The sequence below is a fragment of the Lithobates pipiens genome, unplaced genomic scaffold (assembly GCF_037356315.1).
Source record: "Lithobates pipiens isolate NorthernLeopardFrog02 unplaced genomic scaffold, aLitPip1_a1.2 Scaffold_22, whole genome shotgun sequence".
NCBI classification, from domain to species: Eukaryota; Metazoa; Chordata; class Amphibia; order Anura; family Ranidae; genus Lithobates; species Lithobates pipiens.
Genome location: NW_027507784.1, coordinates 340384415 through 340456503, shown reverse-complemented (window position 1 = coordinate 340456503; position 72089 = coordinate 340384415).

The following is a 72089-nucleotide window of genomic DNA, read 5'->3' as shown; positions in this document are numbered from 1 at the left end:
GGGCACTACATATAAACATCAAGCAAAAGTGTAGTCAAGGAATAAAACAAAGGTTGGTAATCAGGGGTAGCGGAGATACGGACAGCAGCAGGAGTGACAAGAGTGAGATATTGGCTTGGAGGATTGGAGGTGCAAAGGCATGGCTTAAATAGGAAGTGTGTGGGAGGAGCAAAAGGGTTCAAGGTTCAAGACAAACAAGACAAAAGGCAAGGTTGTCTATGGAATCATGCAGGGAGCTGTCCAGCATCTTAGGTAGCTCAGTAAGAAGCGTTACTGCCAGACACAACAGAGGTCCTGGTTTCAGAACCATCTGGAGGCCTCCAAAGCTGGATTCTTCATTAGGGAGGGGTAAGCACCATGACTAATACCCAAAATGGAAAAAAAAAAATATGTAATGAATATTTAAACAGCCCTCACTCGTTCACTACAGACGTTTGCAGTGCCATGATAGTACAGGGACACCTAAATACCTAAGAACAGCATATTACTAAGCCCTTGTACACACGGTCAGAGATTCTGACGGAATGTGTCGGATCGGACCGCTTTGTCGGATATTCCGACTGTGTGTGGTCTCCATCGGACTGTTTCCGTCGGAGTATCCAACGGACCAAGTTTTCCAACTTGTTGGTAAAATTTTCCGACAAAATGCTCCGATCGGACATACTCCGATCATGCGTAGAGAATTCCGATCGGACAAAGTGCCACACATGCTCAGATCAAATTCCTAGACCAAAGCTATTGGCTACTAGCCTGAATGTAGTCCCGTTGTAACGAAATGACATCATCACGTTCTGAACGATCGGATTTTTCGACAACTTTGTCCGACCGTGTGTATGCAACAGTTTCGGACAAAATCCGTCAAACAAAATCCGACAGATTTGGTTGTCGGAATGTCCGACCGTGTGTACAAGGGCTAATAGGCTTTACAATACATGGATGGGAAAATACTAAAGACTAAAGTGCCCCTTTTCTCTTCTACGTTTCATTTAATGGGTGTGAAATTACACACTCTCACAATTTGAAGAATGTAGACTGTTGATAGGACATCTGCCGGTATGAGAGATTTTCGCTCCTAGGGCTAATCATTAAAACGCAAACAAGTTATCTCACTTGTAGCCGCCTGTGACTTCCACTGACGAAAATAATGACCCCAATGGCCGTTTTGCTCTGCAATCAATTATTTCCCACAGCAGCCAGCATGATTTCCAAGGAGCTTACAAGATGTTATCATCTCCCCTTCTTCCTGGTGGGGGGGGACTTAGGTTTTTCTCATGAGAGCTTGACATGTCATATCTATCAGCTGTTGTATCCATACAGACATGCACAGTTCGGAGTTTTACATATCACTTGAACAGCAGGGGGCCGATCTGTGAAGCATTTAAAATCGAGGTTACCTCCAAGATTCTGAAAAAAAAGGAAAAAATTAAAAGATAGAAGTCTTTAGGTCTTTATCTTCCTGCAGACAAAGACGTGATTGCAAAGAACCAAATCTGGGCCTCCAATAGCAAGAAATGATGGGGAAAACAAACTAGAAAATTCTACAAGGGTTCAGCAACTGTAGGGCTTGCAGCTCACTTTCAAATGAATCCAGCATCAAGCTTCTGAGTTCAATCTGAATTCCTTAAAAAAAGAATTATAGGTATACAGTATATATATTTTATACATAGTGTAGAGCTATCCCCATACGAGCTGCTGATTTTAACGGGTTCTTCCTCAAACAATGCAGAGGCCATCAATCACACAGCAACAGTCCATTCACTCTGACTCCATTAAACAATCTCGGGGATGTTTTTTTAGATTTATTAATTGTAGACCTTGTAACAGGAGAGGAATTGGGGGGTGGTATGGGATACTCCAAAAAATGCTGACACCCTCCAGTAGTTGCAACTTCTTTGAGCAGACTTACACACGGGCGGATTGTCTGGCCAACTAAGTTCGTCAGACAATCCGACAGACAGTCCGTTCAACTTTTGAATGAACGTACTTGACCACACACGATGAGCAGACAGTCCGCTGAAAGCTTGCGCGATGACGTGTACAGCACGTACGACGGGACTAGAAATACGGCGTCCAATACACTGCAATGCAACCTTCGGCCGTGTAAATCCTTTCTGAGCATGCGCCATACTTAGTCCGTCCAACTTGCCTACACACGAGCGGACTGTCCGCTGAAACCAAGTTTGGACGGACTGTATTACGGAAATTCCGAAAGACTTAGTCCGCCAGACTGTCCGCTGAAAAAGTCCGCTGAAGCCCACACACGAGCGGATTGTCCGCTGAAACACGTTTCAGCGGACTAGGTTGGCCAGACAATCCGCCCGTGTGTACGTGGCCTTAAAGCCAGTATCCAAAGGGAAGGCAAGATCTGAGACCCTGTAAGAGCAATCTCATGATCCGTCGGATATTACGATCGTGTGTGGGCTCCAGTGGACTTTTTTTCCCCAAAAGTCAGATGGACCTAGAAATAAAACACGTTTCAAATCTTTCCGACGGACTCGAGTCCGGTCGAAAAATCCGTTCGTGTATATGCTAGTCCAATGAACGAAAACCAGCGCTAGGGCAGCTATTGGCTACTGGCTATGGACTTCCTTATTCTAGCCCGGTCGTACGTCATCACGTTCGAATCCATCGGACTTTGGTGTGATTGTGTGTGGCCAAGTCTGTTCGTTCGGAAAGTTCATCAGAACTCTGCCGAAAGTCCGCCGGGAAGACTGTCGGACCTAGTCCAGTCGTCTGCACGCGGCATCATAGAAAGAGAACATGCTGGCCCCTAAAGTAGAACAGGGCACAGTCACTGGACTCTTGAGGGCAGCGCGGGAGGGGGGGGGGGGGTCTACCTGTAAAAACAATCAAGAGGTTGAACTAGCCTCTATGATCATTCTTATGGTGAAGGGAATCGCCGGCTGTAAAAGAAGATATCTGGATGATGCCTGTAGCTGCACCAATCGTTCAGATATCGCCGATCAAAGTCCGCCACGTCATATGACGTTACGTGGGTCGGCAAGCGGTTAAGGTCATCCCAGAGCACAAGGGGGCACTCTTTACATCTAGAGGAAAAGAGGTTTCATCTCCAAATACGGAAAGGTTTCTTCACGGTAATGCCCTGTACACACGATTGGTCATTCCGACATCAAAATCCATTGTTTTTTTTTTCCGACGGATGTTGGCTCAAACTTGGCTTGCATACACACGCTCGCACAAAGTTGTCGGAAAGTCCGATCGTTCAGAACGCGGTGATGTAAAACAAGTGCGTCGGGACTATAAACGGGCCAGTAGCCAATAGCTTTCCTTTTGTATTATTACTTTATTCATTTTATTCATTTATTCTGAGCATGCGTGGCACTTTTGTGCGTCGGATTTGTCTAGACGCGATCGGAATTTAAACGGTCGGATTTTGTTGTCGGTAAAAAAATTTAAATCCGGCTCTCGAACTTTGTGTGTCGGAATTTCCGACAGAAAAGTCAGATGGAGCCCACACACGATCGGAATTTCCGACAACACAATCCGATCGCACATTTTCCGTCGGAATGTCCGACCGTGCGTACGGGGCATTAGAGCTGTGAAAATGTGGAATAGAGATTTCTTTATCCTCTTCACGCCGGTGCCTCTCGGCCGTTTAAGAGGTTTATGAGGCGGGGCGGGGCTTAAGAGCACATGATTGGATGCCACGGCGGTCACGTGATCCGAAAACTCCTGACCGTGTGGGTTGCTGTGGCGTGATTTTAACCACTTAGTTAACTTAATGCGCTCCTACATGTAAACATCTACTTTTTTTTTTTTGCTAGAAAATGACTTGGAACCCCCAAACATTCTATATATATATATATTTTTTAGCAGAGGCCCCATAGAATAAAATGATGGGTGTTCTTTATGTCACACGATATTTGCGCATCGGTTTTTCAAATGCAATTTTTTGGGGAATAAATACACGCTAATGAATTAAAAAGAAAACAAAACACAATATTTACCCCAATTTATTTTTGTAGAATATGAAAGATGATGTTACGCCGAGTAAATAGATATCTAACAGGCCATGCTTTAAAATTGCGTCTGCCCGTAGAATGGCGGCAAACCACAGTGCTTGAAATTCTCTATAGGCGGTGCTATTAGAGCCCCCAGATTATTCTACTTAGCCACAAACAGAATTGGTGGCTGTAATATTCAATATTGGGATGAGGCCTGTAGGTGTGCCCACCATCCCGGTATAACTCGAGGATGCTCATGGACAGCCTATGGGCGGGAAATAGTTAAAAATTGCATCTGCGCTATTTTTGCACATCTCAAGCACATAGGACAGCCCACTGAGATGAATGGGCTGTGCTAAGCATGGCACGTGGGTATGCGCAAATAACTGCGCATGCTTGGATGCATCTAATGGTGTGAATGAGCCTTTAAAGAGGAAGTAAACCCTGATGAGTTTACTTCCTCTTTCATTCCCTGCAAAGGTAAAGCATAATGGACTACTATGCATCGCATCGCATCACATAGTAGTCCATTATGTGTCACTTACCTGACACAGGAGCCAGCGAAGTCACCGCTGTCACCTGTAGTTCGGAGCGTCCATCTTCTCGGTGGGGTCTCGCAGCTCCGCCGCTGTCATTCGGCGAAGCTACAATGACATCACTCCTGCGCATGCACACGGGAGCCAACACGTGCGGCATTGCGTGGCATCTTCGTCATTGATGATGCCGCGCTCAGTGCGCCTGCGCGCCGCTGTCTACGGCACATGCGCAGTAGACAGCGGTGCCTGTCTTCGGGCAAATATCTCCTAAACCGTGTAGGTTTAGGAGATATTTCTTGGACCTACAGGTAAGCCTTAATCTAGGCTTACCTGTAGGTCAAAGTGGTTTGTAAGGGTTTACAGCCACTTTAATGTGGCTGTAAACCCTTTACAACCACTTTAAACTACAGGCAAGCCTATAATTAGGCTTGCCTGTAGGTGCACTGGATATCTCCTATACCTGCACGGTTTAGGAGATATCCCCTGTATTTGCATGTGACGACATCATGCGGCACATGCGCACTTAGGCCAACTGAATCAATGGCAGTACCTACCGTTGAGTCAGTTGTACTGTGCCATTAGCGGCGGCTCCCGCGCGCATGCGCGGGATGACATCATCGCGGCTCCGGCCAATCACAGAGGAGCCGTGATTCCCAGAAAGCAAGCCCCGGCGACATGCCTGAGGGGGAGACGAGGATTGCTGCGGGGGATTCGTTCTCGGGTAAGTCATTCATAATGAGCTATTATGCTATGCATACTAGCGCATTATGCCTTTATCTTGCAGGGTGTGTTTTTAGTTTTTTGTTTTTTTTTGCAGGAAGGTTTACTTCCTCTTTAACCTCTTCCCATCTGCACTATAGCCCCTGCAGGAGAGTTTCTGCAGAGGCTTCTGTGCCCACCTGTGCCACCTACCTGCACAACAGTGCTGCCTAGTGCCAACCAGTGTCACTTACCAGTGCCCACAGTACCACTCATCAGTGCCCACAGTGTCACTTATCAGTGCCCACAGTGCCACCTATAAATGTCATCAATCAGTGCCTCATCACCAGTGCTGCCTATCAGTGCCACCCAGGGCCAGATTAACATAGGGGCTATGGGAGCTGCAGCTCCAGACCCCTTTCTCAAGAAAGGCCCATTTGCCCAAAAAAATAAATAAAATAAAAAAATAAAAGATCGACTTTGCTCGGCGATCAGGAGTCACAGAGACCCCACATTTGGGGAGTATGTAGCTAAAGACCCACTCCAGCACTGGTTAAAATATGGGGCTGCTATCATCTATGGTTCCGGAGATACGGGGCTCCTTGCACAGCCTGTCAGAAGCTACATACAGAGCGGCAGTATAAATACAAGCTGGAACACTCTGCAGCAGACGGAGAGGATGACCTCACAGAGCTTATAATAATTATTTGTATATTACTTATGATAATTAACCCCTTGCCACCCAGGCCCATTCTGAGACTTCTCTCCTACATGTAAAAATCATCATTTGTTTATGCTAGAAAATTACTCAGAACCCCCAAGCATTATATATTGTTTTAGCAGAGACCCTATGGAATAAAATGGTGGTCTTTGCAACTTTTTATGTTACACGATATTTGCGCAGCAATTTTTCAAACTTTTTTTTGTAAAGAAACTGTTTCATTCATAAAAAAACCACTAAAGTTACCACGATTTTTTGTTGTGTACTAAGCGATGCTTTACATTTTTTTTACAGGTTACATGTTTAGAGTTACAGAGGAGGTCTAGTGCTAGAATTATTGCTCTCGCTCTAACGATTGTGGCGTATGTAACCTGTGTGTATCTGGCTCTGATACTAACCAGTGCCTACCCAGGGACTGACTAGTATCTCTCCCCAGCCTATCCCCACTCACCCTCTCACCTGCTGACCTGTGAATGGGGCGATCACTCCCACAGTGTTATTGTGTTCTGCCAGTCAATACAATGATTAGTGTTGCTAACTATAGCTGGCAGCACTGATTGTTTTGGGGAAAACCTGACAGGCTGGTTGTACTCAAGTCGGTTAATAGGTTGACTTGTGTAAAACCAGCTAGTCCATACATAGATTGACTATGGCTGGTCTCTGCTTAATTGGTGTAATTTCAATCCATGTCTGGCCCGCTTAACCACTACGCAGTCCCTAAACATCCTTCCACAAACCTTTACATTTTTCCTTCCCAGATTACTTCATCCTCCTCTCCTATACATAGTGCCCACTGTCATACTCTCCACACTTCTCTCCTATACATAGTGCCCACTGTCATACCCTCCATACTCCTCTCCTATACATAGTGTCCCCTGTCATACTCTCCACACTTCTCTCCTATACATAGTGCCCACTGTCATACCCTCCATACTCCTCTCCTATACATAGTGACCACCGTCATACCCTCCCTCCACACTCCTCTCCTGTAATTACTGCTTACTGTCCTACTCTCCACACTTCTCTCCTGTACATAGTGCCCACTGTCATACCCTCCACACTCCTGTACATATTGCTCACTGTCATACCCTCCACACTCTTCTCTAAGGCCGCGTACACACGGGCGGACTGTTCGCCCAACCTTGTCCGCTGAACAGTGTTTGGGCGGACAGTCCGCTCGTGTGTGGGGCTTCAGCGGACAGTTTCAGCGGACAGTTGGACGAACAAGGTCTTACGGAAATTCCGAAAAACTGTCCGCTGAAACAAGGTTTCAGCGGACTGTTCGCTCGTGTGTAGGCTTGTTCGGCCAACTAAGTCTCGCGCATGCTCAGAAAGGATTTCCACGTCGGAAGGTTGCATTGCAGTGTATTGGACGTCGAAATTTTCGATCCGTCGTGCGTGCCAAAACGTCATCGCGCACGGTTTCAGCAAACTGTTCGTCCGTCGTGTGTGGCCATGTCCGTCCATGCTAAGTTTGAGCGGACTGTTTGCCGAAACTGTTGGACGGACAAAGTTGGGCGAACAGTCCGCGCGTGTGTACGCGGCCTTATACATAGTGCCCAATGTCTTCCCGTCTACACTCCTCTGCTGTGCATACTGCCCACTGTCATACCCTCCACACTCCTCTCCTGTACATACTACTCACTGTCATACCCTCCATACTCCTCTCCTATACATAGTGCCCACTGTCATACCCTCCCTCCACACTCCCCTCCTGTAATTACTGCTTACTGTCCTACTCTCCACACTTCTCTCCTGTACATAGTGCCCACTGTCATACCCTCCACACTTCTGTACATATTGCTCACTGTCACTGTCATACCCTCCACACTCTTCTCTTATACATAGTGCCCAATGTCATACCCTCTGCTGTGCATACTTCCCACTGCCATACCCTTCACACTCCTCTCCTGTACATAGTGCCCACTGTTAGACCCTCCACATTCCTCTCCCTCACCTGCACATACTTTTATACCATCCATACTCCTCCCCTATGCCTCTTACCCACAAAAACTCTTCTTTAAAATTATACTGAATATCCTCAATGTTACCAGCTCTAGAATGGGCACTTTTGTCAGTTCAACTAAAGGAAATCTCACAGTCCTCATTTGTTCTGCCCCATTATTAGTACTTATTTAATTTTGTAATTACTATTGTGATGTATAGAGGAACACGGGGAATGTCAGCTATTCCAAATATAGCACTTGTAAAAAAAGCGTCCCTGAAAATATTTTTTAAATGTTGACAACTATGTACATAGGCACTGCCCAAGGGCCACAGGGTCAGTAGGGGCCCCCATGAGAGGCTCCTGTGATATTAAAGCGGTAGTAAACTTTTCTAACATTACTACTTTTTAGAGGCCCTGGGTAGGTTATGCCATAATGTACAAGTATGCCCAGCATATTAGCACATTAGGGTACACTTACCTGTCAGACTGAGCCCTCCAGTGCTGTGTTGTGATCAATCCGGCGGGGCCCGGGCACTTCCATCTTCACCCGGACTTCCTTCTGGGTTCTGTGCCTTCGGTCACTTGCCTTGGCCAGGCTGCGTTGATGTGATTCCCACACATGTGCATCCTCTTTCTCCCATCCCCCCTTTCTCTCTCATCCTCCCTCCCTTACTCCTCACACCTCTTTCATCCCCTCTCTCTCTCATCCTCCCTCTCTCTCTTTAATTGAATTTGTTATAACAAAAAATAGTTTGCATTTTTATTTATTTATTGTTTATAAAAAGCCCCCCCCCCCCCAAAATCCTCAGCACCAGGTCCATGATGTGCTTAATCTGGCCCTGGTGCCACCTACCAGTGCCCATCAGTGCCACCTACCAATGCCCATCAGTGCCACCTACCAGTGCCCATCAGTGCCACCTACCAGTGCCCATCAGTGCCACCCATCAGTGCCACCCATCAGGACCCATCAGTGCCATCTTATCAGTGCCCATCAGTGCTGTCTTATCAGTGCCCATCAGTGCTGTCTTATCAGTGCCCATCAGTGCTGTCTTATCAGTGCAGCCTCATCAGCGAATATTAATGAAGGAGAAAATTTATCCGTTTGCAAAATTTTATAACAAACTATGAAACATGTTTTGTTTTTTTTCAAAAATGTCTGTCTTTTTGTGTTTGTTTAGCAAAAAATAAAAACCCCAAGTGGTGATTAAATACCACCAAAAGAAATCTCCATTTGTGTGAAAAAAAAAAGATAAAAATTAAATTTGGGTACAGTGTAGCATGACTGCGTAATTGTCATTCAAAATGCGACAGCGCTGAAAGCTAAAAATTGGTCTGGGCAGGAAGGGGGGGGGGGGGTGTGGTTTTAAGTGCCCCCCGGTATTGAAGTGGTTAAAAGTGGGCGTGATCTGCTGAAACACAAGGATAAAGCGCCCTGTGTCAAGCATTCTGGGGGCGTGTCCAGGAATTGGATGACGGACGTCCTCTTTTTATCCTCATGTGAGTATCGAATTATTGTTTTCATGCATTTATCTCTGTAAATCAAAAGAATCTCCATTTACTTTGTAAAAAAAAATTTAAAATTGAACATTTCAGTAAAAACACGTGTAATAAATAAATAAAGATTCACAGCTTTCTGTTTTTTTTGTTTTTTTTTTAGCTCTGTGATTATTCACGCAGTTCTGTGTTTTTAAATTGTTGCAATAATTGGTCCATTTGTAAAGCAAAAAAAAACCCGAGTATGTCTGACTGTCCCTCGGGTCCATTACAGGTCTTAATAATCCGCTATCTCCTTACAACGCAGAACCATTTCTTAATCAGCTCTGAAATGTTTATACTGGTAAATAAAGAAGCTGCAATCAATATCCCCACGCCGAAACACAATCAGCGTTTGCGGTTGTTGTTTTTTTTACGATTATGCCGTGCAAAGTGAAGGCAATTAAAATATACTTGCTTAATATTAACGTTACTTACACAAATGGCTTTATAGCTGGAGAAACCCGCACCTGGCGTCATTTAGAGTCGTAAACAATAGTTCAGCTATTTACAGTATGAACAATGCACATAGTACATATACCTACAGCATAAATAGAACATAAGAAGTATATATATATATATATATATATATATATATATACACAGTGCCTTGAAAAAGTATTCATACCCCTTGAAATTGTACACATTTTGTCATGTTACAACCAAAAACGTAAATGTAATTGTATGTGATAGACCAGTGCGGCCAAATGAGGCCCTTTGCTTGCCTTTATCCAGACCCTGGGGCACTATTTCTCCCACTGCTACAAGATATTAATTTGCCACCTGACACCAACAATGGGGCACCATTTCATCTATGGACACCAACTACGGAGCACCATTTCTCCCATTGACAACATCTATGGAGCACAATTTCTCCCATGGACACCAACTATGGAGCACCATTTCTACCCATGGGCACCAACAATGGGGCACCATTTCTCTCATGGACACCAACTATGGAGCACCATTTCTCCCATGAACACCAATAGGGATGAGCTTCGTGTTCGAGTCGAACGTATGTTCGACTCGAACATTGGCTGTTCGTTCGTTCGGCGAATTCCGAACGTTTTGGCCGTTCACGTCAAAATTCGAGTGACGCGCGCGCGGACCACAATGCACTGCGTTGGCGCAGTGCATTGCTGCCCGATGATTGGCCAAGCATGCACTGTGACCCCGCATGCTTGGCCAATCGCAGCGCCGGCAGCGAGGAGAGCCATGATTGGCCACAGGCCAAGTAGTGTGTTACTTTGCATCTGAAGCAGTGGGTGTTCTGTGTACCTTCAACACAGTACACACCAATCGTTTTTGGCTGATTTCCTATCTTGCTGCTGTGTAGTGGTTGTTGTCTGTGCCCTGACTGCAGTATACACCACTATATTCACCTCACCTATATAGCTAGTGATCTAGCTTTAACCACTTAACAACCGCCCATTGCTGATTAACGGCTTCAGGGCGGTTGTTTAACTCAGAGAGGCCGTTAATTAACGGCCTCCCAGAATTCTGCTCTCGCGTGCCCCGAGGTGTGCGCACTCGAGAGCATCCGTGACCGCCGGGTCCATAGGACCCGGCGCATCACGGTAAACGGCCGCTCATAGCGATCATAGTGATCACTTGGAAACAAACCGGCGTCATGTTATGACGCCTGTTCCTCCCTCCCCTTTCTGTACCGATCGGTACAGCGGAGGGGAAAGAGATCGGTGTCAGCAGCGATGTGGGCTGCATCTGCAGTGCCCACATCGCTGCTCACCGAATTTAACCCCTCAATTCCCTGCCAATTTTCTGCAATACCAGTGCATACTCTGCAGTACCCTGCCATTACTCTGCAGTACCCCGCCATTACTCTGCAGTACCCCACCATTACTCTGCAGTGCAGTACCCCGCCATTACTCTGCAGTGCAGTACCCTGCCATTACTCTGCAGTGCAGTACCCTGCCATTACTCTGCAGTACCCCGCCATTACTCTGCAGTGCAGTACCCCGCCATTACTCTGCAGTGCAGTACCCTGCCATTACTCTGCAGTGCAGTACCCTGCCATTACTCTGCAGTACCCCGCCATTACTCTGCAGTACCCCGCCATTACTCTGCAGTGCAGTACCCCGCCATTACTCTGCAGTGCAGTACCCTGCCATTACTCTGCAGTGCAGTACCCTGCCATTACTCTGCAGTACCCCGCCATTACTCTGCAGTACCCCGCCATTACTCTGCAGTGCAGTACCCCGCCATTACTCTGCAGTGCAGTACCCTGCCATTACTCTGCAGTACTCCGCCATTACTCTGCAGTACCCCGCCATTACTCTGCAGTGCAGTACCCCGCCATTACTCTGCAGTGCAGTACCCTGCCATTACTCTGCAGTACCCCCCATTACTCTGCAGTAACCCCCATTACTCTGCAGTACCCCCCAATACTCTGCAGTACCCGCCATTACTCTGCAGTACCCCCAATACTCTGCAGTACCCTGCTATTACTCTGTAGTACCCCGCCAATACCCCGCCAATACTCTGTAATACCCTGCCATAAATTGCCATACCCAGCCATACTCAGAGATACCCAGCCATACTCGGTGATACCCTGAAATACCCAGCCATAGACGCCCCCCACCCCTCACCGCCCTCCGGTGCTTCTACCAACTCGCCAGTACGATCAAAGCCAGAATCTTTTTTTTATTTTTTATTTCAGGCTTCCCAGCCTAGAGGTGAGATGTGGGGTCATATTGACCCCCCAGATTTCACTGTAAAGAGGACCTGTCACCCCATATTCCTATTACAAGGGATGTTTACATTTCTTGTAATAGGAATAAAAGTGATCAAAAATATATTTTTGGGAAAAAAAATGTCAAACTAAAATAAATAAAGTAAAATGAACAATAAAAAAATAAAATAAAAATTAAAGCGCCCATGTCCCCATGTGCTCGCATGTGCCACACATGTGAGGTATCGCCGAGAATGTTAGAGCGAGAGCAATAATTCTAGTCCTAGACCTCCTCTGCAACTCAAAACATGTAACCAGTAAAAAAATATTTAAAGCGTCGCCTATGGGGATTTTTTAAGTAGCGACGCTTGGCGCCATTCCACGGGCATGTGCAATTTTGAAGAGTGACATGTTTGATATCTATTTACTCAGCATAACTTCATCTTTCACTTTATGCAAACATTGGGCTAACAAGTGGTTAATAATAGAGCTTGCAGTCAGTAGTGTTAGGAGTGCGTGCTGTCTGCGTGCTCTGTACCCAGTACATACCGCTATAATATAGGGCAGGCCCCTACTTTCAAACATCCAACTTACAAACATCTCCTACTTGCAAACGCAAGGAGACAGCAGCAAGTGAGATGAAAAAAGATGGACGAGAAAACAAATTATACAGGGGTGATAACCCTTCCCTATGTTTTCCAAAAAGCTTAAAGATAGTTTTTTTGACTGGAGCTACACTTTAAAAATGTACCGGTTGAAAATGACAAACAGATTCAACTTAACACAACAAACCTACACAGTCCCTGTCTTGTTTGCACCGCCTGTATACTGCTGTTCTGAGTATATAGGGCCTGGGGGCCACACGCATTTCCTTTTTTTAATATGGGTACGGGGTTCCCCTTAATATGCGTACAAGACCCAAATAGGCTGGTAATGGGCAGGGAGGGCTACCCATGCCATGTTTCTCAATGATTTTCAACCATATTGCAGGAACCAGATATAACATTAAAACCGCAAGCAGTTTTAAATGGTGTTATTTCCGTTTAATGTCATTTTGTGCAGGGACTGTTCTAAACACGGGAAACACGTGGCACTTCACAGGCATACTACAGACACCCCGCAGGCACCATATTTAAAGGAATATTTCACTTTTTTTTTTTCACTTTAATCGTCATTAAAATCAGTGCTCCCGCCAAAACGGTAGTTTTTAAAACTTTTTTTTGCAGTGACCCATGTCCCCTGAGGCAGGAGGCAGGTCGCCAAACCCTTTTTAGGACACTATCTTGCATATTATCCGTTAAAATTAGCACTTTCCAATTCGAACGTTCGAGTCCCATAGACTTCAATGGGGTTCTAACGTTCGTACCGAACGCGGGGGTCGTTCGCAAGTTCTGGTGCGAACCGAACCGGGGGGTGTTCGGCTCATCCCTAAACACCAACTATGGAGCACCATTTCTCCCATGGACACCAACAATGGAGCGCCATTTCTCCCATGGACACCAACAATGGGACACCATTTCTCCTATGGACATCAACAATGGGGCACCATTTCTCCCATTGCCACAACTATGGAGCACCATTTCTCCCATTGACAAAAACTATGGAGCACCATTTCTCCCATGGACACCAACTATGGAGCACCATTTCTCCCATGGACACCAACTATGGAGCACCATTTCTCCCATGGACACCAACAATGGAGCGCCATTTCTCCCATGGACACCAACAATGGGACACCATTTCTCCTATGGACATCAACAATGGGGCACCATTTCTCCCATTGCCACAACTATGGAGCACCATTTCTCCCATTGACAAAAACTATGGAGCACCATTTCTCCCATGGACACCAACTATGGAGCACCATTTCTCCCATGAACACCAACAATGGGGCACCATTTCTCCCATGGACACCAACAATGGGGAACTATTTCTCCCATTGACACCAACGATGGAGCACCATTTCTCCCATTGACACCAACTATGGAGCACCATTTCTCCCATTGACACCAACTATGGAGCACCATTTCTCCCATGGACATCAACTATGGAGCACCATTTCTCCCATGGACACCAACTATGGGGCACCATTTCTCCCAGGGACACCAACAATGGGGACACAATTTCTCCCATTGACACCAACGATGGAGCACAATTTCTCCCATGGACACCAACAATGGGGCACCATTTCTCCCGTTGACACCAACAGTGGGGTACTATTCCTCCCACTGGTACCAACAATAGGCACTGTTCCTCCACCTAGTGCCAAATATGATGTCTACTTTCACTGATGCCCCCCTAATGTCTCATGGACAATAAACCGGCCCTTTGTTTACAAGTGGTGTAGTGGGTAGAACTCTCACCTAGCAGCAATAGGGTTGCTGTTTCAAATCACAACAGCATCTCCCTGGAGTTTGCATGTTCTCCCTGTACCTGTGTGGGTTTCCTCCAGGTGCTCCGGTTTCCTCCCACACTCCAAAGACATGCTGGGAGGTTAATCAGATCCTGTCTATAAATTGGCCCTAGTATCTGTGTATGAGTTTGTAAGCGCATCGGGACCCTATGGGGTAAGACCGCACTATATCAAGATGCAACTCAACTCAAAGTTTATAGACCCCTGTGATAGACCAACACAAAGTGGCACATAAATGTGAAGTGGAAGAAAATTGATACAGGGTTTTCAATTTTTTTTTTTTTACAAATAAATATCTGAATGTGCATTTGTATTCAGCCCCCTTTACTCCCCTAACTAAAATCTGGTGGAACCAATTGCCTTCAGAAGTCACCTAATTAGTAAAGAAGTCCACCTGCGTGTAATTTAATTTCAATATAAATACAGCTGTCCTGTGGAGCCCTCAGAGGTTTGTTAGAGAACCTTAGTGAACAAACAGCATCATGAAGGCCAAGGAACACAGCAGACAGGTCAGGGATAAAGTTGTGGAGAAGTATAAAGCAGGGTTAGGTTATAAAAAAATCTTTCAAGCTTTGAACATCTCACGGAGCTCTGTTCAATCCATCATCCGAACATGGAAAGAGTATGGCACAACTGCAAACCCACCTACCAAACCTAATCTCATTAGAGATTATTCAGACACAACACCACGGTGTTAGGTGTGACCTCAACAAGTCACCTATTTGTCAGGTTATGTTACCGTTTCCCAATTGTTAGTTAGAGTTCTTATCTAAGCAAAGAGACACGGAGGTACTCAGTATTTCTGCTCAGAAGTCCGTGCTTAACTCTGACTCTGAGGCTTCTTTATTATCTCTTTTATAGACAGAAAAAGGCAAGCATCAGCAATGTAAAAAAAACAACATTTTGCAAAGAAAAGGCAATTCTCCGGGTGTTATCAGCTGATAAGACAATCTTCTGGGCGTAGACTGCTTTTTAGGGCTGATGCGGCCTCTTCTTATGCGTACGTGACTAAAGATGATGAGTCCTTATATTACTGAGAAGGATAAAGATAGACAAGTATTTTAGTAAAGCATACTGTCAACCATTTTGTTTCCACATACCTTGATCCTTACATTTCCCCCTTTGACATCACCCCTCCCTCTTGCCCTGGGTCCACCTGAACAAGTTCTAGTCGGCCTATATCCAGAGTACTCTCCCTGACCGCGAGTTGTCAGAGGGGTATACACCCATCCCCCTGGACAGTACCAACATCTAAAATTCAGGAAGAGTGGCTTTTCTGCAAGATGGGGGATGTCAAGAAACTAAATCCACCTATCTTATCCAACTTATCAACTTACAAAAGTTCCATCTTTTCTACAGCATTTACCTTGGCTTTCTTGCAAAAGCACATAAACAACTTAAAGCATGCATAAAAGAAAAATACGAATAAGAGCACCACTATAATCGTCATTGCTGCCTTCTTAACCCAAGAGAATAACCCTGAGAAACTAAAAGTTCCACCAAACGGATCCCAGTCGCGACCAATATTTCGGGCCTTCTCTTGTAAATTCTTTACTTCCGTACGGTGTTGTGCAATGATGTCATAATAATCAGGTACCTCAATGCTGGTGTTATGTATCCAAGTACAGCACTCATAGTCCTCAGTAGTTTCACAGAGTCCTGTCAGTGCTGCACTCATACTTTCAATTGCTAATTCATGTAATTCTAATTGTTGTCTGATGGCTCTGGTCTCCAGATTTAACTTAGTAATATCATCAGAGTTTTTCTCCAAAACATCATTAATAATTCCTGTATAGTTATTTAGTCGTTTCATTAAGTCTATACCCCATCCTGTCCAGGACGGGAACCAAGCCCATGCCATGTCCTTCTTCAGGAATATTTCTCTTTTACTACGATACCTGAGGGGATACCTAGGGTGCATGCTAGCTTCTAATAGGTGATCACCTCGTTCATCACCTACTACTCCCATTACTGGTACTAAACTTGCGAGATAGCACCATCCCTGAGCTCTTCTAGGTATCCAAGTATAACATTTATCCTCACAACAGATATATATATTATTTCCCAGTGCTACTGATCTACTACCGATATTATTTCTATAAAGGGAGGTGTATCCATAAAGAGATAGGTTACTCACTAACCACCTGGTGTTGTTGTCTGAAATATTACCGAGGAACTCAGCTAACGATTGGTGTGTGTGGGTTATACTAGGGTAGAAGACCGTGTTTTTCCCAGGAGTAGCTTTTGGTATGAAAATGGACAAGTTAAATTTGCTGTCTTGGCATTCTCCATTTCCTCCCGTTGTGTTCCCTAGGTTGAAACACCAATCAGGGGAAAAGGCGAGGCCATTTGACTTAAACATTACTGTCTCGCTGGTATTTGTTCTAATTATGTTAATGCTACTGTTAGCAAGATCAGTATAGTTTATAGGAACTGCCATCAGTGGTATACTTGCTGTGCTGGGGTGTAATTTGCTACAAATCCAACATTTCTCATATCCTGACTTCTGGGCATAAGCATATTTAAACTTCAGTAATAACATTTTTTTTAGAAAATCCTTCATCCTTGTGTATTTTATTCTGTGAGGTAACCAAACTATTAGCCAGGATTACTGAAACAGAAAGAATAAAAAGATACATGTTGTCATTTGCCAACTGGCTCCTTTTTACAATGAGAAGCGTGGATCCAGGTAGGTTTCCCTTCCAATTTCACTGAGGTTGCTGTAATCAATAGCACCTGGAAAGGACTTTCAAACCTTGGTTCCAGTGTCTTCCTGGTATGTTTCTTTACATACACATAGTCTCCTGGTTGTAGATCGTGTGTACCTGTGACAGAATTAGGGTCTGGAAGAGAAGAATACACACTCTTGTGGATTTTAGTCAGACGCTGTTGCAACTGTATTACATACGTAGTTAAACTATCACATTGCAATTGCATACTTTGAGGAAAATATAAACCTAATCTAGGTGCACTTCCAAACAGTATTTCATATGGGGATAACCCGGTTTTTCCTGTTGGGGTGTACCTAATAGAGAACAAAGCTAAGGGTAGGCACTCAGGCCATGGTTTGTTCAACTCCTGCATGGCCTTTTGTATTTTCAGCTTGATTGTACCATTTACTCTTTCTACTGATCCTGAACTCTGTGGGTGGTAAGGAGTATGAAAACTTTGTTGAACCCCTAACATTGCCATCACATTTTGCATTATTTCTCCCGTGAAATGTGTCCCCCTATCTGATTCTATTGTTTCTGGGAGACCAAACCTAGGTATCAGCTCAGTAATCAGTTTCTTGGCGGTGGCTTTTGCCGTAGCTGATTTTACAGGATAACTTTCGGCCAGCCTGAAAATAGGCAGATGCACACGAGAACAAATTCAAAGGGGCCGCTCTTAGGCATTTGTATGTAGTCAATCTGCAGTCTCTGAAAGGGATATTGGGCCCGGACCTGATGTTTACGTGGGGTTTTTACTCTCTGTCCTGGGTTATTAATCAGACAGATTTGGCATGCAGCACAGTAGTTCCTTGCAGTACTACTGAATCCAGGGGCTAGCCATCCTTGGCTTACAATCCTATACATAGAATTGGAGCTGACATGAGTGGGTAAGTGGACAGCCGCTGCCATTGCGGGGTATAGAGAAGCGGGTAGACATATTTTTTTCTCCCTCTCTCCATACATTGTCAAGGCCTGGTGCAGCTCCCTCCTTAACCCAACGGTCCTTCTCAATAGCCCCTGCTTGTTCCTGTAGTTCGATTAGCTGCTGCCATGTGGTTTCGGGCATACTCACCTGTACCGTGGCTAAGGTCTCAGGGCTTACTTCCCCTAGAGCTGCCTTCTTTGCAGTTAAATCTGCAAATGCGTTTCCTTTTGCCTCAGTTGTTTTTGCGCTCGTGTGTGCCGCTATCTTCATGATGGCTACTCTTTTAACCTTTTGAAGATTGTTCAGGACTCTTTTGATTCCTTCACCATGTTTAACAGGTGTGCCTGCTGCTGTAAGGTAACCTCTAGCTTTCCATATGTGGCCATAATCATGTGCAACACCGTAGGCGTATGCGGAATCAGTGTAAACGTTCCCTTCTTGTCCCTCCAAGTGTTCTAGGGCTTTCTCTAGAGCGGTTAGTTCCGCTTCTTGTGCCGACATGTGTGCTGGTAGTGACTTTGCCTCAATTACCTGTGTGTCCGTTACCACAGCATAACCTGTGTGATATTTACCTTTGTCATCGGCAAATCTACTACCATCTATGTACAGTGTGTGTTCTGCATTTGCAATGGGTATGTCTGTGACATGTGGGAACCCCGTGGTTTCTTGTTCCATAAGTTGAAAACAATCGTGTTCATCAGATGTTATGTCCTGAAACGAAAGTGTGTCAGAATCCTGAGTATCTTGTGCTGTATCTACACCATTATCATCCTTACTCCCCCCTGTCAAATCTGTCTGTAATGGTAAAAGCTGTGCTAAGTTAAAAGAAGTGCATCGCTGAAAGGTAACATTGGGGGGTAGGAGCAAGGTGCATTGTAGACGCAGCTGCCTTGCCATTGATATGTGTTTTGGCTGGACCTGTGACAAGATGGCGTGTATGTCATGTGTGGTATGTACCACTACAGGATTGTCTAAGACAATTTCTGAGGATTTGTCAATGATAATTGACACTGCTGCAACTGCTCGTACACAGGACGGTGATCCTCTAGAGACAGGATCGAGAGCCGCCGAGAAGTATGCTACCGGCCTTTGTTTGATGTGTTGTTGTGTCAACACCCCTGTTGCGTGTCCCGTGATTTCAGCAATGTACAAATGAAATGTTTTGGTATAATCAGGGATCCCGATCGCAGGTGCCGAAATTAGTAACCTTTTTAAGGTGCTAAAAGATTCATGACCTGCTTCTGTGAGTACATAGGGTACTATTTTCAAGCAATCATATAATGGCTGCATCAGAGAACTGGCATGTGGTATCCATTGTCTACAATATGACACCATTCCCAGAAACATACGAAGTTGCTTAAAGTTGCGTGGGACATTCATCTGTCTTATGGCCTGGACTCGTTCTTCAGTGAGGTGTCGAGTACCCTGGGATATACAGTGGCCCAAAAAGACAACCTTTTTCTGACATACCTGTAACTTAGTTCTATTCACCTTGCACCCTTTTTCAGCCAGGAATTGTAACAATGAGAGAGTGGCTTTTAAACAAGTATCGTTATCCGGACAACATAACAATAGGTCATCTACATATTGCAACAATACACAAGTGTCAGGCGGTAGCCATTCTCCTAACACTGTCTGCAGGGCTTGTGAGTATAGAGTTGGCGAATGCGCCATTCCTTGAGGTAGGCGTGTCCAGGTTAGCTGACGGTTTCGAAGGCGGAACGCGAACCATGGTTGACATTCCTCCGCCAGGGGTACAGAAAAGAAAGCATTTGCCAAGTCTACAACTGTAAATGAGGAGCTATCTGATGGTATTTCTGACAGTAAGGTATGCGGGTTCGGTACTAATGGCGTTATTGGGGCCAATATTTTGTTTATTGCCCTTAAGTCCTGTACCATCCTATACCTTATTGGGCCATCCCCCAATGTCTTTTTCTTAACTGGATACAATGGGGTATTGGCTGGTGATTGTATTTCTTTTAATGCTCCACTTTTAAGTAGAGCCTCCACTTGTAGTTCTATAGCTGCTTCCTGGGGCGCACTGAGTGGGTACTGTTTCTGCTGAGGGAGAACTGCTCCTGGAATCAGCTGTAGAGCAACCGGGGGTATGGGCAGAAGCCCAACGTCTGCTGGATGTGTTTCCCATAACCCTTCCGGAAGGCTAGACAGAATTTGGTCTATTTCCGGTGAGGGCGTATTGGACGGTTCTGGTTCTTCTTCCAAGCATTGTATTTTACTACAGATTTCTATACCCTCTGGGTCATCTCCTATTGCTAGGGTGACCATGCCATCTGGGTGATAAGTAATGTTCGCTCCTATTTTCTGAAGAATGTCTGTTCCTAATAAATTAGTGGGAGCTCCCCTGGAAATCAAAAAGCGTGACAAAAACATGTGATTTCCTATCTTTACTTTTAAAGGTTTAGTCAGCGGGGCATCAGTCAGGAGTCCGTCGTAACCACTTATGGGTATGGTGTCACGGGACGTCATGTGTGGAGGGACTACTGAATCAGACAACAGACTGCGTGACGCTCCTGTGTCAACCAAACAAGGAATATGTTTACCTTCCACCTTCATCAACATGTGGAGCATTTTGTTCTCTGATTCAGCTAGGACCGGGGCAAGTCATGCCGTATCATCCCTATCATTGCTACTCCTCTGTCTGTTGTCCCTCTCGTCTCTGTCCGTGCTTCCTTCCTGTTCGTCTTTTATCCTTTTTCTACAATTTCTTTTTATATGTCCTACCTTGTCGCAGTAATAGCAGGTAAGAGGTCTACGGGAGGAGTTCCCTCCTTCCCTAACCCGGGCAACAGTGTTAACTCCCGGTGTCCTCCTAGGTTTAGTTTCTGTTAGATCAGCTTCGATACCTTGTGCTTTCTGCAACAGCGCTCCTCTGTCCTGTAAGGCTCTCCATTCAGGAGTACACGTCTTTAGTTTGTCACCTATTTGTGGTACTAATCCTTCCATAAACTGTCGATTGAAAGCCCTAATGGTGATGGGTAGGGCTAAATCTAGCCCTTCGTCAGCCATCATGCTTTCCATATTAAGGTAAAACTCGGTAACAGTCTGACCTGGGGCTTGTTTTATGGGCGCCGTTGAGCCCCTTTCCCGCTGTTTCTCTTGGCAAAATTCTCGTAACTGAGCAATAAACAGGGGTCTAGAATCTATATGACGAGGATGTACTCCTGGCGGGTCCGTGGCAGGATCCCCATTCGGTCTAAGTGGGGTAAGTCTAGTCATGAATTGATTAAACATTGTCAGTGTCATTTTATGTCTACATATATCTTCCCCATCTTGCCAAGCTGCTTCATGTGTGTCCAGTAACTGTGTCACAAATCTGCAGAAGGCGGCGGGTTTTGCTACGGGATCAGGAGCATTCTGTACCAGTGCCATAAGAGTGTTAGCTGTCCAAGGTGCCCATGCCCTCAAGACAACTTGTCGAGTCACCGTAGGCGGTTCTCCTTCCTGCCCGAAATTTGGATTATTCACTTGTATTACCCTAGTCCGACTATGGACTGGAGCTACGGGCTCTGGTCTTTGAGCGCCGCAATGCACACATTCCTGTGCCCAGTCTGGGTTCTGGGTACCGCATACTCGGCATACCCACCCTCTTCCTCTTAAGGAAGGATAAAGTTTTGGTCTTTCATTACCTGGTGTGGTGGTGTTATAAGGAGGTGGAGTATCTCCCGTATTTACCCTATCGCCGGGAGCAGAAGGAAGACTTTTGTGTCGGACCTTCATATCCCATCCACCCTTTTCCTGACAATACTCCCATCCCTCCTCTTTAGCCCTGTTGGATACCTTAATTAGACATTGTATTTGTGATACCCATCCGTTTTTCAATATCTCTCCCTGTCTGTCTTTCTTTATTTCTTCCCAACCTTCTACACTTAATCCATTTTCTCCATCCATCCCCAATTTCTTGAGAATCCTATTTGTGCCCTGTGCCTTATCCTTCCCATACAACATTGTAATTATGTCTTTAACACTATAACATTTCTGAGATTCCTCCTGGGGTTTACCCTGTGTCTGGCCCATTTTGACAGTCTTGCCTAGGTGGCGTTTGGATCACTTATTAAGTGTCTCGTTGCCTTCTCCTCCTAGGGTGCCAAAATATTAAAACTTTGTCCGGGGTATTTACTTTGAAACCGAACTACTTTATACCCCAACCAGACAATGAATGCGACTACTAATACAGCAGACACGACAATCACAATCATCACTTATAGGTGGCCAAACACATATGACTAGATCTCCGGGACTTTGTGGAGACCTTATTCCCTTCCCATTACCATGGAATCTCTCAACATTCGTTTCTTATTCCTGCTTTATCGAGGCAGTCAGGACTTATACTTTCAACCCGTTTTTAGGCTCATGAATCAAAAAGCGTATATCAAACTTAAGTGTCGGACCCCCAAAGTACTCTTACGAGTTAAGGGCGCATTCCGTTACCCATTGGGATGATATATGTTTCAATTCACACCATACAAACAGGGCTTATTTCATTCACAACAGACAGATGACAAGTAGACAGACAAGAAACAACGGTAACATAAGTCAAAATATTAAGTTCAAGACCCGCTTACTACAGAGGTTGGTGTTTACCTGAAGAACAATTCAGACAGATCAGGTGGGCACAGATCTAAGAAGCACAGAGTTTATAAGAAAATAAAGCTTTTCTTACCTGCGCAGGATTTGTCTGTGGTTCTTGATGTGCCCGACCTCTTTGTTCCGTCCTTATGTTCGTTCGCCTCTTGTAGTTTCTTTCTGCAGGTCCCTGTTCGGCAGCGCCAGAATGTTAGGTGTGACCTCAACAAGTCACCTATTTGTCAGGTTATGTTACCGTTTCCCAATTGTTAGTTAGAGTTCTTATCTAAGCAAAGAGACACGGAGGTACTCAGTATTTCTGCTCAGAAGTCCGTGCTTAACTCTGACTCTGAGGCTTCTTTATTATCTCTTTTATAGACAGAAAAAGGCAAGCATCAGCAATGTAAAAAAAAAACATTTTGCAAAGAAAAGGCAATTCTCCGGGTGTTATCAGCTGATAAGACAATCTTCTGGGCGTAGACTGCTTTTTAGGGCTGATGCGGCCTCTTCTTATGCGTACGTGACTAAAGATGATGAGTCCTTATATTACTGAGAAGGATAAAGATAGACAAGTATTTTAGTAAAGCATACTGTCAACCATTTTGTTTCCACATACCTTGATCCTTACAACGGCAATCTCCCAAAAGGTTTCTTGTGGATGATGCCAGCTGTGTGCGACCCTCCTCTTGGGACTTGTATGATCTGCTACAGGAGTGTGGGTGGGCTGCTCCTTACCAGTTTGCACCCGCCCTTCACAGCTTAAGTGGTTGTAAAGGTAAATGTTTATTCACCTTAATGCATTCTATGCATTAAGGTGAAAAAACATCTGACAGTGACTGCGCCCCCAGCCCCCCCCCCCCCGTTTTACTTACCTCACCCCTCGAAAATCCCGCGCTCGTCCCTGTCATCTTTTCCACCATTCAGCCTGCCCGCTGATTGGCTGGAGTGGATGGATGTAAAGCAGCGCAGCCATTGGCTCACGCTGCTGTCAATCACTTCCACTGACGCGGAGCGCCGGGGGGCGGGGCCGTGTGATACAGCGAGCGGCTATAGCCGCCGGCTGTATCATGGGAGCGCGCCCGCAGATGCTTCTTACCATGCGAGGGAGCTCGCATGAACGTGAGAAGCATCTGCGGGAGGAAGCAGAGACAGCCGCCGAAGGACCCCAGAAGAGCAGGTTCGGGGCCACTCTGTGCAAAACGAGCTGCACAGTGGAGGTAAGTATAACATGTTTGTTATTTAAAAAAAAAAAAAAAATCACTTTACAATCCCTTTAATATTAAAACTAAGGATGAGCCGAACACCCCTCTGTTCGGTTCACACCAGAACCTGCGAACAGACCTAAACTTCGTGTGAACTTTAGAACCCTATTAAAGTCTATGGGACTCGAATGTTCACAATCAAAAGTGCTAATTTTAAAGGCTAATATGCAGGTTACTGTCCTAAAAAGTGTTTGGGGACCCGGGTCCTGCCCCAGGGGACATGGATCAATGCAAAAAAAGTTTTAAAAACTGCCATTTTTTCAGGAGCAGTGATTTTAATAATGATTAAAATGAAACAATAAAAGTGTAATATTCCTTTAAATTTCGTACCTGGGGGGTGTCTATAGTATGCCTGTGAAGGGGCGCATGTTTCCCGTGCTTAGAACTGTCCCTGCACAAAGTGTCATTTGTGCAGGAAAGAAGTCATTTAAAATCTCTCGCGGCTATAATGAATTGTCAGCTCCTTGTAATACAGAGAACAGTTATTGAAGGTCATTGATAAAAAAAAAAAAAGCATGGGGTCCCCCCCAAATTCAATTACCAGGCCCTTCAGGTCTGGTATGGATTTTAAGGGGAACTCCACGCCAAATTAAAAAAAATTGCGCTGAGTTTCCCTTTATCCGAGCACGCAACCTGGCAGGCTGCAGGAAAAGAGGAGGGACAAGAGAGCGCTCCCCCCCGAACCGTACCAGGCCACATGCCCTCAACTATGGGAGGATGCTTTGAGGGGTCACAGACCCCCATGTTGATGGGGACAAGGGCCTCATCCCCACAACCCTGGCCGGTGGTTGTGGGGGTCAGCGGGCAGGGGGCTTATCAGAATCTGGAAGCCCCCATTAACAAGGGGACCCCCAGATCCCAGCCCACCCCCTGTTTGAAATGGTAAGGGGGTGCAAAAGTACCCCTACCACATCACAAAGAAAGTGTAAAAAAACACACAGATACCATTGGGAAAAGTCCTTTATTAAAAATAAAAAAAATTAAAAAAAGATTCCAGCGGCGGTAATCCACTCTTGCTATCCAGCGATGGCTGATTTCTTCTCCGGGGTCCAGCGATGGGTGATCTCTTCTCCGGGGGTCCAGTGATGCCTAATCTCTTCTCCGGGGTCCAGCGATGGGTCATCTCTCCCAATGATCCAGCGCAGTGCATCCTGTCTCCACCAGAGACACTGCGGGAATCCTGGCATCCTCCTCATTTCAAATGGAGGGGCAGGATCTGGGGGTCCCCTTGTTAAAGGGGGCTTCCAGATTCTGATAAGCTCCCCGCCCGCAGACCCCCAAAACCTTTGGACAGGGTTGTGGGGATGAGGCCCTTGTCCCCATCAACATGGGGACATGGTGCTTTGAGGGGTCACAAACCCCCAAAGCATCCTCCCAATGTTGAGGGCATGTGGCCTGGTACGGTTCAGGAGGGGGGCGCTCTCTCACTCCCCCCTCTTTTCATGCGGCCTGCCAGGTTGCGTGCTCGGATAAAGGGTCTAGTATGGATTTTTGGGGGGAACTCCACGCCATTTTTTTTAAAATTTGGCGTGGAGTTCCCCTTAAAATCCATACCAGACCTGAAGGGTCTGGTATGGATATTTGGGGGGAACCCCACATCATTTTTTTTTTATTTGACACGGGGTTCCCCTTAATATCCATACCTGAAGGGTCTGGTATGGATATTTGGGGGGAACCCCACGTAATGTTTTTTTTAAATTTGACACGGGGATCCCCTTAATATCCATACCAGACCTGAAGAGCCTAGTAATTGAATTTGGGGGGAATCCCACGCTTTTTTTTTTTTTTTTTTTATCCATGACTTTCAATGACTTCTCTGTATTACGGGGAGCCGACAATTCATTATAGCCGTGAGTGATTTTAAACGACTTTTTTTCCTGCAGAAATGACACTTTGTGCAGGGACAGTTCTAAGCACGGGAAACATGCGCCCCTTCACAGGCATACTATAGACACCCCCCAGGTATGAAACTTAAAGGAATATTTCACTTTTATTGTTTCCCTTTAATCATTATTAAAATCACTGCTCCTGAAAAAACTTCAGTTTTTAAATGTTTTTTTTTTGCATTGATCCATGTCCCCTGGGGCAGGACCCGGGTCCCCAAACACTTTTTATGACAATAACTTGCATATAAGCCTTTAAAATTAGCACTTTATATTTCTCCCATAGACTTTTACAGGGTGTTACGCAGGTTTTCGAATTTTACCCAAACACCCCAAATTGTTCGCTGTTCGGTGAACAGGGCAATGTTCAAGTCGAACATGAGTTCCACTCGAACTCGAAGCCCACCCCTAATTAAAACCAATAATAATGGAATGCAGAGGAAATTCTTTAATATGATAAAGAGTAGATACATTTATTTAGATAGATTTATATAGTCTTATGCCGCATACACTGGACCAGACGTTTCAACGGACTAGGTCCGACGGTCTTTCCCGACTTTCTGAACGAACGGACTTGGCCACACAAGACCGGACTAAGCCCCCGTACACACAGTCGGACATTTCGACAACCAAATCCGTAGGATTTTGTCCGTCGGATTTTGTCCATCGGATCTTGTCCGAAACTGTTGCATACACACGGTCGGACAAAGTTGTCGAAAAATCCGATCTTTGAGAACGTGATGACATAATTTCGTTACGATGGGACTACGTTCAGGCTAGTAGCCAATAGCTTTGGTGTAGGAATTTGATCTGAGCATGCGTGGCACTTTGTCCGATCGAAATTCTCTACACATGATCGGAGTAAGTCCGATCGGACCAGTTGGTCGGAAAATATTTCCAACATGTTGGAAAATTTGGTCCGACGGATATTCCGACGGAAACAGTCCGATGCATACCACACACAGTCGGATTATCCGACAACACGGTCCGATAGGACACATTCCGACGGATTCTCCGACCGTGTGTACAAGGGCTAAGTCCGTTCGTTTTGAGCTGGATGACGTAAGACGGGACTAAACAAGGAAGTTCAATAGCCAGTAGCCAGTAGCTTCCCTTGTGCTGTATTTGGTCTGTCAGACCAGCACACAGACGAACGGTTTTCCCGATAGGAATTGAGTCCGTCGGACAGATTTGAAGCATGTTATATTTCTAGGTTCATCGGATTTTTAGAAAAATTTAAAACGATCGGATTAGCTCACACATGATCGGAATGTCCAACGGATTGATTCCGTCGGACCTAGTCTGCCGGAAAGTCCGGTCGTGTGTACGCGGCAAAACAGACACCTGAATGGACATAATAGACCTTTGAATGGGCAACCATAATGCTGAGTGGCCTTCAATAAAATTGAGTTTGATGCCCCTGCTGTCGACTCAACAAGAAGCAAGAGAATATCATACCAATGTGACGGATGTCCACTGGAAGGATCACCAAATCAAAATCAAAGAAAAAAAAAAAAACTAAAAAAGGAAACCAATGGAGCCACCTCATCTATAGACTAGGGAGCTGCAAAATATTCAATTTTTGTTTCTGAGGGTGGATATGCTTTAAGTAAATATTCCTCCATCTTAACATAAATAAGTTTGCTTCTTCTTCCCATTCCTTTCCAGAAAAAAAAAAAGACACAATTTATTATTTGATACACAGAAACACTCAACCTACAGCAGAGGTCACAAGATTAATTAATTCATTATTTCCTGACCTTGTTTGTACCTTAAATTCCGGGCGCATTGTGCCAAGTGCTTAGCTTCACCCTTGACCTTTGAGCGAAGGGAAGCATTAAAAATGCATGCAATTAAATTCTTTACTCTTGAAAGTTCCAAATGAAAACAAGCAATGAAATGTCCTTTAAATCTAGTTTTAGCTGTAGGGAAAGTAACAAATTGTGAGCGAACAAGCTGGCGATACGGAAAAAAAGCCATTTCATTCTTTGAATACAACAGCCGGAGATGCATTGTTCAATTATTCACCAGGCCCAGAGGGTGATACCATGTTAGGGAATTATTTTTAACCCGTGACATTAAACAAGGAGTAAAAAAAAAAAAAAAAAAAAAAAAAAAAATATATAGTAAATAAATAAATACACAATGATAGCACAGCAATTTTTTTTTTATTTATTCCGGGGAAACGGCGCGGCATTGCCGGTGGGGCAGGCCTCCATTTTAATGACAGAAATTCCCCAGCCGGATTGCAGATTCACCTTTTTCTGTGCAGAGCAAATGTATCAGTCATGCGTTCTATATACAAATAGAGTCATGTATAATTCATGGGTTGAATCCTAATAACCCGAAAAATATGAAGACACAAAAGTTTTACTTCTAAGTTTTGCAAAGTTTTGTTTATTTATTATTATTATTTTTTATTTTATTTTTTGGGGGGGAGGAAGTCATGCAAATAAATCATTGGGTTATGTTCCAAGTTAAACACTGACTTGTACAACAATTAAACAATTTTGCCTTACCAAGGTCATACATCTTAATCAATCTATCCCTTGCGGCCCACAGTAATACTTACATGATTACTATGAGTATTATTTATAATAAGTATAGACAGACAAGGCTTTCTTTAGTCTTGTAAAATAAATTTTCTATGCAATCTACAGGCAAAAACACATAACAAAATAAAGCAATTTTTCTCTAGATCCATTTTTCTTTTTAAATAACTAGTATTACCGGTGGCAGCTGCTGCTCCATTTGTTAGGGGGGTGGCAAACAAACCAAACCTCCATCCCCCGTTTGGTCAGTCAAAACTCCCACCCCCCGTCACTCAGTAAATAGGCAAAAGACCCTCCCCCTTGCTTGCTTGCCCATCAGGCCACCAGCCCCGCACTTACCCCATCTAGGTTGCAGGCAGCTTTGGCAGCTTTCCTCCTCCTCCTCGGTGGCTTCCCCCTGCGTCTCCTCCTTGGCGGCTTCCCCCTGCGTCTCCTCCTTGGTGGCTTCCCCCACGTCTCCTCCTTGTTGGCTACCCCCTGCGTCTCCTCCTCGTTGGCTTCCCCCTGTGTCTCCTCCTCATTGGCTTCCCCCTGTGTCTCCTCAGCAGCTTCCCCCCCCGCATCTTCTACTAGGTGGCTTCCCCCCTGCATCTCCTGCTAGGTGGCTTCCCCCCTGGGTCTCTTACTAAGCGGCTTCCCCCCTAGGGCTCCTACTAAGGGGCTTCCCCCTAGGGCTCCTACTAGGCGGCTTCCCCCTGTATCTCCTCTTCATTGGCTTCCCCCTGTGTCTCCTCCTCAGCGGCTTCCCCCTGCATCTCCCCCTCAGCGGCTTCCCCTCTGCGTCTCCTAATAGGCGGCTTCCCCCTGCGCCTGCTACTCAGTGGCTTCCCCCCTGCGTCTGCTACTCAGCGGCTTCCCCCCTGCATCTCCTCCTCATCGCCTTCCCCTGGCGTCTCCTCCTCATTGGCTTCCCCCTGCGCCTCCTCATCAGCTTCCCCCTGCGCATCCTCGTTGGCTTCCCCCTGCATCTCCTAGGCAGCTTTCCCCTGTGTCTTCTCCTCATTGGCTTTCCCCATGTCTCCTCATTGGCAGTTTCCCAAGGTGTCTCCTGCTCGTTGGTTTCCCCTGTGTCTCCTCGGTGGCTTCCCCCTGCGTCTCCTCCTCGGCAGCTTCCCCCCGCGTCTCCTCCTCATTGCCTTTCCTCTTTGTCTCCTCCTCGGCAGCTTTCCCCCTGCATCTCCATCTCGGCAGCTTCCCCTCGTATCTCCTACTAGGTGACTTTCCCCCTGCATCTTCTACTAGACGGCTTCCCCCTGTGTCTCCTCCTTGGTGGCTTCCCCCTGTGTCTCCCCCTCGGTGGCTTCCCCTCTGCATCTCCTACTAGGTGGCTTCCCCCTGCGTCTGCTACTCAGCGGCTCCCTCCCTGTGTCTGTTACTCAGCGGCTCCCCCCCTGCATCTGCTACTCAACGGCTTCCCCTGCATCTCCTCCTTGGCGGCTTCCCCCTGCGTCTTCTCCTTGGTGGCTTCCCCCACGTCTCCTCCTCGTTGGCTTCCCCCTGCGTCTCCTCCTCGTTGGCTTCCCCCTGCGTCTCCTCCTCATTGGTTTCCCCCTGTGTCTCCTCAGCAGCTTTCCCCCCCCCCCGCATCTTCTACTAGGTGGCTTCCCCCCTGCATCTCCTGCTAGGTGGCTTCCCCCCTGGGTCTCTTACTAAGCGGCTTCCCCCCTAGGGCTCCTACTAAGCGGCTTCCCCCCTAGGACTCCTACTAGGCGGCTTCCCCCTGTATCTCCTCTTCATTGGCTTCCCCCTGTGTCTCCTCCTCAGCGGCTTCCCCCTGCATCTCCCCCTCAGCGGCTTCCCCCCTGCGTCTCCTAATAGGCAGCTTCCCCCTGCGCCTGCTACTCAGTGGCTTCCCCCCTGCGTCTGCTACTCAGCGGCTTCCCCCCTGCATCTGCTCCTCATCGCCTTGCCCTGGCGTCTCCTCCTCATTGGCTTCCCCCTGCGCCTCCTCATCAGCTTCCCCCTGCGCATCCTCGTTGGCTTCCCCCTGCATCTCCTAGGCAGCTTTCCCCTGTGTCTCCTCCTCATTGGCTTTCCCCATGTCTCCTCCTCAGCAGTTTCCCAAGGTGTCTCCTCCTCATCGCCTTTCCCCTTTGTCTCCTCCTCGGCAGCTTTTCCCCTGCATCTCCATCTTGGCAGCTTCCCCTCGCATCTCCTACTAGGTGACTTTCCCCCTGCATCTTCTACTAGACGGCTTCCCCCTGTGTCTCCTCCTTGGTGGCTTCCCCCTGTGTCTCCCCCTCGGTGGCTTCCCCTCTGCATCTCCTACTAGGTGGCTTCCCCCTGCGTCTGCTACTCAGCGGCTCCCCCCCTGCATCTGCTACTCAACGGCTTTCCCCCTGCGTCTGCTACTCAGCGACTTCCCCCTATGTCTCCACTTCATTGGCTTCCCCTGGTGTCTCCTCCCTATTGGCCTCCCCCTGCGCCTCCTCGACGGCTTCCCCCTGTGCATCCTCATCGGCTTTCCCCTGTGTCTCCTAGGCTGATTTCCCCTGTGTCTCCTCCTCGGTGGCTTCCCCCTGTGTCTCCTCCTCGCAGCTTCCCCCCTGTGTTTCCCGCTTGGAAGCTTCCCCCCTGCATCTCCTACTAGGTGGTTTCTCCCTGCATCTGCTACTCAGCGGTTTCCCCCATGCGTCTTCTAGGCAGCTTCCCCCTGTGTCTCCTCCTCAACGGCTTCCCCCTGTGTCTCCTCCTCATCGGCTTCCCCTTGTGTCTCCTCCTCATCATCTTCCCCGTGTCTCCTCCTCATCGGCTTCCCCGTGTCTCCTCCTCATCGGCTTCCCCGTGTCTCCTCCTCATCAGCTTCCCCCTGCATCTCCTCCTCATTGGTTTCCCCCTGCGTCTCCTCCTCATCGGCTTCCCCATGTCTCCTCCTCATTGGTGTCTCCTCCTTGTCGGCTTCCCCCTGCGTCTCCTTCTTGTCAGCTTCCCCCTGCGCCTCCCCCTCTGCTGCTTTCCCCTGTGTCTCCTCGAAAGCACCCCCTAGGCGCACATTTAACCCTTTTGATTGGCCCTGATGTTAACCCCTTCCCTACCAGTGTCATTAGTACAGTGACAGTGCATTTGTTTAGCACTGATCACTGTATTGGTGTCACTGGTCCCCAAAAAGTGTCACTTAGTGTTAGATTTGACTGCTGCAATATCCCAGTCCCGCTAAAAATCGCTGATTACCGCCATTCTTTACATCTCTCTCTTTGAGGAAAAAAATGATTTCTCCAGCACGTAATGCCAAGCATGGGAACAAGACCTCAATATCAACTTAACAAGCACTGAATGGGAAACCATATGCATGTATGATCATAAAGGGTCTTTAAACGTATCGACTCAAGAATGTGGGTGCAAAATCCTCACAAGATGGTACAGAACACCCGTTTTATTAAATAAATTCTCATCCCAGACGTCAGCTAGACGCTGGAGATGTGAAAAAGAGGAGGGATCGATGCTGCACATATTGTGGACATTCCCCAAGATCCAGGACTTCTGGAAGATTGTCCATGACACCATTTCTTTAACCCTTTCAGATCCGCGCTATAGCCAAATGACAGCTACAGCATGGGCCTACTTTGCCAGGAGGCCATCAATAGACGCCCTCCTCTTTGCAAAATTCCCCTCCCCTTTGCGCTGTGATCACCGAGTCAATGAGACTCAGGTGATCACAGATCGGAGTAAGGGGTTGATCCCGGTGTCCTATCATATACTGTCCCCCATCCGATAGTGTCCGCTGTGTACTGCGCATGCACAGTACACAGCATACACAGAGTCCGAAAATAGCCGAGGATGAACGGCGCCTGCGCCGTGAGTCCAGGTTCTATCCCCACCATCCAAGTGGACATAGAGTTGGAATATAAAAGAGTCGAGCACAGCGAGGCTGAGCCCGAAGCGTGGCGAGCGGCCCTCTAATTTCCCCAACCCTATGTCCGCTTGGATGGTGGAGCTACCACCTCCACTCATGGCGCAGGCGCCGTTCATCTTCGGAGATTTTCCAAAGCTTCGTCTGCTCCGTACTGCGGATGCGCAGTACGGGGCGGACACTATATGATGGCAGGACACTATATGCCAGAACACCGGCCCAGAGGATCGGTAATTGTTTTTTTTTCTTCTCACGCTGCGTGAGAAGGAAAAAAAAGCCGATCACCGGCTTCTGTGCAAGGGACATCAGTCCCGAAGAGGAAGATGCACAGCCATCTCCTCTGTGCCCATTAGTGATGTCTGCCAGTGCCCACAGTGACACAAATCAGTGCCCACCAGTGCATGACAGTGCCAGCCATCAGTGCCACCTATCAATGCCCACGAGTGCACCTATCAATGTCCACCAGTGGTGCCAGTCAGTGCCTTATCAGTATAAAAAAAGGTAGTGCTAAAAATACAAATTCTCGCCGACCCCTATAGCACACTGCTCTGCGCTCCTGGGTGTTTAATTACAATATTAACTTAATGTGTCATCTTTCAAACAGCTGCTGCTTTAAAAGACCAGAATATATCATAAATACATAAAACATGAAACAAAAACTAAAAAGTCCACTTTTTATGTATAGCAGCGCATGCACATTTTTTTCAGAATATGCGTAAGAGTTCAGTTCGGTGTTCAGAAGATAGGGTGCTTTATTCAGTCAACCTGCGTATGTGATTGTTCGGTGTTCAGAAGATAGGGTGCTTTATTCAGTCAACCTGCGTTTGTGATTGAAACCCAGCTTCCACCATACAAATCACCACTTGTGGTACCAAGGCCGACCCCCTATGGGAATGCACTCACCAAACGTATGAAACCAATAAGCCTTCAGAATGCCATTGCAGCTCTCTCCTTTTACCACCAGTTATCTCCTTTGTGGGACACGGCTTTCATATATAGAAAAAAAAAATGCCCGGACATAGCATAATACTGTATAACAATATTTATTATGTAAAAGCAAAATCCATATATGCGTACCAAGTAAAAAACTGTTTAAGCGTTTAAAATACTGTGCCTTATTCCGCTGTGTTGAATCCGTCCGAGGAGACCGACCGTTTATAACGTGCACTTAAAAGTATGTGCTTCCGTATTTCCTCGGATCGTTGGAATGCGTTCCAACGATCCGAGGAAATACGGAAGCACATACTTTTAAGTGCACGCTATAAACGGTCGGTCTCCTCGGACGGATTCAACACAGCGGAATAAGGCACAGTATTTTAAACGCTTAAACAGTTTTTTACTTGGTACGCATATATGGATTTTGCTTTTACATAATAAATATTGTTATACAGTATTATGCTATGTCCGGGCATTTTTGTTTTCTATATATGAAAGCCGTGTCCCACAAAGGAGATAACTGGTGGTAAAAGGAGAGAGCTGCAATGGCATTCTGAAGGCTTATTGGTTTCATACGTTTGGTGAGTGCATTCCCATAGGGGGTCGGCCTTGGTACCACAAGTGGTGATTTGTATGGTGGAAGCTGGGTTTCAATCACAAACGCAGGTTGACTGAATAAAGCACCCTATCTTCTGAACACCGAACAATCACATACGCAGGTTGACTGAATAAAGCACCCTATCTTCTGAACACCGAACTGAACTCTTACGCATATTCTGAAAAAAATGTGCATGCGCTGCTATACATAAAAAGTGGACTTTTTAGTTTTTGTTTCATGTTTTATGTATTTATGATATAGTGCCTTATCAGTGCCACCTAGTAGTGCTGCCTATCAGTGTCACCTACCAGTGCCGATCAGTGCCCATCACTGCCACCTATCAGTGCCAACTATCAGTGCCACCTATTAGTGCCCTTCAGTGCCACCTATCAATGTCCACCAGTGGTGCCAATCATGGCCTCATCAGTGCCACCTAGCAGTGCTGCCTATCATTGTCACCTACCAGTACAAATCAGTGCACATCACTGCCACCCATCAGTGCCCATTACTGCCCCCTATTAGTGTGCATCTGTGCTACCTCTCAGTGCCACCTATTAGTGGCCTTCACTGCCACCTATCAATGCCCTTCAGTGCTGCCCATCAGTATCACCAATCAGTGCCACCCCATCAGTGCCCACCAGTGCCACCTATCAGTGCCCATTAGTGCTGCCTCATCATTGCCCATCAATGCAGCCCATTGGTGCCCATCAGTGCAGCCTATTGGTGCCCATCAATGCAACCTCATCAGCGTACATCAATAAAGGAGAAAAATTACCTTGCAAAATGTAAAAACAAAATATAAACCGGTTTTGTATTTTTTTTTTAAATGCAGTCTTTTTTTTTTTAAAAAGTAACAAAAAATAAAAAACACAGAGATGATCAAATACCACCAAAATAAAGCTCTACTTGTGGGAAAAAATTCAAAACATTACATTTGGGTACAGTGTTGTATGACCGCACAATTGTCGTTCAAAGAGTGACAGCGCTGAAAGCTGAAAATTGGTCTGGGCAGGAGGGGGGGGGGGGGGGTTAAGTGCCCAGTAAGCGAGTGGTTAATCACATCTGAAAATCTGCACTTGACTGCAGCACAAGATCTCCAAGATCTCCAACATAGTACCACCATTCCCAAGAAACGGTACCTCAAATCCTCACCCATGTTCCTGATCAACGCAGCCAGACATTATATACCATATACCATGCCACTGGCGCTCAACTATCATTCCCTCCAAAAAAAAAAGAATGGCTCCGCAGAATCAATAACATAGGAAAAAAAATAAAAATAGAAGAACTCATTAGCATCTCACAGGCAAAAATGTCTAAATTTACTTCTGCATGGTATAACTGGATTCAATTCAAATCCTCCTGCCTACGAAGCAATTAATGCGTAATTACTGAAAAAATATACTCAACACTAGAATACACGACATTAGAGGAAGAAAAAAAAAGAATAAAAGAATAATACAACAACCCCACCCACCCCCTCCTTTCTTCTTTTTTTTTTTTTTTAATTATTATTATTATTATTATTATTATTATTATTTAAAAATAGTCACACAGTGACATTATTATTATTATTATTATTATTTAAAAATAGTCACACAATGACATCAAACTACGAATGTCAAAATAATACAATGTTCTCATCTATAAGCTACAATATAAAAAAAAAAAAAAAAAAAAAACTCTTTTTTCCTGAAACGTATTGAATGACTCTCAATCACTACTAGAATATGCCGGTCAGATACAGAACGATTCCCTTTCTTAGGCCGCGTACACACGCGGGGACTGTTCGGCCAACTTTGTCCGTCAAACAGTTTCGGCAAACAGTCCGCTCAAAATTAGCATGGACGGACATGGCCACACACGACGTACGAACAGTTTGCTGAAACCGTGCGCGATGACGTGAACGGCACGTACAACGGGACGAAAAATACAACGTCCTATACACTGCATTATAACTTTCGGCGTGTAAATCCTTTCTGAGCATGCGCGGAACTTAGTTTGTCGAACAAGCCTACACACGAGGGGACTGTTCGCTGAAACAAAGTTTCAGCGGACAGTTTTTCGGAAATTCCGAAAAACCTTGTTCAGCGGACTGTTCGCTGAAACTGTCCGCTGAACGCCCACACACGGGCGGACTGTCCGCCGAAACACTGTTCAGCGGACAAAGTTGGCCGAACAGTCCCCGCGTGTGTACACGGCCTTACTGTACCTTAATGTATTCATATGTTACAACGGATTGTTATATGATGTTTTCTATGTTCACTCAATAAAAATTCATGAAACTATTTATGAAACAAAAAAATAAATAAAAAAATAAAAGTCCATAAATCTATACCAAAGTTTGTAGACGCAATGACTTTTGCGCAAACTAGAGCTGCACGATTAATTGTCAAGAATCGCTATCGCAATTTTTTTCCCCCTTCTTGACAGTGTTTGGTGTTTTCATGATTCTGTCTATGCAAAGATGCTCTTCTCAAGCCACAGCCGTCAAAAGAAAGGAAGAAAAATAAATAAAAAATAAATGGGCAGTCTGCCAAGAATGAAAACATTTAGCAGTGGCACTTAAGTATAAACATTGTAACGATTTGTCAATGGAATAGACTTTGGTGTGTAAATGAGGAACGATTAACCACTAAACCAGACTAAACCTTTTTCAGACATGTGTTGGTTTCAAGTTAAAATCTTTTTTTTCTTTTGCTAGATAATTACTTAGAACCCCCAAACATAATATATATATATTTTTTTAGTAGAGACCCTAGAGAATAAAATGGTAGTTGTTGCAATATTTTATGTCACACTGCATTTGCGCAGCGGTCTTTCAAATGCAAAAAAAAAAAAAAAAAAATGACTTTAATAAATAAAAAAAAATAATAATAATAAAAAAAACGAATCAGTAAAGTTAGCCCAATTTTTTTTGTTTAACCACTTGCTTACTGGGCACTTAAACACCATTCTGCCCAGACCAATTTTCAGCTTTCGGTGCTCTCACACTTTGAATGACAATTACTCAGTCATGCAACACTGTACCCAAATGAATTTTTTGTCCTTTTTTTCCCACAAATAGAGCTTTCTTTTGGTGGTATTTGATCACCTCTGGGGTTTTTATTTTTTGCGCTATAAATGAAAAAAGACCAAAAATTTTGAAAAAAAACGCATATTTCTTTGTTTCTGTGACAGAATTATGCAAATTATTAATTTTTCTTCATAAATTTTGGCCAAAATTTATACTGCTACATATCTTTGGTTAAAAAAAACCCAAATTAGTGGATATTATTTGGTCTTTGTGAAAGTTAGAGAGTCTACAAGCTGTGGTGCGAATCGCACAAAATTGATCACATCTGATGTACTGGTGGTCTATCTCGCTTCTTGTGACCCGAACAAGTCAGGAAAGTACAAATACCCCCCAAATGACCCCTTTTTGGAAAGTAGACATTTTAAGGTATTTAGTAAGAGGCATAGTGAGCTTTTTGATGTTGTCATATTTTTCCCACAATTCTTTGCAAAATTAAGATTTTTCATTTTTTTTTTCTCCACAAAATTGTCATTGTAATAGGTTATTTCTCTCACATGGCATGTGTATACCACAAATGACACCCCCCAAAAAATTCTGCTACTCCTCCTGAGTATTACAATACCACATGTGTGGGACTTTTTCACAGCCTAGCCACATAGAGAGGCCCAACATGCAGGTAGCGCCATCATGTGTTCTAGGAACATAAATTACACATCTAACTTGTTGACTATTTATTACACTTTTGAAGCACCAGGACAATGACACATGACACTGATGACAGATGGCACTGATACGTGGCAATGATGACACTTATACGTGGCACTGATGACACGTGGCACTGATGACAGATGGCACTAATATGTGGCACTGATGACAGATGGCACTAATACGTGGCACTGAAGACACGTGGCACTAATACGTGGCACTGATAACAGATGGCACTAATACGTGGCACTAATACGTGCCACCGATGACAGATGGCACTAATACATGGCACCGATGACGCGTGACACTGATGACAGATGGCACTGATAAGTGGCATTGATGACACGTGACACTGACAACAGATGGCACGTGACACAGGTGGCACTGATGACAAATGGCACTGATACGTGGCACTGATGACAGATGGCACTAATACATGGCACTGATGACAGATGGCACTATGTGGCACTGATGACAGATGGCACTTATACATGGCACTGATGACAGATGGCACTGGTGACAAATGGCACTGACAACAGGTGGCACTGGGGGCAGGTAGCACTGGGGTGGATGGCACTGGGGGCAGGTAGCACTGGGGTGGATGGCACTGGGGGCAGGTAGCACTGGGGTGGATGGCACTGGGGTGGATGGCACTGGGGCGGATGGCACTGGGGCAGGATGGCACTGCTGGGGGAGGATGGATGGCACTGCTGGGGGAGGATGGATGGCACTGCTGGGGGAGGATGGCACTTTTTTTTTTACTTTTTTTTTTTTTTTTACAGATCGAAGCAGAATGGCTGCCGCTGCAGCCGTTCATCTCTCCCCTCTCACACTCTGTGTGAGGAGGGAGAGCGGCGTTGCGAGATGATCTCATATGTTTACATATGAGATCATCTCCCATTGGACACGCCGATCACGCTGTAAACGGCCACTGTGATTGGCCGTTTACAGAGATCTGTGTTTGCCTGTCCCCGGGGGACATGGCGAACACAGAACTTCCGCGATGCGCGCCCGCGGCGGCGCGCATTGCGGAAGTAAACAATAGGACGTCCAGGGACGGCCTCCCGGACGAACGCACCTGCTCTACGGCCGTCATTCGGCTATAGGGCGGGCGCGAGGTGGTTAATGTGAAAGATTCTACGTCGCGAGAATTGTGATCTTTTTATTCTATGCAAAAAAATTGTGATTCTCATTTTGGCCAGAATCTTGCAGCAAACCAATCAATCAATCAATCTATATATATATATATATATATATATATATATATATATATATATATATATATATATATGCAAAATACATATTTATATATTTGGATTTTTTTTTGCCAAACAATTTGAAGCAGAATACATATTGGCCTAAACTGATGAAGAAATTTGATTTTCTTTACATTTTTTATTGGATATGTTTTATAGCAGAAAGTAAACTATTTTTCCCTGACAGACTCCATGGCAGCCTACTTGTGGGTTGACCCCGCCTCCTCTCCAATGCTATAGGACCCCATTTACATAAATTAACACTCACCACTCCACGCAGTGTTCCTTTTTTGTCCTCCTCCATATGGACCTGCACATGCCGTTCATTTGTATTTTGTATTTTCTCCTTTTGGCATACCTGTGCGGTGCAGCTCAGTACCCAGCCATGGGCGGGCAAGTAGCTTTGAGGCTGGATGTTCCCCTGTGTGAGGGTGGTTGCCTCTGTATGCCCCTCGGATGAACGATCAAGGACGGCAATGGCTGGCAAGGTCTGCTGTGTTTTTTCCTTTTCTCCATGGCAGTCATATGTTTGTATATGTTATTGGTTTCTCCCTGGCATCCTGTTTTTCCCCTGTATGTCGGCTGGAGCGCTTTTGCGTTCCAGCTCACCGTGTTGACTTCCGCGTTCTGGCCGGCTCGGCGGGCTGCGCATGCGCATTAGCCTCTCTCGTAACAGAGGCTTGGTTGGCGCATGCACGGTTCGGCTGAGCAGATAGCGGTGTACAAGCGCAGTTTCGCCATCTCTCCATGGCGCAGGCGTGAGGTGGAGGAGCGGCGACGTCACGGGCTGAGACTGGGTTCTGCCAGTGCATTGGAAGCAGCAAGTCTGTTCCTCCAGCCCCTAGTCTGCAAAGGTGAGCATCTTTTATGGTCTCTTTTAAATGAATTATATATATAAGAGAAGGGTAATGCATGTTTATATATATATATATATATATATATATATATATATATATATATATATATATATATATATATATATATATATATATATATATAAAAACTAGAAATAATTTTCAAAAAATAAAAAATAAATATATAAAATAAATATATAATAATATTTATGGATATATGTGTGTGTGTTTATTGGTATGTTTTTTGCTTAGGTCCTCATCTTTTTTTTTTGCAGACTATTTTTTATTGTGACACTCTTTGTCCTAAAATTATGGACAAATCACCGCCTTTAAGTGGCCAACCCTTACGGTATGTGCTGATGAGGGGAGGGGTTGAGGTACAGTCGCACCTGTTTGAGTTTTTGATGCCATTTTTTCCCTTTCCCCCTGTTTGTTGTTTGCTTTAGCCCTTTCAGGTCGGATCCGCAGAATAAAGACCTTGCCAGGCCACAACACCATTCGTCATCTAGATCCAGACGAGACTCTCCACATGGATCTCACCACCAGAGGAGATGTTCACATTCCTCCTCCAGACACCGCTCCCACCGCCATGATGGTCGCTCTGATCGCAGAGCCTGCTGGGGATGTGGGACTCGAGTCCCGGAAGGAAAGTCTCTATGTGATCGATGTTATGCCCAGGCGGTTGGGGAAAAGGAATCAGAAAGCCAGCGTATGGAATCCCTGGTGAAACGTGTTGTGCAGCAGTCTCTGAGAGACATGGACACTTCTCACATGCTGAGTCAATCCACCTCTTTGTCTGGCACTCAGGCTGATGAGGCCCATGATGATCCGGGCACTTCCCAGCCCTACGCAGCATCTAATGCGTCCTCTGAGGATGAGCTCCTAGGTGAAGAGGATATTGGGGGCTTTGACTTTGCTATGGTCTCTCCACTGATTAAAGCATTTAAGGAGCCCTTAAGTGGGAAGACTCATCTACCCCTCCAGCCAAACAGAAGAAATTCTTCAAACAGCTGGGGAAAGAACGTCCAAGTTTCCCTTTTCTTACTGAGCTGAAGGATATTTTTGAGGAAGAATGGAGTAAAGAGGATAGAAAGTCCTCTATGACCAATAAAACATCCAGGTTGTATCCATTTAAAACAGAAGACGTAAAACACTTAGAGAATGACCCGCTGGTGGATGCGGCTTTGGCCAAACACGTTACCCTCCCATTGGAAGATTCAGTGTCCTTTAAAGCGGGAGTCCGCGTTTTTTTTTTTTTTTAATCCAGCAGCTACAAATACTGCAGCTGCTGACTTTTAAAATAGTGACACTTACTTGTCCAGCGCACCCGCGATGTCAGCACCCGAAGCCGGTCTCTCGATCGTCTCTCGGGTGCTGCCGCCGCCATCTTGGGTATGGGAATCAGGAAGTGGAGCCTTTCGGCTTCATTTCCCGGTTCCCTACTGCACATGCGCGAGTCGCGCTGCTCAATAAGGATGGACCCGCTGCCTCTGGGATCTGTGTGTTTCCCAGCAGGCAGCGGGGGACTTTCGGAAAGGGGCGTAATCTACGCCCCTTTCCGCAGAGAGCTATCCTGGAAGTGGGTGCAGATACCTGTACTGTACAGGTACCTGCACCCCCTCCCCCCTGAAAGGTGCCAATTGTGGCGCCGGAGGGGGGGAGGATTCCAATGAGCGGAAGGTCCCCTTTAGGGTGGACCTCCGCTTTAAGGATGGTCTGGAGAGGAAGATTGATCAGGATCTTAGGAGGATTTACGGTTTGGCTGGGATGGCCTGTAAACCAGCTCTAGCACTAGCGGCTATGTCTAAGGCCATGGAAGCTTGGACCGAAAACATGGACTCATTCCTTAAGGGCGTTTCTGAGGAGCTGGCTAGAAGTTCAGCAGCAGCAGAGCTGAAGCTTGCGGCAGTCTTCATGGGGGAGGCTTCCATTGATCTTATCCATCTTTTGGCACGCGTTATGCTCTCCTCAGTTACGGCTAAGCGAGCCTTGTGGTTACGTCCCTGGCTGGCTGACCCGGTCTCTAAGCAGGCATGGTGTAAAATTCCCTTTGAGAGCTCTACACTATTTGGAAACAAGCTTGACGACGCCATTACGCGTGCTACAGGTGGTAAGTCAGGTTTCCTTCCCCAGGACAAAAGATTGTTGGGTCGGAAGAGACCCAGTATAAGATACGCAGTCCAGAGCGTTCGAGGGATGCACGCTCCTACAAACCTGGTCGGGACTTCAGGAGGAATTGGTACAGAGGGCAAGCTTCCTTTCGTAATCCTAGTAAAAACCAGTCATCCAGTGGTCGTGAGCAGACCAAGTCATTCTGAGATTGCTCCCGCCCAGGCGGGTCGAGTGGGGGCTCATCTATCCCTTTTTCGGCATGTCTGGGTGGCCTCGATCTAGGGTTACTGGGTAGTCAGGACGGTCTCGTCGGGTCACAGATGGACCTTCTCCAGCACCCCTCCTCCCAGATTCGTGTCCGCCCTGCTTACTCGCTTGGAAGAACAAAATCAAGTATTGTTTTCCTACATGGATCTGTTTAAGGCTCAAGGTACAGTAGTTCAGGTACCAAAGGAAGAATGGTTTCAGGGAGTCTATTCCCCTCTTTTCTTGGTCCAAAAGAAGAGCGGCTCTTGGCGCCCGGTGATAGATCTCATTTATCTAAACAAGTTCATAGAGTATGGGAAATTCAAGATGGAAACTCTCAGCGAGCCATACAGCCAGGGGGCTGGATGATTTGATCGATCTGAAGGACACTTATTTCCACATCCCGGTAGAAAAAGATTTCCAAAAATTCCTAAGATTCCACGTTGGCCAAGACCATCTACAATTTATCTGCCTCCCCTTCGGGTTGACGACCTCTCCCCGAGTTTTTTCAAAGGTTCTCCTGGCCGTAGTGGCTCTTATCGTTTTCGACTTTACCATTACCTGGACGACCTGCGGTCTGTCCCAAGTCTGAGAACAGTTGCTGGAACATCGGGAGCAGACGATTTCTACTCTGTCCAGTTTTGGGTGGCTTCTGAACTTGGCAAAAAGTCATCTAGAGCCAGTCCAGCGGCTAATATATCTAGGAGCCCAATTTGACACTCTGCAGAGTACTATCTCTCTCCCGGATGAAAAAATTCCAATAATACGAAAAAGAGTCTCTCGGGCACTAAACACTCAACATCTAAAAGCTTCTCAGTGTCTCAAGATCATAGGTACAATGGTCTCAACGGCTCAGATGGTGAAGTGGGCTTTGTGGAGGCTACGCCCCTTCCAGGCAGGTTTTCTCAGGCAATGGGAGTCAGGAGACAAAAATCAAAGTATTCGTATAACCACAACCATGAGGGAGAGCCTCTTTTGGTGGCTACAGTGCAAGAACCTGCTGAACTGTCATTCCCATCTCCTGGGTCACGGTCACGACCGATGCCAGTGGGACCGGTTTGGGGGGGCTCTCTGCTGATCGAACCTTGTGCAGGGCAAGTGGAATGCTTGTCTCCCTCTGCCAGGGTCGAATGTCCTAGAACTCCAGGCAGCCTGGTGTGCTCTCCAGCACTTCTCTCATCTTCTGAAGGGGAAACCGGTGTTGTTAAGGATGGACAACACCACGGCAGTCTCCTATGTATAAAGGCAGGGGGGTACTCGGAGCTCTACTCTTCTCCGGGAGGTCGAACCTATCATGGGCACAGAAAAACCTGGTGAACATCTCAGCGGTTTTTGTACCAGGGGTTCAAAACTCTCAAGCGGATTTTCTGTCCTGGACTCAGTTGGGCAACAACGAATGGTCCCTTCATGCTAAAACCTTCAAGTGGATTCTGTCATTGGGGGTCAATCCGGAGGTAGATCTGTTTGCCTCTCCCTGCAATTTCAAGATGGAGAAATTCTACACACAAAGTCATTGCAGTCAGGCCTGCGGGACGGATGCCCTGACGGACCAGTGGAGGTTCAGGAGGGTGTATGCCTTCCCTCCACTTCCCGTGATCCTCAGATTCCTTCAGAGGCTCTGAGTGGAAACAGTAGAGGTCATGACAGTAGCTCCTTATTGGCCCAACAGGCCTTGGTTTCCCCTCCTGGTCCAACTCGGTGTTCGAGATCCCATACCTCTCCCTCTCAGGCTGGGCCTTCTCTCTCAGGGTGCAGTCCTGCAACCTTGCCCGGAAGTTCTGAGACTGATGGTCTGGTTCTTGAGAGGATGAGGCTGGAATCCATTGGGTGTGGTTCAAGTGTAATTTCCACCCTCATGAGTGCAAGGAGATCAAGTACGAACAAGGTGTATGGCAGAATCTGGACCAAATTCGTTGATTTCTGCTCATCCTCAAATAGATCTTTTGAACATCCAGGAGTCCAGGACATTCTTGGCTTCTTGCAGACTGGCCTTGATCTTCCTTTGTCAATAAGCTCTCTCAGAGTACAAGTATCAGCTCTGTCAGCCTTCTCGGGTACCTCTTGGGCAGTGCATCCGTTGATTCGTCATTTCTTCTGGGGAGCCTCAAGACTTAAACCCCAAAGAAAGATTTCCCAAGTGGGATCTTCCCCTGGTCCTGGATTCAATCTCAGGTTTAAGTATGTCGGGACCATCCCCGCTCTCTATTAAAGACTTTTCAGCAAAAGTTGCTTTCTTAGTTGCGATCACTTCAGCCAAAAGGGTCTCGGAGATTGGATCCTTGGGCTTCGAAGAACCCTTTTTGACGTTTTTTTCCAGACCGGGTGGTCCTCATTCCCATGTTGGGGTCTAATCCAAAGGTTACTTCGGTGTTTCATCAAGATCAAGGAATTGTCTTGCCCACCTTCAGGTCACCAGGTTCTAATAATGTTCATCCTCTGGATGTTGAAGAGGCCCTGAAGGAATATCTTCTTATCACTTCCCCCTTCAGACGCTCAGATCATCTCTTTATTTTACATTCAGGTAGCAACAAGGGGAAGAAATATTTAACCAGGACGCTGGCCACCTGGATTGTAAGAACTATACAACAAGCATATAGGGCGAAGGGCTTGGCTCCTTCAGAGGCGCTGACGGCTCACTCTACCAGGGGAATGGCAGCTTCGTGGGCAGCGGCTCGGCATGTGGCTCCTGACACTATCTGCAAGGCAGCTTCCTGGTCCTCTATTAATACGTTCATGTCGCACTACTGTATTAAACCTGCTTCTTTATCCTCTGTAAATTTTGGTTTAAAGATCTTATCGGCTGATAAATCAAATTAAATGTTTTCTGTTTAAGCATACCCACCCGTGTGGTCGGCTAGTTATTTCCCACATGTAGGCTGCCATGGAGACTGTCAGGGAAAAAGGAAAATGTATTGTCAAATACTTACCGTAATTTTCCTTTCCTGATGGACTCCATGGCAGACAGAGTCATATGAGTCATATGAGTAGGCTAGTTACAGAACACCGTGTGGAGTGGTGAGTGTTCATTTATGTGAATGGGGTCTTAAAGCATTGGAGAGGAGGTCAACCCACACGTAGGCTGCCATGGAGTCCATCAGGAAAGGAAAATTACGGTAAGTATTTGACAATACATTTTCCTTTTTTTTTTTTCTTTTTTTCAAAATTGTCAGTATTTTTTTGGTTTATAGCACAAAAAATAAAAACCACAGAGGTGATCAAATACCACCAAAAGAAAGCTCTATTTGTGGGGGAAAAAAAAACATATAAATTGTGTTTGGGTATAACATCGCATGACCTCGCAATTGTCATTTAAAGCTACGCAGTGCCCTGGTCAGGAAAGGAGTGAAACTTTTCGGGGTTGAAGTAGTTAAAAGAAATAACTGAAATTACGTTTGTCATAGGACAAATTATTGACATTGCACAGTAATAATATTAGTAAATGTGTTGAAACAATAATATTCTAACCACTCACTATATTGAAAGCCTCAAAAACATTTATTAGTGAATCCAACCGACAGACCCTTCCGGGGTGTACTTGGTAAAGAGCTTACCCATAGGGATTTCATCTTTACAGAGTGAAACACGTCGAGGTGCTTGCACCTTGGATGGATGAATCTGTCAGCTGGATATACAAAATATTTTTCAGGCTTTCAATACAGTAAGCTGTTCCCTCCTCAACAATACTGGCCTCCTGCCATTGGTGGCAGCCCAGGGAGCCATAGTGGAATAATTTATTTTAGTCTAATAAAACTGAAACACTGCCTGATTAAATAAAATATTGGAATTTTGTATTTTTCTTTTTTTTAACCACTTCAATACAGGGCACTTAAACACCTTCCTGCCCAGACCAATTTTGAGCTTTCAGCGCTGTCGCAATTTGAATGACAATTGCGCGGTCATGCTACACTGTACCCAAATGAAATTTTTATCATTTTTTTCCCACAAATAGAGCTTTCTTTTGGTGGTATTTGATCACCTCTACGGTTTTTATTTTTTGCGCTACAAATAAAAAAAATACCGAAAATTTTGAAAAAAAAAAATGTTTTTTTTTGTTTCAGTTTCAAAACTTTGTAAATAAGTAAGTTTTCTCCTTCACTGATGGGCACTGATGGGCACTGATAAGGTGGCACTGATGGGCACCAATGTGGCACCAATGAAGTGGCACTGATAGGCGGCACTGATGGGCGACACGGATGGGCGACACGGATGGGCGACACGGACGGACACTGATAGGTGGCACAAATTGGCACTGATAGCTGGCACGGATGGGCGGCACGGATGGGCATGGATAGGCGGCACAGGTGGGCATGGATAGGCGGCACAGGTGGGCATGGATAGGCGGCACAGGTGGGCATGGATAGGCGGCACAGGTGGGCACTCATAGGCGGCACAGGTGGGCACTCATAGGCGGCACAGGTGGGCACTCATAGGCGGCATCGGTGTTATAGTAATGGATGCCAATCAGTGCCAAACAATAATGCATGCCAATCAGTGATGCCCATTGTGGCCACTGATTGGCATCCATTATGGGCACTGATTGGTACCCATTGTGCTGACTGGCACCCTGGTGGTCTAGGGAGGATTATGGATTTTTATTACCTTTTCCCTGGTGGTCTAGTGGTGTCCCTGGTGGTCCAGTGTGGGCATCCTCGGGGGGGCTGCGCTGATAATCGATCAGCACAGACCCCCCCCTGTCAGAGGAGCAGCCGATCGGCTCTCCTCTACTCGCGTCTGACAGACGCGAGTGAGGGAAAGCCGATCACCGGCTCTTCCCATTTACACTGTGATCAGCCGTGATTGGACACGGCTGATCACATGGTAAAGAGTCTCCGTCGGAGACTCTTTACCGAGATCATAGTTGCCGGGTGTCAGACTGACACCCCGCAACAACGATCGCCGCGATGCGCGCCCCCGGGGGCGCGCAGCGGCTCATTATCCTAATCACGTCATATGACGTCCGGTTAGGATAATGAAACCACTTTGCCGCCGTCAATTTGTAATAGGGCGGGCGGCAAGTGGTTAATATGATGCTACAAAAAAAAACAGTAAACAAAAAAAGGCAGACAGAAAAAAAAATCTGTTTAAATTTTTTTTTAATGGGAGAAGGGAAGAAAGGAGTTAATTAAGGCTGATTATGCTTAACCAAAGGCTAACAATGTGTTAAATAAATATAATATATATATATATATATATATATATATATATATATATATATATATATATATATATATATATATATATTTATTTATCTTTTTTATTTATTGACATTTTATGCAGATTATAGGACTTTCAAATTGACATGCACGTTCATAATATTGGAGTAAATATGTTGTAATAATAAAATTGTAACATTGCATTGTAAAGGAATTTACAAATTAACTTTGGGAATTATTTTTTTCTAAAATGGTGCTAGAAAAATGGTCAAAACAAGCAAAAAATCTTTGCCGTACCCCCGGCGGGGGGTCCTCTGTGTTTTATATGTTACCCCCAAGACAATATTTATATCACGGTTGACTGTATTGTCCCAATGACTGCTTATTCTGATATGCTGTATATGCTTCTTTTCCTCAATAAAAGTTAATTAAATAAAAAAATATATATATAAAAATCAGGCATGAAAAAAATCAATGAAAAAAAACGGATGATTAGGATTATTTTTAACACAATGTGTTAAAAAATATATATATTTTTTTAAAGTTACAGATCATAGGACATTCCATTGGGATTTTCATTAATAATACTGGAGTAAATATGTTGTAACAATAATCAGTATAAAAAAATATATATTTTTAATGGAAGAACGGGAGAAGTTAGTTAATTCAAGTTGATTAGGGTTAACTAAAGGTTAACAAGGTGTTAAATAGGAACATACAAAAAAAAAAAACTTACCTTTTATGCAAATCATAGGACACTCTATTGACATGCACATTAATAATACTGGAGTAAATATGTTGTAGCAATAATATTGTAACATTGAATGGTAAAGGTACTTACAAATGAAATATTGGAATTTTATATATATATTTTTTTCTAATATGATACTAGAAAAATGGTAATAAAATAAACAAATACATGAGAAATAAAAATCAGTTTAAAAATATTTTTAGTGGGAGGAGGGAATACAGGAGTTAGAGTTGATTAGGGTTAATAAAAGCCTAACAAGGTGTTAAATAAGACCATAAAAAAAAAAAATATATAACTCACATTTTATGCAGATCATAGGACTTTCCACTGACATGCATATTAGCAATATATGTACATATTTTGTTACAAAAAATTGTAACATTGTGTGGTATTTAGAAAATTAACCATTTTTTTTTTCTAATATGGTGCTAGAAAGATGGTTAACAAAACAAACAAACAAAAAAAATCAGGCATGAAAAAATCAATGAAAAAAAAAGAGCTTAAAAGGGATGGTTAGGGTTAACCAAAGGTTAACAATGTGTTAAATTTTTTTTTTTTTTTTAAGTTACAGATCATAGGATATCCTATTGGGATGCACATTATTAATACTGGAGTAAATATGTTGTAACAATAATCAGTATAAAAATATTTTAAAAGGGAAAAAGGAGTTAGAGTTGATTAGGGTTAATTAAAGGTTACCAAGATGTTATATAAAAACATTAAAAAAAACTAACTTCCACGTAATGCAAATCATAGGACACTCCATTGATATTCACATTAATAATACTGAAGAAAATATTTTGTAGCAATAATATTGTAACATTGAATGGTAAAGGTACTTACAAATGAAATATTGGAATTTTGTATATTATTTTTTTGGTAATATAGTACTACAAAAATGGTAACAAAAAAAAAAATGAGGAATAAAAATTAGTTTAAAAATATTTTTAATGGGAGAAGGGAAGAAAGGAGTTAATTAAGGCTAATTATGCTTAACCAAAGGCTAACAATGTGTTAAATAAATATAAAAAAAATATATATTTTTTTATTTATTGACATTTTATACAGATTATAGGACTTTCAAATTGACATGCACGTTCATAATATTGGAGTAAATATGTTGTAATAATAAAATTGTAACATTGCATTGTAAAGGAATTTACAAATTAACTTTTGGAATTATTTTTTTCTAAAATGGTGCTAGAAAAATGGTCAAAACAAATAAAAAAAATCAGGCATGAAAAAAATCAATGAAAAAAAAAACAGGGATGATTAGGATGATTTTTAACACAATGTGTTAAACAATATATATATTTTTTAAAGTTACAGATCATAGGACATTGCATTGGGATTTTCATTAATAATACTGGAGTAAATATGTTGTAACAATAATCAGTATAAAAAAATATATATATTTTTAATGGAAGAATGGGAGAAGTTAGTTAATTCAAGTTGATTAGGGTTAACTAAAGGTTAACAAGGTGTTAAATAGGAACATACAAAAAAAAACTTACCTTTTATGCAAATCATAGGACACTCTATTGACATGCACATTAATAATACTGGAGTAAATATGTTGTAGCAATAATATTGTAACATTGAATGGTAAAGGCACTTACAAATGAAATATTGGAATTTTATATATATATTTTTTTCTAATATGATACTAGAAAAATGGTAATAAAATAAACAAATACATGAGGAATAAAAATCAGTTTAAAAATATTTTTAGTGGGAGGAGGGAATACAGGAGTTAGAGTTGATTAGGGTTAATCAAAGCCTAACAAGGTGTTAAATAAGACCATAAAAAAATAAAATAAAAAATATAACTCACATTTTATGCAGATCATAGGACTTTCCATTGACATGAATTGACATGCAATATAAGTACATATTTTGTAACAAAAAATTGTAACATTGTGTAAAGGTATTTAGAAAATTAACCATTTTTTTTCTAATATGGTGCTAGAAAGATGGTTAACAAAACAAACAAACAAACAAAAAAAAAAAATCAGGCATGAAAAAATCAATGAAAAAAAAGAGCTTAAAAGGGATGGTTAGGGTTAACCAAAGGTTAACAATGTGTTAAAAAAAAATATATATTTTTTTAAGCTACAGATCATAGGATATCCCATTGGGATGCACATTATTAATACTGGAGTAAATATGTTGTAACAATAATCAGTATAGAAATATTGTAAAGGGGAGAAAGGAGTTGATTAGGGTTAATTAAAGGTTACCAAGATGTTATATACGAACATAAAAAATAAATAAATAACTTCCACGTAATGCAAATCATAGGACACTCCATTGATATTCACATTAATAATACTGAAGAAAATATGTTGTAGCAATAATATTGTAACATGGAATGGTAAAGGTACTTACAAATGAAATATTGGAATTTTGTATATTATTTTTTTTTTTGTAATATAGTACTACAAAAATGGTAACAAAAAAAAAAAAAATGAGGAATAAAAATCAGTTTAAAAATATTTTTAGTGGGAGAAGGAAAGAAAGGAGTTAATTAGAGTTGATTCGGATTAATCAAAGCCTAACAAGGTATTAAATAAGACCACATTGATATTACTGGAGTAAATATGTTGTAACAATAATATTACAAAATGGCACGGTAAAGATATTTACAAATGAAATAATGGAATTTTATATATTTTTCTAATAAGATGCTACGAAAACAGTTAAAAAGAAAAGAAACTAACAAATTAGGCATACAATCAAATAATAAAAATAAAAATATTTTAAATGGGAAAGGGGGAGATAATTAGGGTTGATTAGGGTTACCCAAAGAATAATTGATAACCATAAAAGTCTTTAAGTTGTGGGTGAAAGTTGCCATAATTCCTGTCATATTATGTATGATATTATAATATCTACAAAACAATTCTTTTGGCATTTTAAAGGCAACCAAACACCATTATTATATACAAATACACATTTCCTTTTATTGTAAACATCAATATAAAAAGTAAAAAAAAAAAAAAAAAAAAAACAAGAATATATTACATTAACCACTTGTCCTCCGGAAGATTTACCCCCCTTCATGACCAGGCCATTTTTTGCGATACAGAACTGTGTTATTTTAACTGACAATTGCACTGTCGTGCGACGCCGTACCCAAATAAAATTGATGTCCCTTTTTTCCCACAAATAGAGCTTTCTTTTGGTGCTATTGAATCACCTCTGCAGTTCTTATTTTTTGCGCTATAAACAAAAAAAGGACAGACAATAAAAAAATAAAAAAAACAATATTGTTTACATTCTGCTATAAAACATATCCAATAAAATAATTTTAAATTAAAAATTACAGTGGACACATCGGACACTAACTGACACTTTTGCACTTTTTGGGGACCAGTGACGCTAATATAGTGATCAGTTCTAAAAATATGCACTGTCACTGTACTGACACTAGTTGGGAAGGTGTTAACATCAGGGACGATCAAAGGGTTAAATGTGTGCCTAGCCAGTGTTTTTTAACTGTGGGGGAGGTGCTTTTCTTAGGGAGGGCATGGATCCTGTGTTCCAGCTTTGCAGGAACACCGGATCCATGCCTTCCTTACTGACAGAATGGCAATCTGCATAGACAGGTCGCCGTTCTTGCACTCTGCCTAATGATTGGAAGGTGCCGGCAGACATCGAGTGTGCGGTACCTGCAGATCCGTGTCTAATCACAGCGGGGGTAGGGGTTGCCGACAGCGTGCAAGCGCACCCCAGACCTGGAAGTGTACGTAGTACGTGATCCATTGCAGAGCGGCCTCCCTGCCGCAGTGTATGCACGGCGGGCAGAACGTAAGTTGTTCAAATATACAACTCAATGGTACCCCCCAGATATGACTCCTTCTACCGGGTGGACCAACGCGTTTCATACTTTGTGCTTTCTTTTCTCTTCCTCAGAGGTAAAAAAAATTTACCATTCTGAAATGAAAATATAATATATCCAATTCTGTTTTTTGAGAATATATTCTTGTATTTTAACCTTCTCCCGCTCACCGAATATATAAATGACGGCGGGGGAGGGGATCACCTCTTGTTCTGGGATGACATCATATGACGTCGCCCCGGTCTCACTGCACTTGCTTGCCCCGGCACAACCCCACTCTCGGCAAAGAGCCAATGATGTGGCTCTTTACCCTTGTGTCGGCTGTGTCCATTTATAGCCCATCACATGTAAACATGGAAGTGCCATTAATCGGCTCTCCTCGCCCTAACCCTGACAGTGTGTGTGGCGGGGAGTGCCGATAAGAGGCATCTACTCACAGGGGAGACCTGTACAAATAATCAGGGCACTGATTATATCTGTGTAGCCTGAAAAGTGCCCATCAGTGATGCCAATCGTGTCCTTCACAAATGCCAGTCAGTGCTGCCTTTCAGTGCCCATCAGTGCCTGCCTATCAGTGCTGTCCATCAGTGCCCACCATTGCCTGCTTATCAGTGCCACCCATCAGTGCCCATAAGTTCCGCCCTTCAGTCCTGGCTATCTATGCCACCTATCATTGCCCATAAGTGCCATCTATCAGTGGACATCAGTGGCACATATCATGGCCCATCAGTGCCGCCCATAAGTGCTCATCAGTACCACATATCAGTGCTCATCAGTGCTGCACATTAGTGCCCATCAGTGCTGCATAGTACTGCCTCCTCATCAGTACCCTTAAGTTCCAGCCATCAGTTCCACCTATCAGTGCTCATCAGTGCTACATGTTACTGCCTCCTCATCAGTGCCACCTCAATAGTGCCCTTCAGTGATGTCTCATCAGTGCCCATAAATGACACCTTATCAGTGCCCATTAGTGCAGCCTCAACAGTGCCCATCAGTGATGCCAATCGTGTCCATAAGAAATGCCAGTCAGTGCTGCATTTCAGTGCCCATCAGTGCCTGCTTATCAATTCCGCCCATCAGTGCTGCCTATCTATGCCACCTATCATTGCCCATCAGTGCCACCTATCAGTGCCCATCAGTGCTGCCTATCAGTGCTCATTAGTGTGGCATATTACCGCCTCCTCATCAAGGGCACATGAGGGACGGCCTGGTTTCTTTTTTGGTCATACCTCATTCCACATGGAAGATAAAATTGGAAAGAAGAATGCATACCAGGCTTATAGTAACCAGCAGACCATGGAAATGTCATGGGGTCAGAGATCAAGAAAAACAAAAAAAAAAAACAATGAGAAAAGAATCGAAATGCAGCATGCCACTATTAGAAGGATTAAAACGGAACCTTACATAGAAGATATGATGAATAAAGAAAGAGTTTTATTCCAGCCATTTACAGGCCTGACATGGGCCCATGGGCGTCTGCAGGTAGGGGCAAGGGGGGGTCAAGTGCCCCCCCCCCCCCCAGAATCAGGGATTGGATCAGCACTGTTAAATTCAGCACAGTGGTGTCGCTATTTGGGTCCAGGAAGTCCGCACCTGGGTGCCACCTGCCAGAGAGGTGATACCATCAAGGTGCTGTCAAGCCCCCCATTAGGGTAGTGTGACTTCAGGCTCTTTTCCCTGCTCAGTCCAGCGGAGAATTTGGTGGTGCTGTGACTGGAGAAAGGCGAGCTGCAGGCTGTCAGAGGTTTCCCCCGCTCGCCCCCCCCCTCCCTTCCTTAGCCCTTGTACACACGGTCGGAGATTCCGTCGGAATGTGTCCTATAGGAGCGTTTTGTCAGATATTCCGACTGTGTGTGGTCTGCATCGGACTGTTTCTGTCGGAATATCCGACGGACCAAGTTTTCCAACTTGCCGGTAAAATTTTCCGACAAAATGCTCCTATCGGACATACTCCGATCATGTGTAGCCTACTCCGATGGACAAAGTGCCACGCATGCTCAGATCAAATTCCTAGACCAGGGATATGCAATTAGCGGACCTCCAGCTGTTGCAAAACTACAAGTCCCATCATGCCTCTCCCTCTGGGTGTCATGCTTGTGGCTGTCAGAGTCTTGCTATGCCTCATGGGACTTGAAGTTTTGCAACAGCTGGAGGTCCGCTAATTTCATATCCCTGTCCTAGACCAAAGCTATTGGCTACTAGCCTGAACGTAGTCCCGTCGTAATGAAATAACGTCATCACGTTATGTACAATCGGATTTTCCGACAACTTAGTCCGACCGTGTGACCTCTTCCGGAATTAATCCGTCGGAATTACTCCGATGGATTTGGTTGTCGGAATCTCCGACCGTGTGTACAAGGGCTTACTCCTATTAAGTAGAAGAGACAGAGGCTATCACTAGGTTCCCCAGCCAGCTTCCTGCCTGCTCTGTTCCTTACCCATTGGCCATAACTGAGGGCTAATCAAAAGAGACTAAGAGAGGAGAGCATCATGGGACACGTAGTCCCAAAGATTGGCAGCCCCATTTTCCACAGGGAGGAGGCCACAGCTCGATCAAGAGAGGGATTGAGAGACTGTATCCTGGAAAAAAAGCTGAGGGAGAGAGCGCTACAGGACAAAGAACGAGGAGTGTGCTGGGCGGAAGCCAGAGAGAGAGTCACGCTGCCTAGCACCACCAGAGTGAGAGCCACACTGCCCAGTGCCGCCAGAGAGTGAGCCACGCTGCCCAGCACCACCAGAGAGAGCGCCACAATGCCCAGCACCACCAGAGATTGAGCCACGCTAACAAGCGCCACCAGAGAGTGAGCCACGCTGCCCAGCACCACCAGAGATAGTGCCATGCTGCCCAGCACCACCAGAGAGAGCGCCGCGCTACCAAGCGCCACCAGAGAGTGAGTCACGCTGCCCAGCACAACCAGAGAGAGCGCCACACTGCACAACACCACCAGAGCGAGAGCCACGCTGCCCAGCACCACCAGAGAGAGCGCCACACTGCCCAGCACCACCATAGAGAGAGACACACTGCCCAGCGCCACCAGAGAGAGAGCCATGCTGCCCAGCACCACCAGAGTGAGAGTCACACTGCCCAGTGCCGCCAGAGCGAGAGCCACGCTGCCCAGCACCACCAGAGGGAGCGCCACACTGCCCAGCACCACCATAGAGAGAGACACACTGCCCAGCGCCACCAGAGAGAGAGCCACGCTGCCCAGCACCACCAGAGAGAGCACCACACTACCAAGTGCCACCAGAGAGAGAAAGACTAAGCCACTGCCAGGGTACAGACATACTACACTACTGACCAGAGTCACCCCCGGGGAACCCAGAGTGAGCAATCGTCCAGCCAGAGGGATCACTGCTGTAGTTTCTCTGGGTCTGGTAAGAGGGCCTGTCGGACATAATTCATTACTTTTCCTAGGGACTGTACTACGTCTGCAGTCTCTGACCATGATAATGTCAAAAAAGGGGTGGAGCATGGGTGACCCTAAAATGATGCCCCCCCATAAAAGTTCTGCGGACGCCCATGCATGGGCCCAATCTACTAAAGAGTTGTTGTCATTCTAATATTTACAGGGAGGAGGCCACAGCTCGATCAAGAGAGGGATTGAGAGACTGTATCCTGGAAAAAAAGCTGAGGGAGAGAGCGCTACAGGACAAAGAACGAGGAGTGTGCTGGGCGGAAGCCAGAGAGAGAGTCACGCTGCCCAGCACCACCAGAGTGAGAGCCACACTGCCCAGTGCCGCCAGAGAGTGAGCCACGCTGCCCAGCACCACCAGAGAGAGCGCCACAATGCCCAGCACCACCAGAGATTGAGCCACGCTAACAAGCGCCACCAGAGAGTGAGCCACGCTGCCCAGCACCACCAGAGATAGTGCCATGCTGCCCAGCACCACCAGAGAGAGCGCCACGCTACCAAGCGCCACCAGAGAGTGAGTCACGCTGCCCAGCACCACCAGAGAGAGCACCACACTGCACAACACCACCAGAGCGAGAGCCACGCTGCCCAGCACCACCAGAGAGAGCGCCACACTGCCCAGCACCACCATAGAGAGAGACACACTGCCCAGCGCCACCAGAGAGAGAGCCATGCTGCCCAGCACCACCAGAGTGAGAGTCACACTGCCCAGTGCCGCCAGAGAGTGAGCCACGCTGCCCAGCACCACCAGAGAGAGCGCCACAATGCCCAGCACCACCAGAGATTGAGCCACGCTAACAAGCGCCACCAGAGAGTGAGCCATGCTGCCCAGCACCACCAGAGAGAGCGCCATGCTGCCCAGCACCACCAGAGAGAGCGCCACGCTACCAAGCGCCACCAGAGAGTGAGCCACGCTGCCCAGCACCACCAGAGAGAGCGCCACACTGCCCAACACCACCAGAGCGAGAGCCACGCTGCCCAGCACCACCAGAGGGAGCCCAACACACTGCCCAGCACCACCATAGAGAGAGACACACTGCCCAGCGCCACCAGAGAGAGAGCCACGCTGCCCAGCACCACCAGAGAGAGCACCACACTACCAAGTGCCACCAGAGAGAGAAAGACTAAGCCACTGCCAGGGTACAGACATACTACACTACTGACCAGAGTCACCCCGGGGAACCCAGAGTGAGCAATCGTCCAGCCAGAGGGATCACTGCTGTAGTTTCTCTGGGTCTGGTAAGAGGGCCTGTCGGCCATTATTCATTACTTTTCCTAGGGACTGTACTACGTCTGCAGTCTCTGACCATGATAATGTCAAAAAAGGGGTGGCGCATGGGTGACCCTAAAATGATGCCCCCCCATAAAAGTTCTGCGGACGCCCATGCATGGGCCCAATCTACTAAAGAGTTGTTGTCATTCTAATATTTATGGGAAAAGACATCCGTGGAACGAGAGCATCAAGCATTATGAGATGTTGCAAGATGGCCCTTCATGTATTCTGGTTACAGATGTATGTTTGGGTTTGATATTTGCAAAGACCATTGAGCACACATCCGCCTAGACTAATGAATTGCACATCAATTCGATTTTTAGACAAAAAGCAGTCTAGTGAAAATCAATTCGGCCCCTTTAGAATGACAGCCTTAATGATGTGAATCTCATTCCTGTAAAAAGCCTGATGAAAAGACGGTTTATTGATACATGACCATGACATTTGGACTGTATGTTTCATTCATTTTTTTCCTCCTTAGTTTTGAAGGCATTAAAATAAAAGTCCAGTCATCTGAGACCCATATAAGACGAAACATTTGGGAGATACGGGACTTTATAGGTGCAAAGCATTGAAACAACAATATGTAAAAAGTATATACAAATTTTATTAAATGAAAAATGTCATAAAAACATTACATACAATATGATCAAAGCCATAGCTGTGTGCAAAGCAACCTATTAATGACAATGATTTACTGTAGTCACTTTCATGTTTTCTACATATTTCGCCCTATGGCTTCTTCAGGAAAGAACGTGGGGGCTTCGTTTATTTTAGATATAAGAACCTATAATTCGACAACTTTAATTGTGCAACAAAAACAGAGAAAAATACAAATTAATACATCAAGTATAAACAAAGTATATCTTTGTATATTTATGGCTGCACTTAAATGAAAGGCAAGAGACATTCATTAAAACAAAAGACCAAAAGGCCCTACCTGATGATATGATAGGCCCCCCCACTCTCATGCTGCGTACACACGATCGGACTTTCTGGCAGAAACGGTCAGAAGGTCTTCCCAACTGAGTTTCCGACAGAGTTCCGACGGACTTCTGACCGAACGGACCTGTCCAAACACAAATTTCGAAGGACCTAGAAATAGAAAATGTTTCAAATCTGTCCGACGGAATCAATTTCTATTGGGAAAACCTGTTCGTCTGTATGCTGGTCCGTGTTTGGGCAGGTCCGTTTATTAATTTGTATTTTGCCGGGTCATAAGCTGGAGTCAGCAACAGAGGTTCAATAGGAGCTGACTACCAATCAGCAATGATCCTGAGTCCTGTAGGGCTTTAAATAGGCCACTTGGTGCCAAACTCCATCAAACATGAATGCTCGCGCTCACATATGCTAATGCTCGTGTAGACGTCCATATTTCCCTAATTCTGTACCCAGTTCTATGGACCGTTCTGCGCACATGCTCATTTCTTTGAGCAAGGGCTTGAACGTGGTTTTCCAATACTCAGGTACCAATCAACTGGCCCTCTCTACAGCCATTTTGCCATGACTTATTTTACCGTACCTATCCATCTTTATGACAATTACTGTAAGGCCGCGTACACATGGGCGGATTGTCTGCCCAACTAAGTTCGTCAGACAATCCGACAGACAGTCCGTCCAACTTTTGAATGAACGGACTTGACCACACACGATGAACAGACAGTCCGCTGAAAGCTTGCGTGATGACGTGTACAGCACGTACGACGGGACTAGAAATACGACGTCCAATACACTGCAATGCAACCTTCGGCGTGTAAACCCTTTCTGAGCATGCGCCATACTTAGTGCCTACTCACGAGCGGACTGTCCGCTGAAACCAAGTTTGGACGGACAAAATTACGAAAATTCCGAAAGACTAAGTCCGTCAGACTGTCCGCGGAAAAAGTCCGCTGAAGCCCACACACGAGCGGATTGTCCGCTGAAACACGTTTCAGCGGACTAAGTTGGGCAGACAGTCCGCCCGTGTGTACGCGGCCTAAATCTTTTTGTACCCAGATGCTTCGCCCTTTAGATAAAAATAGAAATAAAGAATAATAAAAAAAAAAAAAACTCCCAGTGACAAATGATTAAATAATATAAACCTTGGATAAAACCTACATGTGAAGGGAAGGACAAACAAGAAGTGAAAAAAAAAGTCTAAAGAGCTGACAGGAGTGAAGAGCAAATGGATTTTTAAACTAGGCAAATTGGTGAATTGCAAATTTGGTTCACCTGAATATATTAATGCAGATTTAGTTAATTTGCATTCAAATATTCAGGCAAATCACAACTGATTTTCCTGATGTGATTGTCACTAGTTGACGGATTCATTAAAGATGTCCAGTTGGTAAGCTTTTAAAGGATTTATGCAGTTACATTCATATATTTGCTATGCTACGGACCAAAAACAATTCAATAAAAAAAAAAAAAATCATAAAAAAATATTTTGCATTTTCATAGCCAGCAAGCGAAACTCCCGGCTCCTTTTCACTTACCTGTCCATTCTTATCAGCTTTGCTGAAGTAAGCATGCTGTTTACAGAACTCAGTAGCAAAACTGTAGTTAAAAAAAAAAAGAGGTAAAACACAAAATTAAAAACCTGTAAACCTATAAAGTAACAGAAAGTAAGCAACCCCTGAGAGAAAAGAAAAAACGAATGAAAAGAAGAGTCACCAAAAAGATCAGTTGACATGACAAGTAAAGAAAAGAGCTTTGGATACTACTCCAAAAACACATGCAGCAATTTACAAAATAGCCTTAAATTAAGTTAGAAAGTCAAACTTTTTTTAGCCAATTATCCAAAAATTTTATTAGCCAATCATCCAGCTTTTCTGAAGAAAACACACTTTTTACAGAACTCAGTAGCTCAAGCTGTAGTAAAAAATAGATATAAAACACAAAATGAAAAACCTGTAAACCTATAAAATAATACATGAATTTGACCCCAAACCATTATAGTTCCCTTTTGATTCTGACTTTCTTTAAATTACATATCTACACGGAAGCCAACCCCGAGAGAAAAAAATAAATAAAATGAAGAAAGGGAGACCCTGTCTCCAATAGATCAGTTAACATGGCAAGAGCATTGAGTACTACTTCCAAAAAGTATGCATCGATGTACAAAATAACCTTGAATTAAAAGTAAAAATGTATTAGCCAATTATCCAACAATTTTATTATCCAATTATTCAGTTTGCTGAAGGAAACACACTGTTTACAGAAGTCAGTAGCTTAAGCTGTAGTAAAAATAGATATAAAACACAAAATTAAAACCTGTATACCTATAAAATAATAAATGAAATTTGACCTCAAACCTTTATAGCTCCCCTTTGATTCTGACTTTCTTTATGTTACAAATTACAAGGAAGCAAACCTTGAGAGAAAAATGGAGATGGAGATATCTACCCTGTCGCCATAAAATCAGTTAACATAGTTTCATAGTTAGTAAGGTTGAATAAAGACACCAGTCCATCCAGTTCAACCTGAGTGAGTGTCTACAATTGTCCCTATCCCTGTACATTACACACTCACATTGGTCCCTACCCTCAAGGAGCCCACAATCCAAGGTCCCCATTCATATACTAGGGCTAATTTTTTGGACAGAAGCCAATTAACCTACCTTTACATGACAAGTAAAGAAAATAACCTGGGGTACTATTCCAAAAAAATATGCAGCAATGTACAAAATAACCTTAAATTAAATAAGAAAGTCAAACTTTATTAGCCAATTATCCAAAAAATTTATTTTCCAATTATCCCGTTTGATGAAGGAAATACACTGTTTACAGAACCCAGTAACTCAGGCTGTAGTAAAAAAAAATTATATAAAACACAAAATGAAAAACCTGTAAACCTTTGAAATAATACATGAAATTGACCCGAAACAATTATAGTTCCCCTTTCATTCTGACTTTCTTTAAATATATTAATATGTAATATTTACAAGGAAGCAAACCCTGAGAGAAAAAAATAAAAATAACGAGAAGAGATATTGACCCCGCAGACATGACAAAATGTACAAAATAACCTCAAATTAAAAAAAGAAAACCCTCAAACAACATAAGCCATATAACCATTAAAAAAAATAGTATATATATATATATATATATATATATATATATATATATATATATATATATATATATATATATATATAATTACTTTTAGTAATAGTAATTATATATAATTATATATATATATATATATATATATATATATATATATATACATATACATATATATATATATATATATATATATATATATATATATATATATATATATATATATATACATATATACATATATACATATATACATATATATATATATATATATATATATATATATATATATATATATATATATACATATATATATATATATATATATATATACATATATATATATATATATATATATATATATATATATATTTTTTTTTTTTTTATTATGTTATTATGTTGTTTGAGGGTTTTTTTTTTTTTTTTTTTTTTATATTTTCTCTTGTTGTTTGGGGTGTTTTGGATAATTAGCTAATAAATCTGCACCTTTTCATTTATTTAAGATTATTTTTGTAAAAAAAAATGTCATTCTCACATTCTTTTTGGGAATAGTTCTTGTCTTTCCTTGTCCTGTTAACTTTCTGTAAATGAGAACTATACTCAGTAAGGGTATTGTTTCACAAGTGGCTCATACTGGATTGAGAAGGCTGGGGATGGTGTAAAAATAAAAGCTGGCACATTATGCCAATTTTTTTTTTTACATTAAGAAATACCTTCTTTTTAAAGCTTTCTATTTTCTTCTTTGTGTACATTTTTTTTGTGTAGCAAAGTCCTTTGTATAACAAAAAAAAGAAAGGAAGAAAATAACTTAAAAGAGCCGTAGATAGCTGTAGGTGGAACTAGAAGGTGTGTAGAAAGTCGATAAAGACAATCTAAAACTCTAAGTCTGCAATTCTTGACAACAGACCCCATTTTTTATGATGTAGTAAAATCTTTGAAATTTAATTTTTTTTCCCCTAAATAATAATGCAAACTGACAGCTCAGTCTGGATGTCACACCAATTCCCATTACGAAATCTTTCTAAAACTGAGTTCATAGTATTTCCAGCTTTTGGAAGGACCTCGATCTATGGGCAAACTCTGATGTGTGATGTATAAAAGAACTCTGATATGTATCCTGATGTAGGAGGAGACTTATGGTGTATTTATTCATTCATTCCTACAACCATTTTTTCAGCTTGTGACATGAATATTTGTAATATAGGCCCTGTGACCCATGTATTGAAAAGTTCTATTCCCTAACCCCTCCTCTCCCTCCTTTCCCTCTCTTCTCTATCATTCTTTGTCTCTTCACTCCTTTTCTGTCTTCCCTATCATTCTATCACTTCTCTTCTCCCTTATTTTCACTCCCTTTATCTCTCTATTCTCTATCATTCTGTGACTCCTCTCCTCCTTCCTTTTCCCTCTCTTCTCTATCACACTATATCTCTCTCTTTTCACTATCACTCTGTACTGCTCTTCTCCCTCCTTTTCTCCATCTTTGTCTTTCTCTTCTGTGTCATTCTATGACTCATCTCCTCCTACTTTTTATCTTTCTCTTCTCTATCACTATATGACTCCTCTCCTCCCTCCTATTCCACTATATATCTCTCTCTTCTTGATTATTCTATGACTCCTGACCAGTGGCGTAACTAGAACCTTCAGGGCCCCGATGCAAGAAACCATGAAGGGCCCCCCTGAACCCCAGCCAGGGCCCTTCCCTCCGAGTCCGGCGGTGGAACAGGGCGTGGTCACAGGTATGACCTTTGTGAGCCTTGTAGTTCCACCACTGGCATCAGTAGTTTTTATTTATTTATTTTTTTACATTTTTAGGTGCCCCATTGGGGGACTGTCCCTAGGCAGGATTGGGTCCCCGTCCCCAGAAGAGATGAGGTCCTTTTCTCCAGGGCAGATGAAGTTACTGCCACCAGGTGAGAAGGGATCCCTGTCCCCAGGGGAGGTGGGGTCCCTGTCCCCACGTGAGAAGGGGTCCCTGTCCCCAGGGGGATATGGAGGGGGTATATAATAGTGTGTGCTAGCTGCCTATGCTGCTTCCGGCCATATGGGCCCCCTGCATCACAGGGCCCAGTTGCGGTCACGACTGCTGCACCCCCCTATAGTTACGCCCCTGCTCCTGACTAACTATTTAACTATGACTCCTCTCCTCCCCTTCTCCCTCTCTTTATCCCTCTCTTCTCTATCATGCTATGACTCCTCTTCCCCTCCCATGACTCCTCTACTCCCCCTTTTGCCCCTCTTTATCTCTCTCTATCAATCTATGACTCCTCTTCCCCCTCCCTTTTCCTCTCGTCTCTATCATTCTATACTGTTTTGCTTATGTGTATCTAGCAAGGTTACTTTGTGGTATAAGCAAGGAAGCTGAGACCTCTGTGCTTTTACTAAACAAAAATGCTGTACATACAAAACTATTACAATATTAGGAATACAAATCAAAACTGACAGATATCGATAGCAAATTAACACTTATAGCAAATTATAGACAAATGGTCTATACACAGTAAGTTACTTAACTCCGGTTACTGTAAGTTCTTAATCTCCATTGACAACTTAGACTTAGGCTTCTTTTTTTGTAGATCAGATACCTTCTTCTTGGCTGGTTACAGATGAGAGTCTTTTGGTGTTAATGCATTATGCACCCTTCTGGTCTTATAGACTGTCCTTGGTGTTTAAGGCATTATAAGAGGCTCCCATTCATTGTGATCTGACCCAGATCGGTAAGCTGCACACTTCCTTCTGACCACCAGAACCTTCTGCAGCCTTGCTTTTCCTAAACAGTTTACGCAGCATTTTTACCCAGCACAAGCTACACAACAGAAAAAAAAAAACAGGTCTGCTTCAGTTGAATTATAGCGCAGGTCCCGGACGAGCCCCCAATTGTCATTCTTGTGTCTATCTAGCAAGGTTGCTTTGCAGTATAAGCAAGGAAACTCAGACCTCTGCAGTGTGTAAATGTGCTTTTACTGAACAAAAATGCTGTACATAAAAAAAACTATTAGGCCGCGTACACACGGGCAGACTGTTCGCCCAACTTTGTTCGTAAAACAATCCGACAAACAGTCCGCTCAAAATTTGCATGAACGGACTTGACCACACACGATGAACGAACAGTCCGCTGAAAACGAGCGTGATGACGTGTACAGCACGTACGACGGGACTAGAAAAACGACGTCCTATACACTGCAATGCAACCTTCGGCCGTGTAAACCCTTTCTGAGTATGCGCGATACTTAGTCCGTCCAACTTGCCTACACACGAGCAGACTGTCCGCTGAAACCAAGTTTGGATGGACAAAACCAAGTTTCAGCGGACTGTCTTACGGAAATTCCGAAAAACGTTGTTCGTCAGACTGTCCGCTGAAACTGTCCGCTGAAGCCCACACACGAGCGGACTGTCCGCTGAAACACTGTTCAGCGGACAAAGTTGGGCGAACAGTCCGCCCGTGTGTACGCGGCCTTACAATATTAGAAATACAAATCAAAACTGACAAATATCTATAGTAAATTAACAGACTATGGTCTATACACATTAAAAGTACACTTAAAAGTTACTAACTCTGGTTACTGTGGGTTTGTGATCTCCATTGTCAACTCAAACTCAGGCTTTTTCTTTTGGAGATCAAGTACCTTCTTCTTGGCTGGTTACAGATGAAAGCCTTTTGGTGTTAATGCATGGAGCCTCTTATCATGCCTTAAACACCAAGGACAGTCTGTAAGACCAGGAGGCTCCATAATGCATTAACACCAAAAGACTCTCATCTGTAACCAGACAAGAAGAAGGTACCTGGTCTCCAAAAGAAGAAGCCTGAGTCTGAGTTGTCAATAGAGATCACAAACCCACAGTAACTGCAGTTAAGTAACTTTTAGCCCTTGTACACACGGTCGGAGATTCCGTCGGAATGTTTCCTATCGGACCGTGTTGTCGGATATTCCGACTGTGTGTGGTCTGCATCGGACTGTTTCCGTCTGAATATCCGACTGACCAAGTTTTCCAACTTGCCGGTAAAATTTTCCGACAAAATGCTCCTATCGGACATACTCCAATCATGTATAGCCTACTCCGACGGACAAAGTGCCATGCATGCTCAGATCAAATTCCTAGACCAAAGCTATTGGCTACTAGCCTGAACGTAGTCCCGTTGTAACGAAATAACGTCATCACGTTATGTAAAATCGGATTTTCCGACAACTTAGTCCGACCGTGTGTATGCAACATCTTTGCAACATCTCTTCCGGAATGAATCCGTCGGAATTACTCCGACGGATTTGGTTGTCGGAATCTCCGACCGTGTGTACAAGGGTTTAAGCATACTTTTACTGTGTATAGACCATACTCTGTTAATTTGCTATAGATATCTGTCAGTTTTGATTTGTATTCCTAATATTGTAATAGTTTTATATGTACCACATTTTTGTTCAGTAAAAGCACATGTACACACTGCAGAGGTCTGAGTTCCTTTGCTTATTCTGCTAAGTAACCCAGATGGACACAAGCAAAATAACTCCTCTCCTCCCTTCTTTATCCTCTCTATCTCTCTTGCTTCTCTATTATTCTTTGACTCCCCTCCTCCCTCATTTTCTCTCTCGTCTCTGTCACACTATACTCCTCTCCTTTATTCTTTATCCTATCTATATGTCTCTCTTCTCTAGCATTTTATGACTCCTCTCCTCCCCCCCTTTTCCCTTACTTTATCTTTCTCTTCTTTGTCATTCTATGACTTCTCTCCTCCCTCCTATCCCTCTGTTTATCTCTCTCTTCTTTATCATTCTATGACTCCTTTCCTCTCTCTTTATCCCTCTTGTTATCTCTCTCTCTTTATCCTTTTATTCCCATCACTCTATGGCTCCTTTCCTCTCTTCTCTTCCCTCTCTTTATCTCTCTCTTCCTGTATTATTCTATGACTCATCTCCTCCCTATTTCCATCTCCCCCTTATCATTCTATTATTTCTCTCCTCTCTTCTTTTCCCTCTCTTTATATCTCTCTCTTCTCTATCATTCTATGAGTCCTATCCTCCCTCCTTTCCCTCACTTCTCTATCATTCTATGAGCCCTCATCTCCCTCCTTTCCCTCACTTCTCTATCATTCTATGAGCCCTCTCCTCCCTCCTTTCCCTCACTTCTCTATCATTCTATGAGTCCTCTCCTCCCTCCTTTCCCTCACTTCTCTATCATTCTATGAGTCCTCTCCTCCCTCCTTTCCCTCACTTCTCTATCATTCTATGAGTCCTCTCCTCCCTCCTTTCCCTCACTTCTCTATCATTCTATGAGCCCTCTCCTCCCTCCTTTCCCTCTCTTTATCTCTTTCTTCTCTATCATTCTATGGGTCCTCTCCTCCCTCCTTTCCCTCTCTTCTCTATCATTCTATGAGCCCTCTCCTCCCTCCTTTCCCTCACTTCTCTATCATTCTATGAGCCCTCTCCTCCCTCCTTTCCCTCACTTCTCTATCATTCTATGAGTCCTCTCCTCCCTCCTTTCCCTCACTTCTCTATCATTCTATGAGTCCTCTCCTCCCTCCTTTCCCTCACTTCTCTATCATTCTATGGGCCCTCTCCTCCCTCCTTTCCCTCTCTTCTCTATCATTCTATGAGTCCTCTCCTCCCTCCTTTCCCTCACTTCTCTATCATTCTATGAGCCCTCTCCTCCCTCCTTTCCCTCACTTCTCTATCATTCTATGAGTCCTCTCCTCCCTCCTTTCCCTCACTTCTCTATCATTCTATGAGTCCTCACCTCCCTCCTTTCCCTCACTTCTCTATCATTCTATGAGTCCTCTCCTCCCTCCTTTCCCTCTCTTTATCTCTTTCTTCTCTATCATTCTATGGGTCCTCTCCTCCCTCCTTTCCCTCTCTTCTCTATCATTCTATGAGCCCTCTCCTCCCTCCTTTCCCTCACTTCTCTATCATTCTATGAGTCCTCACCTCCCTCCTTTCCCTCACTTCTCTATCATTCTATGAGTCCTCTCCTCCCTCCTTTCCCTCTCTTCTCTATCATTCTATGAGTCCTCTCCTCCCTCCTTTCTCTCACTTCTCTATCATTCTATGAGTCCTCTCCTCCCTCCTTTCCCTCACTTCTCTATCATTCTATGAGTCCTCGCCTCCCTCCTTTCCCTCACTTCTCTATCATTCTATGAGTCCTCGCCTCCCTCCTTTCCCTCACTTCTCTATCATTCTATGAGTCCTCTCCTCCCTCCTTTCCCTCACTTCTCTTTCATTCTATGAGTCCTCTCCTCCCTCCTTTCCCTCACTTCTCTATCATTCTATGAGTCCTCTCCTCCCTCCTTTCCCTCACTTCTCTATCATTCTATGAGTCCTCTCCTCCCTCCTTTCCCTCACTTCTCTATCATTCTATGAGTCCTCTCCTCCCTCCTTTCCCTCACTTCTCTATCATTCTATGAGTCCTTCCCTCCCTCCTTTCCCTCACTTCTCTATCATTCTATGAGTCCTCTCCTCCCTCCTTTCCCTCACTTCTCTGTCATTCTATGGGTCCTCTCCTCCCTCATTTCCCTCTCTTTATCTCTTTCTTCTCTATCATTCTATGGGTCCTCTCCTCCCTCCTTTCCCTCTCTTCTCTATCATTCTATGAGCCCTCTCCTCCCTCCTTTCCCTCACTTCTCTATCGTTCTATGAGCCCTCTCCTCCCTCCTTTCCCTCACTTCTCTATCATTCTATGAGTCCTCTCCTCCCTCCTTTCCCTCACTTCTCTGTCATTCTATGGGTCCTCTCCTCCCTCATTTCCCTCTCTTTATCTCTTTCTTCTCTATCATTCTATGGGTCCTCTCCTCCCTCCTTTCCCTCACTTCTCTATCATTCTATGAGCCCTCTCCGCCCTCCTTTCCCTCATGTCTCTATCATTCTATGAGTCCTCTCCTCCCTCCTTTCCCTCTCTTCTCTATCATTCTATGAGCCCTCTCCTCCCACCTTTCCCTCACTTCTCTATCATTCTATGAGTCCTCTCCTCCCTCCTTTCCCTCTCTTCTCTATCATTCTATGAGCCCTCTCCTCCCTCCTTTCCCTCACTTCTCTATCATTCTATGAGCCCTCTCCGCCCTCCTTTCCCTCATGTCTCTATCATTCTATGAGTCCTCTCCTCCCTCCTTTCCCTCTCTTCTCTATCATTCTATGAGCCCTCTCCTCCCTCCTTTCCCTCTCTTCTCTATCATTCTATGAGTCCTCTCCTCCCTCCTTTCTCTCACTTCTCTATCATTCTATGAGTCCTCTCCTCCCTCCTTTCCCTCACTTCTCTATCATTCTATGAGTCCTCGCCTCCCTCCTTTCCCTCACTTCTCTATCATTCTATGAGTCCTCGCCTCCCTCCTTTCCCTCACTTCTCTATCATTCTATGAGTCCTCTCCTCCCTCCTTTCCCTCACTTCTCTTTCATTCTGTGAGTCCTCTCCTCCCTCCTTTCCCTCACTTCTCTATCATTCTATGAGTCCTCTCCTCCCTCCTTTCCCTCTCTTCTCTATCATTCTATGAGCCCTCTCCTCCCTCCTTTCCCTCTCTTCTCTATCATTCTATGAGTCCTCTCCTCCCTCCTTTCTCTCACTTCTCTATCATTCTATGAGTCCTCTCCTCCCTCCTTTCCCTCACTTCTCTATCATTCTATGAGTCCTCGCCTCCCTCCTTTCCCTCACTTCTCTATCATTCTATGAGTCCTCGCCTCCCTCCTTTCCCTCACTTCTCTATCATTCTATGAGTCCTCTCCTCCCTCCTTTCCCTCACTTCTCTTTCATTCTATGAGTCCTCTCCTCCCTCCTTTCCCTCACTTCTCTATCATTCTATGAGTCCTCTCCTCCCTCCTTTCCCTCACTTCTCTATCATTCTATGAGTCCTCTCCTCCCTCCTTTCCCTCACTTCTCTATCATTCTATGAGTCCTCTCCTCCCTCCTTTCCCTCACTTCTCTATCATTCTATGAGCCCTCTCCTCCCTCCTTTCCCTCACTTCTCTGTCATTCTATGGGTCCTCTCCTCCCTCATTTCCCTCTCTTTATCTCTTTCTTCTCTATCATTCTATGGGTCCTCTCCTCCCTCCTTTCCCTCTCTTCTCTATCATTCTATGAGCCCTCTCCTCCCTCCTTTCCCTCACTTCTCTATCGTTCTATGAGCCCTCTCCTCCCTCCTTTCCCTCACTTCTCTATCATTCTATGAGTCCCCTCCTCCCTCCTTTCCCTCACTTCTCTGTCATTCTATGGGTCCTCTCCTCCCTCATTTCCCTCTCTTTATCTCTTTCTTCTCTATCATTCTATGGGTCCTCTCCTCCCTCCTTTCCCTCACTTCTCTATCGTTCTATGAGCCCTCTCCTCCCTCCTTTCCCTCTCTTCTCTATCATTCTATGAGCCCTCTCCTCCCTCCTTTCCCTCACTTCTCTATCGTTCTATGAGCCCTCTCCTCCCTCCTTTCCCTCACTTCTCTATCATTCTATGAGTCCTCTCCTCCCTCCTTTCCCTCACTTCTCTATCATTCTATGAGTCCTCTCCTCCCTCCTTTCCCTCACTTCTCTATCATTCTATGAGTCCTCTCCTCCCTCCTTTCCCTCACTTCTCTATCATTCTATGAGTCCTCTCCTCCCTCCTTTCCCTCTCTTTATCTCTTTCTTCTCTATCATTCTATGGGTCCTCTCCTCCCTCCTTTCCCTCTCTTCTCTATCATTCTATGAGCCCTCTCCTCCCTCCTTTCCCTCACTTCTCTATCATTCTATGAGTCCTCACCTCCCTCCTTTCCCTCACTTCTCTATCATTCTATGAGTCCTCTCCTCCCTCCTTTCCCTCTCTTCTCTATCATTCTATGAGTCCTCTCCTCCCTCCTTTCTCTCACTTCTCTATCATTCTATGAGTCCTCTCCTCCCTCCTTTCCCTCACTTCTCTATCATTCTATGAGTCCTCGCCTCCCTCCTTTCCCTCACTTCTCTATCATTCTATGAGTCCTCGCCTCCCTCCTTTCCCTCACTTCTCTATCATTCTATGAGTCCTCTCCTCCCTCCTTTCCCTCACTTCTCTTTCATTCTATGAGTCCTCTCCTCCCTCCTTTCCCTCACTTCTCTATCATTCTATGAGTCCTCTCCTCCCTCCTTTCCCTCACTTCTCTATCATTCTATGAGTCCTCTCCTCCCTCCTTTCCCTCACTTCTCTATCATTCTATGAGTCCTCTCCTCCCTCCTTTCCCTCACTTCTCTATCATTCTATGAGTCCTTCCCTCCCTCCTTTCCCTCACTTCTCTATCATTCTATGAGTCCTCTCCTCCCTCCTTTCCCTCACTTCTCTGTCATTCTATGGGTCCTCTCCTCCCTCATTTCCCTCTCTTTATCTCTTTCTTCTCTATCATTCTATGGGTCCTCTCCTCCCTCCTTTCCCTCTCTTCTCTATCATTCTATGAGCCCTCTCCTCCCTCCTTTCCCTCTCTTCTCTATCATTCTATGAGCCCTCTCCTCCCTCCTTTCCCTCTCTTCTCTATCATTCTATGGGTCCTCTCCTCCCTCCTTTCCCTCTCTTCTCTATCATTCTATGAGCCCTCTCCTCCCTCCTTTCCCTCACTTCTCTATCGTTCTATGAGCCCTCTCCTCCCTCCTTTCCCTCACTTCTCTATCATTCTATGAGTCCTCTCCTCCCTCCTTTCCCTCACTTCTCTGTCATTCTATGGGTCCTCTCCTCCCTCATTTCCCTCTCTTTATCTCTTTCTTCTCTATCATTCTATGGGTCCTCTCCTCCCTCCTTTCCCTCTCTTCTCTATCATTCTATGAGCCCTCTCCTCCCTCCTTTCCCTCACTTCTCTATCGTTCTATGAGCCCTCTCCTCCCTCCTTTCCCTCACTTCTCTATCATTCTATGAGTCCTCTCCTCCCTCCTTTCCCTTACTTCTCTATCATTCTATGAGCCCTCTCCTCCCTCCTTTCCCTCACTTCTCTATCATTCTATGAGCCCTCTCCGCCCTCCTTTCCCTCATGTCTCTATCATTCTATGAGTCCTCTCCTCCCTCCTTTCCCTCTCTTCTCTATCATTCTATGAGCCCTCTCCTCCCACCTTTCCCTCACTTCTCTATCATTCTATGAGTCCTCTCCTCCCTCCTTTCCCTCTCTTCTCTATCATTCTATGAGCCCTCTCCTCCCTCCTTTCCCTCACTTCTCTATCATTCTATGAGCCCTCTCCGCCCTCCTTTCCCTCATGTCTCTATCATTCTATGAGTCCTCTCCTCCCTCCTTTCCCTCTCTTCTCTATCATTCTATGAGCCCTCTCCTCCCTCCTTTCCCTCTCTTCTCTATCATTCTATGAGTCCTCTCCTCCCTCCTTTCTCTCACTTCTCTATCATTCTATGAGTCCTCTCCTCCCTCCTTTCCCTCACTTCTCTATCATTCTATGAGTCCTCGCCTCCCTCCTTTCCCTCACTTCTCTATCATTCTATGAGTCCTCGCCTCCCTCCTTTCCCTCACTTCTCTATCATTCTATGAGTCCTCTCCTCCCTCCTTTCCCTCACTTCTCTTTCATTCTGTGAGTCCTCTCCTCCCTCCTTTCCCTCACTTCTCTATCATTCTATGAGTCCTCTCCTCCCTCCTTTCCCTCTCTTCTCTATCATTCTATGAGCCCTCTCCTCCCTCCTTTCCCTCTCTTCTCTATCATTCTATGAGTCCTCTCCTCCCTCCTTTCTCTCACTTCTCTATCATTCTATGAGTCCTCTCCTCCCTCCTTTCCCTCACTTCTCTATCATTCTATGAGTCCTCGCCTCCCTCCTTTCCCTCACTTCTCTATCATTCTATGAGTCCTCGCCTCCCTCCTTTCCCTCACTTCTCTATCATTCTATGAGTCCTCTCCTCCCTCCTTTCCCTCACTTCTCTTTCATTCTATGAGTCCTCTCCTCCCTCCTTTCCCTCACTTCTCTATCATTCTATGAGTCCTCTCCTCCCTCCTTTCCCTCACTTCTCTATCATTCTATGAGTCCTCTCCTCCCTCCTTTCCCTCACTTCTCTATCATTTTATGAGTCCTCTCCTCCCTCCTTTCCCTCACTTCTCTATCATTCTATGAGCCCTCTCCTCCCTCCTTTCCCTCACTTCTCTGTCATTCTATGGGTCCTCTCCTCCCTCATTTCCCTCTCTTTATCTCTTTCTTCTCTATCATTCTATGGGTCCTCTCCTCCCTCCTTTCCCTCTCTTCTCTATCATTCTATGAGCCCTCTCCTCCCTCCTTTCCCTCACTTCTCTATCGTTCTATGAGCCCTCTCCTCCCTCCTTTCCCTCACTTCTCTATCATTCTATGAGTCCTCTCCTCCCTCCTTTCCCTCACTTCTCTGTCATTCTATGGGTCCTCTCCTCCCTCATTTCCCTCTCTTTATCTCTTTCTTCTCTATCATTCTATGGGTCCTCTCCTCCCTCCTTTCCCTCACTTCTCTATCGTTCTATGAGCCCTCTCCTCCCTCCTTTCCCTCTCTTCTCTATCATTCTATGAGCCCTCTCCTCCCTCCTTTCCCTCACTTCTCTATCGTTCTATGAGCCCTCTCCTCCCTCCTTTCCCTCACTTCTCTATCATTCTATGAGTCCTCTCCTCCCTCCTTTCCCTCACTTCTATATCATTCTATGAGTCCTCTCCTCCCTCCTTTCCCTCACTTCTCTATCATTCTATGAGTCCTCTCCTCCCTCCTTTCC